The following is a 72,089-nucleotide window of genomic DNA, read 5'->3' on the forward strand; positions in this document are numbered from 1 at the left end:
AAGATTTGACTTTAGAGTAAGATTAAAGGCACAACAATATCCCTCCAGAGAACATTCCAACAAGCTAATAGCACAATAATGAGATACACAATGTATTAATTTCCAAGCTAATTTAAGACTTACCATCTTTTTTCAGGAACTTTGCATTTATGCCCAACTTTTATATCATTGAAAATTAGATCATGTTCAGATACATAATAGAGGCATTCACACGTCTACAAGCTAACTCCAGAACCTCCATAGATATACAAAAATCCTACAAACATTTAATGAATTTCAACGAAACCTATAAGAATCCCTTATGATTAAAAAGAAGTGGTGACAATATTACCATAAGAGATATATACAGCAGTAAAAACTAACAAACATAACCAATATCAGTTTGACACATGACCCTTAATTGTACATCCTCGAATCAACCTTCTTCTTACAATCAAACTTCTGTCAATCATAGACGCGCAGCATAATCTCTAACATTGTGAAAGAAAGTATATAAATCACTCTCACCACATCAAAAATTTGCCTTCAAACAACTTCATAATATAAAGACACATATTCGGGATGGTTATAAATCCTATCATCAACTTCAGGATAATTTTTCTTAATCTACCTTTTAAGGTGTATATTCAATATCTACTTACTACTCTCTCTTTTTTTGTCAAAATCTACTTACTACTTAGATAAGAATTCCTTTGTTAGCATCTTTAGGATGGATAAGTTTCAAAAAGAAAACAAAAATTTATAGAACGACAAAAATTTTCTTACCAACCTCATTTCATAAAGCAGTAAGCAAATTGTGTCTAAGATTATACAAAATAAAAAATAAAACACCATTCTTTGTTGCCCTTTCATCTTTACAACGATCAAAACCTTGAACTTTTCCAACATTCTTTACTATCAACCTCAAAACTTTGATGATTGTAGCAATTACTTTTAACAGATAAGAGATACAAATATGAAAGTATGATTTACTAAAATACTTTTAGAAAAAAATAAAAAATAAAAAACCCCATCGCATAATTAATTGTTAAAATAAATAATATGTTCATGCATAGACATAAACTTTTTTTCAGTTTTGATTTTATATTTTTAAGGAAAATTTTATACCACGACATTTCATGTTGAATGGAAAATTAACACAAAAAATCAAAATGCACCGTTCAAATGATTGACGTGGCCATCAGAATTCTACTTTCCTCTGTTTTCCAGGAAACCAAAAAAAAAAAAATTTACAGTAATAGAAAGCTAGGGTTTGGTAGAAAGCAAAATGTACCTGTTTGTATCTGTTGGAGCGGTTTGAGAGATGGTGTTGAATCTGTAAAGAGAGAAGGAGTTGTTATGAAATTTGAGGACCTCCAGTTTTAACGGAAGTTGTATTTGGATTTTTGCCGCCTTTTGCTCTTCCTCCATATTTGGAAATTTTGTCTGCTAATGGCAGGATTTGTGGGATTCTAACAAATTAGACGTGTCCAATAGGCCGAGCCGGGCCGGGCCCATCCCTGTTTTTATGTCGGCCATATGAGTAAGACTTTGGCCCGGCATGTCATTCTCATGTCGTGTTTATACCGATCTGGACCGTTTAACACCTCTATATTAAACGATTGTCGTAAATACCGTTTGACACCTCTGTATTAAACGATTGTCGTAAATGACAACACATGGGATTATATTTTAACAACCCTTCTTTATTTTTAGTTTTTTTTCCTATTTGTTTTGGATTCTTCAAAAAAGTTCTGTAAAAATTAAGATTAGAAAAAAGCCAAAATACATTTTTAGTTCATGTACTTTAAGAAAATTTTCACTTTGGTTCCCTTTTTTTTAATTTTGACAATTTCAGTATCGTACTTTCATTATATTTGTAATTATGTCAAAACTATTGACTCAATTTATTTTTTAAACAGAAATATGACGTGACAATGCATATGAATGAATATTTTAGATATTTCATGATTAATATGGTCTAAATAAACAATTTAAAAAATTAAATAAAATATAATTAAGAACGAAAGAAAAAAAAATTTTAAATAATTAAGAAAAAAAGACATGTGTCAAAATGTAATTGGACAACGTCACTCGATTAAATGAGTTTTATTCATAGGTTATTTAAAATGTCTAAAATATCTCTATTATGTTGTATTTCCACTAACAATTTAAACTTAATTAATTATTTGAACCTAATTGTAAACGTAATAAAAATACGGGACTAAAATTTTCAAAATTGAAAGAACTGGACCAAAATGGAAACTTCGTTAAAGTGCAAGAACCAAAAATGCACTTTGGCCTTAGAAAAATAATAAATAAAATTGTTTTAGCTCATTGAATATTAAAAAGTAATAAAATTTTGGGTGATAGATCATGGGGACAATTTTGGGGTGGGGTGGGGTGGTGTATCTCATGTCGAAGCCAACAACTCTTGAAGTTGTGTGTTGCTTAATTTTTTTTTTTTTTTGGTAATCAAGGGTGTCCTGGCACACCAAACTAATCCCTTGGGTCGGTTAAAGACATGCAATTCACGCCGGGCCTAGAGAATTCACAAGAGATTTTACCTCTCTTGCTGCCTGGCTTCATTTTATTTCTTTATATGAGTTATGGGAGAAATCTCACTTGTTGATGTCAAGGTTCATGAGACTTATGTCAAACTATTGTCTTAGGGAAAAATAAACGGGAAGATTTTTTATCTTTTGCTTGGGAGGATATATAATATATTTTAACAACTGTTATTTGTTTTATTTTTTCCTATTTGTTTGAGTTCTTTTGAAAAATTAAGAAAAATAAAGATTAGAAAAATAAAAAATGATTTAGCTCATCGAATATTAAAAAATAGGGTTTTTTTTTATATTTAGTACTTAAACTTTGACCTTTGTCTTAATGTGGTACCTAAACTTTTATTTGTCTTAATTGAATACTTAAATTTTTATTTTGTATTTAATAGGTACCAAAATAAATTTCTGTTAAAATTGTCAACAAAAGTTAGAGGCAATATAGTCAAAGTATATTTTAATTATTTTCTTTATATGTTTAAAATTACAAAAAAAAAAAACACAACAAACAAAAAAAAAAACAAAAAATTATAATTAAAATATAATTTTTTTGAAGTGACCATATTTTCTCTAATTTCTGTTAACAATTTTAACATAAATTCACATGAGTATCTATTAGACACAAAATAAAAATTTAGGTATTCAATTGGAACAAATAAAAGTTTATGTATCACGTTAAGACAATGGTCAAAGTTTAGGTACTAAATATAAAAAAAAAAAAAATAAAAAAAAAACCCTAAAAAATAATAAAACTTTGGGTTAGATATACGTACTTTCGAGATGATGGGAGCAATTTTGTGGTGGTGTAATCTTTAATAGTTGATCACAAAGCCTTGACGACTCTTGTAGGTGTGCAATTGCTACGGTCTCTTTGTCTCACCCCGGACTGTTGTTAAAAGTGATTCAAGTGGTTTGTAAGAGTTAGGAAGGTTTATCCCCTCTAAGATTAATTATTGAGGATTTATATTTGTTTTCTTGTGGATACCCCCCAATGCTCATAACTCGATCATATCCCCTGTCTGGCTAATGGCAATGGATATGATTTCTGGGAAATTCCACTTGCTGATTAGGTTCACGGACTTTTGCCAAATTGTTGTCATAGCGCAACATGTGGGATTTTTGTTTTTCCTTTTTTCTAGGAAAATACACTGGAGAATTTTTTTTTTTTGCCAGGAAAAAAATCAAAGAAGGATTTTTTTTTTCTTTAGCAAATTAAAATCAATTCTTCCTTGGTTTTATTTTCATAGTTTTTGGGTTTTTTGAAAAGTTAAGGAAGTTCAAATATCTTCCCTATAGATAAGAAAAAAATTTAACAAACATTAAGATTAGAAAAATAACAAATATATTTGTTTTAGCTCATTGAATATTAAAAGTAATAAAACTTAAGGGATAAAAATACTCACTTTCGAGATGACTGCGGTAATTTTGTTGAGGGGCAGCTATGTGTATGTTGTGAGTGCTGATCACGTTGAAGCCTTGGCGGCTCTTGAAGGTGTGCAATTGCTACATTCTCTCTCTCACCCTAATTTGTAGCAAAGAAGATTTCTTGAGAGTGATTTGAGTGGTTTGTAAGGGAGCTAGAAATTTTAGAAAGGGGGTAGCTATAATATTACCTTAAATTTTGTTTTTTATTTAGATTACAGGAGAGAAGGAGGGTTCGAACCTAGATGTGTAGGGGAAGCTTTTGATCTCGACCAACTAGGCTAATGCCAATTCACATATTACCTTAAGTTTAATGACTATTTTTTTTTTCCTCTGGGTACATTTATACTATACTCTTCCTTCCTAAAAGTAAGATTTAAATAAAATTTTATAATCAAACCAAATTTTTAACAAAATTTAACATAAATAAATATTATATTTATTAATAAAAAACATACAACATACAACAACAAAAAATTTGGGTGAGTTATATATACAGTTTTGGGCTAAATTTTGAGTTAAGGACAAAAAAATTAGGCTAAAACTCAATAAATTTGACTAAATAACTATTAATTGGGTTGGCTATATATAAACTTCTAGGCTAAAACATAATAATATTGGTATTTTTACACAAAAGCTATACAGCCCATGTTAGACTGTATGTAGTTCCGCCAATGTTTGTAAGGGTTAAGAAGATTTATCCCCTTTAGGGTGAATTATTGAGGATATATATACTTTTTTTTTTCTTTCGGTTTTCTTGTGGGCACTCTAGCGGTGATTCCCATACCTTGTCAGGCTAACAACGAGCTAGGGATATGAGTTACGAGTAATTTCGGTTGGTGATGGCAAGGTTCATGGGACTTCTATCCATGTTGTCTTAGGGCAACACGAACATATTTCTTTTTTTTAGGGAAAACATGTGGGAAAATATATTTTAACAATCCTCCTTTGTTTTCTTTTTTCCTATTTGTTTGAGTTCTTAAGAAAAATTAAGATTAGAAAACTAAAATTGCTTTAGTTCATTGAATATAAAAAAGTAATAAAACATTGGGATATAAATACTTACTTTCAAGATGATGGGGCAATTTTTTGGCGGAGTTGGCAAAAAGGATGATTGTTGATCATATCGAAGTCTTTACAGCTTTCGAAGGTGTGTGGTTGCTACAGTAATTTGACTCTGGTCGAGTTGGCAAAAAGGATAATTTGACTCTAGTCGAGTTGATACACACACACTCTCTCTCTCTCTCTCTCTCTCTCTCATACCCCGGTATGTATCAAAGGAGATTTCTCGAGAGTAATTCAAGCGGTTTGTAAGGGCTGGGTTAAGAAGATTTATCCCCGCTAGGGCGAATTATTAAAGATATTTTTTTTCTTGTGGGCACTAGGAGAAGGAATCCCATAACTCATATATCCCTCATCAGGCTAATGGTGGCAAGGCCACATGCTAGCTCGTTATCTTATTTAATTTTGTTTATGATAAGCGCCTTTGGTAAGATGAGCCCTTTGATTTCATTTAGGACTCTCTGCTTGCCAAATTTTTTCGGTGTGAACACATATATATTTATTAATATTATATTTCAAAAGTATAAACTCGTCGTTCAACTATATTATAACACGTATATAAGTATGTTATAAGTTAATGAAATTTCATTTTCTTTCAGGAAAAATATACTTATTTTCGACCACTACCTAATTTATAACTTTTTTGGTTATAATACTCCAAAACCTTACCTCATTTGGAAAAATAAAAATAAAAAAGTCTTTCATATGTTTTATCGATGATAATTTCTTAAGAACAATGTTTAGGTTCTCATGGCCAATCAAATGAGCTTCATTATGAGAGAGAAAAGAGAGTTGAGATGATGGATCCCATTATGAGCTCATTTAATTGGCCATGAGGACAAGGTTGATCTTTAAACAGGACCCAATCATTGCTCATTTCTTAATGTTGTGTAACGAAATTTGTTCATTAATGTTTAGAGTAAAAATTATTTTCATCATATGTACATATATATATTTATTATTATCAACAATTCGCCAGCATCTATCATATTTGAACTCAGAACTTTCTCCCTACAAATGGGAGATTGGGTGCCACCAATAGACCAAATGGTTGTTGGCACCTTATATTCTTTTTTTTTTTTCACCTTTTATTCTAGAAAATATTTTCCAATTGAAAATTAAATTTCTTATTTTTAAAAAAGAATATTTGGAAGTTAATTGTATTCAATTTAATATTATTTGGTAAAAAGGCAAATTATAAAGATAAAACCCTCTACAACATCAGCACTCCATCTATCAAAATTAAAAGCCTAAAATACAGAGAATGCTCCCTAAATTGTAAAGAAGATAAATAATGTCCTATTTCGGCAAGGGTGTCATAAAAGTCTTCGTGAAACAAACTTGGAAATAACATTGTGTTTGGATGAAAAAAAAAAAAAAAAAATTCGGTATTTCAAGTCATACTTTTGATTTGATATATATAAAAAAAAGGTCATACTTTTGAGAAATTCAAATTTCCATATTTAGTATAATACATAATGAAATTATAAAAAAATTTACGAGAAAAAATAGGAAATTTGAATGTCATAAATTTTAACTTTATATTTCACTAAAATAAGAGAAGAAACACATTCACCACCACCATTAACACCACCATCCAACTACTACCATCGTTGTTGTCACCACCACTCCACTGCCACACAACCTAACATTAATGCCACAACTATCACCCTTCCCTCCACCTCTATCGATCGCTATTATCACCACCGACACTACCATTATATCACCTCGCATTTACCACCATTCATGCTTCCATTTTCACTACGACTACGACTACCATTACCTCACATCCACCACTATCACCACTATCCACATGGCTTTAAATTTCATTATGCTTAATATGTTAGTCAAATAATAAACTCTAAGAATTTTATGACTTTAAATTTCATGTTTAAAATCTAAAAAGTGTGTAGAACTTCCAAATTTCTTCATCCAAAAATATTGTAAGATGAATATGTAACGGATAATCTTTTTAGTTAGCTCTGTGTGATGCGCATATTCCTACTAGGCAATCAATAATAAATTTGGAGACACCTTTAACAATAAGATTGGAGAAACAAAATATTTAGAAGGACTAATTTCATAATAAAAAATAACCAACAATTACGAAAGTAAGATCAATGTGAGGAAAAAATCTGAAGATTCTGGCTGGAGATTTAAGACGATTACGAACCAATAGCCTCCAAAACTTATAACCTTAGAAGGAATGTCAAGCCATCAAGGGTCTAAATCTATTAATTTCTTTAAGACTTAATTCTAAATTAGCCACTTGGGCAAGGTCCCAAACAAATTGCAAAGGAAAACGAATTGCCAAAATTTTGTTAACATTTCTGGATGGAGGTCTCTTGGATCCAAAAACTGATGTTTGTGGTGGAAAAGGTGAAATTTAAATGAAGATTTTTAATTTAAATAATCTAGTTATTTAATTATTTTTTTAGAACATATATTTAATTATTTAAAAAGACAATTTAAAACATATTAAAATCTGAAAAAGGAAACAAATTAAAACATTTAATTTAGAACTTAAATTGAAATGAATTTGAGCAAATTACATTTTAATACTCAGGTTAGAGATTGAGGGGAAGAGAAAAAGAGGAAGAGAGAGAGTCCACTGAACTAGTGAAGAGACATCGCTAAAACTCATATGGTATGTCGATGAGGGTGGGGAGGAAGAAATTATTCTGTATAACTGATATACTGACAAGTGGTATAATCAGTCTATGTGATATAATAAGGGTGGATGCTATAAATACTATACCTTACTAATATAAATACATCGTCCAATAATACCCTTACACGTTGAATTGATTATACCACGTGGCGGTATATTTGTTATACCCTATAATTTTTTGTGGGGAGGGAGGAGGGGTTATGGGTTTGGGGGGTTTTTTCTAATGATATTATTTTTATACTTTTTAATGTTTTCATGATTTTTTAAACTATTTTTTGCCTAAGTGGCTTTTTAAAAAAATCCATGTCAATACCTAATAATGGCCACGCCAATAATTAACGGTATTATTTCGTGGAATGTGTAACAAAGGTAAGAAATTGTCAAAAAATGGAAATTGAGATATCAATTTGCAATTTTTTGCAACTGAGGTACCAACTATAAAAATATGGTATAATTGAGGTATTAAAATGTAATTTTCTCAATGAATTTAATGAAAAATTTGAATGTGAGTCAAAATTCTTTCATAGCTTCCAGCTTCTTTTTTCATTTTCCTTCCACCATTGAAATAATTACTTTTTCATTATTAATTTTTTTTAATTTTTTAATTTTAACTCCCTATAGTTGGGGTGCTTAAAACTTGATAGTTGAACCCTAAACTATAAGTGGTGGGTGAAATTCTAAAAACCAATAAGGAAAAATGCAGTCCTAGAGGTGTAACTATGTCACAATAATTATAATTGTTTGATCGATGCTAGTGGGCGGAAAAGAAGCCAGAAAATACGGTAGGGGCGGGAAAAGCACAAAACAAGGCCAAGGCTAGCTGGAAAAAAAAAATGAAAGAAAAAGGTTGAGAGTAATTATAATGTACATTGTACAACTTTTAATTTTTATTAAGATTACGTAGGTACGTATAACTGCACAACAAATATGAATGTAATTACAATACACAAACATATAATTTTGTTTAGAGCGATCAAACACTCTACTCTTCGTGTCATTATAATTGAAAGACCTCAATATGTAACCTTTTGGATAGACCATTATTAGTTGTTATCTCTTAAAAAAATTGTAAAAGAACACAAATCTATTTAAGAGAGTAAAATGGTAAAACAAAATAAATAAACAAAAATAAGAAAAAATTTGTTACAGTAACCAAGTCTATCGTTTTTTTGTTTCCCTTAATTTTATTTTATCAAGAGGCTAATTATGAGACGATAGAGGTTAAACTTCGTTGTGAAGATAAACCACTTGGATCACCTGAGCGGCTACAATAGTTTTTTCCTCGTGACCAAATCTGTAACCTTCATCAACATATTGAAATAATTTTTCCTCTAAATGACTATTGTGTGATGGATTTATTTTTGCTCACCATGGTGAGCATTACCATCATGGTGGATATGTGACACGTGTCACTTGATTATTCTTTTGTAACACATCTTACCCATCTACCATAGTAGTAATGCTCACCATCACTTTTTTATGGTGAGCAAAAGTAGACTCATTGTGTGATACATAAATCATAAAATGGTTTTTGAGGTCATCATCTAGAGGGTCGTAGCTAAGCTGTTGATTACTTGATCTCACACCCCATAAAATAGGGTAATTTAATTCAATAATCTATTTAAATACCAAATAAGCCTTTTTAACCCCCTACCTCCAAAATTTACATTTCTAACTCTTTTATATTTTTTCAAACCAAAATACCTCTTATATAAAAGAGTTATTTTTTTTTTTCATGTGTCGACTGCACTGTCCACCAGAAAGTGCTACACCACCATGTCCACCGAAAATTCCACATTTGCAAACCCACATCCACTTAAAATTTCACATCTACAATTTTTGCATCTTCTTTTCTTCTTCATTGAATTCAGATCTGGTATGAGAATATTGGGTGAATTTGGATTTACTTCTCAGCTTGAATGAGCTTTTTTTTTTTTTTTTTTTTCTTTTTCATTTGATTTTTTCCTTTTGGGTGTACTTCAGATTTTTTTCATTTGGGTTACTTGTCAGCTTCCTTTTTCATTTGGGTTTACTTCAGATTTTTTCCTTTTATTTCATCCACCCATACCCGTGCAGATCCCCCTCCTCACTTCTTTATATTCTTCTTCTTCCTCACACCTGTGCGACCCACCCTATTGGAAATTATATGTTAAAATATTCATTTTATATTATAATATTTAATTTCTAATATTGAATGAAAACTGAAAAGTGTTGTTGACAATCCAACAGTCACTTTCCTTTTACCAAGCAGTGCCACATATTGCAGTAGTTGGTTGTGCCTCTTCAAAAGGATATGTCTGATGCAAAAGTTGCATCTTTCTTTGTCAACAGCCACCATGTGTATTGTTTAGTGTTTAGTCGTGTTCTTTCACAAGCATCTCTTGGGTTCTATATAAACCCATGATGCTTTGTATTTTTTTTCAAGTAATTTTCTAGTTTCTAGTCACTCTACTCTTCTCCTCCTGTCATTTACTAAAGAGAGTACAAATATATAGTTGGTTCGCTAGAGTTCAAAATTGTAGTGCTTCAATTTAGAATTATTGGTTGTATTATCTATTATTGAAATTTCCTGTTATCAAATCCATATTTCTGATTAATGTTCCAACAATCTAAAGACATAATTTTTGTAATGGAACAATCTGCAAATATGAAGAGTCATGCTGAGAAGCCCGAAAAGTTTAAAGTGGCAACATAAAATGTTGTTTTATTTAACAACAATGAGCCTAGCCCATTTTCTAAAAGAAGAAGCACCTTTAACAGATGAATATCCTATGTCAAAGGAAACTTGTGCTACAATTGCTATATGGGAGAACTCTGATTTCTTATGCAGAAATTATATTTTGAATGGGCTAGATGATGCGTTGTATGATGTTTATTCATCATTTAAAACATCAAAAGATCTATGGGAGTCCCTTGAGAAAAAATATAATCTCAAAAGGCAAGTTCTAGCAAATTTGTCGTTGGCAAATTTATGAACTACAAGATGGTGGACTCCAAGCTTGTTGTCAACCAAGTCGAAGAACTCCAGATTATAATTCACGAGTTACATGTTGAGGAGATGGATCTCTGTGAAAAATACCAAGTGGGGGCTATAATTGAAAAATTGTCACCTTCTTGGAAAGATTTCAAGATATACCTCAAACATCTAACCGAAGAGATGACAATGGAAGATTTGGTTCTCAAACTCCGTGTGGAAGAGGAAAACAGGAAGAATGAGAAGATTGATGCTTCTCATATTGAAGCCAAAGCCAATATTGTTGAAGGAGAAACTTCAAAATCGAAGTCCAATTTTTGGAAAAATAAAAGGAAGCATTCTGATAATGGGTCGAAGGGCAACAACTCCAAGGAAATTAAAGCCAATTGTTGGGTGTGTGGGAAACCTAGACACAAAGCACAAGATTGTCGTCACAAAAAGGATTAGAATTCTACCAACTCAAACAACCACAATGGCAAGACCAGTCAAGCTAATATGACAGAGAATCATTTGGCAGTAGTTATCTCTGAAACCAATATGATGACAGACTCTAAAGACTGGTGGATTGATATAGGAGCCACTAGACACATATGTGGAGATAGAAATTTATTTTCTACCTACCAAAAGATTAATGGTGGCGAACAGTTGTTCATGGGAAATACTTTTGCATCTGCTGTTGAAGGAAAAGGAAGAGTGATTCTAAAGTTCACTTATGGGAAAGAACTAACCATCCTTGATATCCTACATGTTCCTGACATTCGCAAGAATTTAGTCTCAGGACCCCTGTTGAGCAATAAGGGCTTCAAACTTGTCTTTGAATCTGACAAGTTGTTCCTACTAAAAGGGGTATGTTTGTGGGAAATGGATATTTGGCTGATGGATTATTTAAACTTAATGTAACACATTCTTTCAATAATAATAATAGTAATATTTCTTCTGTTTATATTGCTAAGTTATATGATGTTTGGCATGCTAGATTAGGCCATATGAATTTTCGTTCTCTTTATACGATGGTTACTTTAGAATTATTGCTTAAATTCAATATAGACACAAATCATAAATGTGAAGTTTGTACTGAATCTAAGTTTGTTAGAAAGAATTTTAAGTCTATTGAAAGGTCCAGTGAGTTGCTTGGTTTAATTCATATGATTTATGTGATTTTAAATCAACACCAACTCGAGGTGGAAAGAAATATTTTATTACTTTTATAGATGACAACAGTAGATTTTGCTATCTCAATAGCAAAGATAATGCCTTAGATATGTTTTAAGACATATAAGGCAGAAGTTGAAAATCAACTTAATAGAACTATTAAGGTGCTCAGATCTGATAGAGGAGGGGAATATGAATCCACTTCTTTTTCAGAATTTTGTGCAGCTCATGAAATAGTTCATCAAACTACTGCACCATATACACCCCAACAAAATGGTGTCGCTGAGTGGAAAAATAGAACACTCAAAGATATGATAAATTTTATGTTAAATAGTTATGGGCTTCCACATAATCTGTGGGGGGAAGCATTACTTACAACAAACACCATTTTTAAAAAAATTCCACATAAGAAGATTAATATGTCTCCTTACTAGTTGTAGAAAGAAAGGTTGCCTACCTATAAGACACTTAAAGTGTGGGGGTGTTTTGCAAAAATACAAATACCTTTGCCTAAAAGGACTAAACTGGGACCTAAAACAATTGATTGTGTCTTTATTGGATTTGCATCAAATAGTGTAGCATATAGGTTCTTAGTAGTTAATTTTGAAGTTCTTGATATTCAAAATAATACTATAATAGAATATGTTAATATTGAATTTTTTGAAGATGTTTTTTCATTTAAAGAAGATAGGTCCAATTCTAGTAAAAAGAGAACACATGAGAATGTTCTTAATTCTTCTGGTGATCAAGAAATTGACATACAACCTAGAAGAAGTAAAAGAACTAGAACACATAAAGATTTTGGACCTGATTTTCTTACATTTTTAAGTGAGGCTAAGCCACAAACCTTCAAGGAAGCCATGTCTACTCCTGAGCGCGGTTTGAAGTTAGATAATTTAAGAGATAAATTTTGAAATCAAACCTTTTTTGATTTTTGTTAAAGAGTTTTAACTTTTTTTTTTTAAATTTATAAAATTTGACACCCAAGTAGTATTTGAGCTCTTTTCAAGAAGTGTTCCAACTTTATCGAGTAATACTCAACGGGTATTCAAGCACTTCTTAAGCAAAACTGAATGGACAAATTCTTAGAACTTTTAAAAAAATATTAGAAGTTTGTAATTGACCCATTTAGGTTAATTTTTCAAATTTCTTCCTTTAAAACTCTAAAAAAGAGACAAAAAAATTACTTTTGAAAATTTCCCTTTTGGAAATCGCATCGCCAAAGAACAAACCTTCATTTTGTTCTGTAAGCCAAAATTTCCCTTGACCGAAACACACCGCTGGAACTGAAATGGCTCTGGAGAAGACCACATTCGAAGCCATAACCCCATCTCGTTTCATCACCTTCACTTTCCCCAACCCCAGCCCCTCCAACTCCACCTCACTCCTCCGCGTCGCCGTCCTCGACTCACCTTTTCAACTCCCCGAGTCACCCCGGGTCGCCGCCATGCTCGTCCCCGAACACCGGGAGTCCGACTGGATATTCTCCACTGAGTCAGGCCACCTCCAGCTCCTTCTCAGCTCGTCTGGGGTATCCCGCCTAATCCTCATCGGCAACCAACCCTTAAACGACAATCATTCGCCGGCAACCTATCACCGCCCGGTTAAAGACGACACGTCGTATGATGGCAACGAACTCGGGGTGAGCTTGAAACCTCTTTTCCTTGCTTTATCTCCTAAGTCTTGCTTCAAACATGGCATTCCTCAGATACCCATTTTAAGTTATGAAGATAATGTGATTTGTAGTGTGGTTCTGGAGAGGTGTGTTGGGTCTTTGGTTGGTGAAATGGTGGTGGAAGATTTGGAGCTTGAGAGTGGCGGTGAGGTTTCAAAGAGGGAATTCCGGAGGCGTTTGAGGTTTAAAAGAATGCCCAATTTAGTTCAAACGGAGGTACGAATTGTTCCCAAGATGGGTTTTGGTTTGGATTGTGCTGAAATTGGAGGAGTTGAGTTTAGGCCCGATATTAGTATTTTAGTGCACCCTTATTTGGTTCCTATGGTGGCAAGTCTTAGGCTGATTGGTTCTTATATTGAGGGACGGATTCAAAGTGGATTTACGCCGAAAGCTTTGTGTTTAGGAGTTGGGGGTGGAGCTTTGCTTGGATTTTTAAGAGCCCAATTGGGTTTCCAGGTTGCGGGTGTGGAAGCGGACACAGAAGTTTTAAGGGTTGCTAGGGAGTATTTTGGACTGGAAGATGGTGAGCATATCAATGTTTGCGTTGGAGATGCAATAAAAGTTATAGAGAAACTTGCTGGTCAAGGTAATGGACAGAATTTGGGTTCGTTTGGTGCTCACGAGGCAGAGGGTGGCTGTGATGTGGGCAATGGCAATATTGATACTAAGTTTGATGTGATTCTGGTTGATTTAGATTCAAGTGATGCTAGGAATGGTATAATTGCTCCGCCATTGGAGTTTGTAAGGAAGCATGTCCTTTTGGCTTCCAGATCAATTCTTTGTGATAATGGAATTCTTGCTATAAATGTTATTCCTCCAAATAGATCATTTTACAAGACATTGATACATGAATTTAGAGGAGCTTTCCATGAGATGTATGAAATAGATGTGGGAAATGGGGAAAATTTTATTCTTATTGCTGTGGCATTGCCTGTAACGACTTCTACTAGTGATTGTGAGAACCGTTTCCTCAACAAACTAAGAATGGCTATATCAGGAGCATACTGGAATTCCATAAAGAAGATCTAAGGTCTTACACTTTGTTTGGTAGTGGGAAAACGTGGAGGGATAGGCAGCAGAGGCCATTCCTTGTCTGTTATGAAGGAAAGGGAAGGAGGAGGAATGAGCAAACGTATTCTGCCCAATAACTTTAATCACTCCACTTTTGGATGGATTGGAGGAAGGAAGATGAGATAGAAAAAGAAAAACGGACACTCTTCACAATTTTACCCCTATTAAACTTCTAACAAACCAATTATTAAGATATGGATAGAATAATAAAATAAATTTTCTAGGATATCTCTCCCTCCTCTTTAACTTTTCACTCTTAAGGGATGGAGAGTCCCCCACCACCCCCTCCCACTTTTCCATCTATCCAGTTTTCCTTTCCCTCCAAGTTTCCATTCCTCTTATCAAACATAGTGTAAAAGTCTACGGAGATCGAGAAATTTAATTGTGGGTCCTGGTATTCAGAGTGAAAACATGCCCCAATGGTTTGCTTGGGAAAATATGTTCCTTAAGTGCTCTCTTGAGAAGAAATCCAGACTAATTCAGGTAAGCTTTGAAAGGTAGTTTGGAAATTTATGCTCCTCTATTGGATTAGCTGAAGGAAGAAAACAAAATCTAATACATGATTCAAGTAATACTTGTTATTTTGGTCATGGTTTTTGTTCTCCAAAAGGCAGACTTTCTGGCTACTGCATGTCTAGATTGAAATTAACTTATCTGGTTAACATAGAAGTTTATCTTATTTTCTGCTGATTTGGGGGAAGCATAATGATACTTATGTGCTGCAAGAGTGATTCAGGTATTTGAAGGAATCTGATCTTTCAAATCTTTTTCAGCATGCTGGGGAGGTGCTTTGTGAAAAATGATGATGAGTTGAGTGGTGATGAAACCTCAAGGATGGTTTGGGCAGCAGCAGTGGTGGTGGCATTGAATGTGTAGGTGGTTGTAGCAAAGAGTGGGGATCAAGGACAATAGTGCCAAGTAGCGGACTCCTTTTCTTCTTGTCCAGTGGTTACAAGGTAACAAAACTTAACTGTCTCCCCTTTTTCTTTGGTCGATTTTAATTGTTAGGTCATCAAATATACAGTTAGTGTTTTTGAAATAACACATGAGGGGAGAAAGGGGAGGGGGAGTGAGATATATATATATATATATATATATATATATTAAAACTCCAGCAACACTTTTAGTATTACACATTTTCATGAATCATAAGTTTGTGTGCGCATGCCTTTAAAAGAATCTAAGTTTGTTCGTGCATGTACAATATGACACTTGTTTGCTAGGTCAATTAAAAACCATTTAGTGGAACGAATAAAATGTTTAATGTTTGTGATGAGGTCCTTGGTCATCTGAGGTCCTCTGATTCACAATGCCATCGACTCCTCTTCTGTTGTGCTAATTATTCTTTAATTAGGGAGTGTTTTTTTAGGAATAAGTCATTTCAGAACTTTATTTATAGGAATATTTTGTTGAGTCATGACTTCTAGTTTATAATAATTTTAGACCTCCAAACTTCCATTCATTTTACAAGCCTTTGTTGATTGTGACTTTATTCCAATATTTCTATGTTTTGGACTGGCAGATGCAGAAGTCTGATTCTGTTACTGGGCTTGAAGGCTAATGTATAAGGATGGTATATGCATGTGTTTGTTTACATTAGAAACATACTTGTCAGAACAACATTGAAGGAACTGTGAGGGGAACCTCAATTGTTTTGGCTTTAGTTCTGTACTTCTCTGTCTGTTGAGATAGCAGCGGTTGGCTCTGGGTAATAATGTAGCAAAAGTACCAAGAGTTTCTAGAGTGAACAAAACATTTCCATCCTTCAAATTACTGGAATGCATATAAATGTCCATGCATGTTGTACAAATATTCTGACTGTTTTTTCATATAAGTTCTACCTCATCAGTTCACCATTGGTAGTTGTGAGGGAACTTTTTGAATTACTTCTTATCGTATGGAATTGATTTTACGAAAAAGTTCCTTCTTTGTACTGGAATGTTTTGACGGCATTCTGTGCAAGGCCTGATAAGTTGAAAATAATTGAAGGCACTGGGGCAACGGTCATAAAATAGATTGGATCAATATGTTTTAGGAATTCTTAATACTTAAAGGTTAACTAGTGATTTCAAGGTTTCCATAGATTTCAGTATACGTGCATTATAATTTGCTAATTTCTTATAGAAATCTAAAAGTCTGGTATGTTATGCATTGATAAGTGACACCATGCATGTAGTTACAATGTAGTAAGGATTGCCAGGCCAAATTTTGAAGTTATTGAAATCTAGTGGATATTCTATTCAAGTAGAGAAAACTTGATGACTAGTCAACTCAATTCATCATATGGTTGGCCTAGACATTGCTGTTGAAGTCCTTGGAATGACAAGCGCATCATATTCAAAAGCAAAAGTAAAATGGTGACATTTATCTCAAGTTGGTAAAAGTTCCTAGCTAGTTACAGATGGTTTTTAGTTCACTTGCTGTTGGTTGCCAGTTAGACCAAGAAAAAGAACAGAAACATCTTATGCAGAAGAATAGAAGATATTTGGCTAATGTTTCACCTTCACCTTTTCGAGATATAAAGGTTTTGGAAATTCCTGTATACTTCTCAGATTTTGCTAGAACAGTTGGCTAAAGACCTCTTTTTGTCAACAGGCAGCTTTCGATCTTCTTAATGCTGTTGATGGAGGTTTACCAAAGCCGTGGCAAAGAGGGCTCTAAGGTCCAAGCCCTAATTTCAAATGTGCTGGATGATGTTAGACCTACTTGGGATCTTGCATAATTGGGGTTTGGTCAAGTTCAATCAATAATGGGCTGCTGCTGTTCTATGGGATTTATTGCAGAGCCAAGAGTCTTGTATGTCTAGGTTTCATGTATGGTTAAGTACATAGTCTTCTAGTACTTAATATTGGTTCAATGTATGTATGGGTTCATTGTGTGGCTGGGAGTAATGAATTACATTTAGTAGCCTGCTTAGTAGAGTTCTATATAAGGCTTGTGAACTTTTCTTTTGAGACACGAACAAAATTACAGAAATTTCCAAAAAGCTTATATGCTTCTCTGGGATTGCGTGATGCAACCTAACCGTAGGTGTGATGCCTAGAGCCTTACTGGTGTCAGTATATATGATGCTAGTAGCTTTTATCCTTTCCTTGCATTCTTAAAATTTTTGTTGTTCTTTTATCTACCAAGTTAAACAAACAGTAGTATTTCTACATATTATACCTACCTGTTCTCTATCAGTTCGTGCCTCATACCTTGTTTCCATGTGGGACATAAGCCCTTTGGCCCACTGTGTACTCACATTAAATCATAATGCAATATTTGGAATATCGCCGCCATTAGTCATTTACTTGAGTTGATTTTGAATTTTGGAGGCAGGAAGCAGAAGTCACAGTAATGAAACGATCTAGAAATGATGAACTTCTATTACTAGCCACTGATGGGTTGGGGGACATAGTATCAATGAGATTTCATGTGTCGTTGTAAGGAAATATCTTGATAGCCAAACTAGGAGAATTTCCATACATGTTCTGAATGGAAGTGCACATCTGATGCAGTGACGCTGCTATAACTAGCAATATTGGCTCGGGGAAGCAGGGATGATATTTGTTTGATACTAGTTGAGGTAATCCTCTAAAAATTGTTCAATTTTTAATCGTTTCTCTTTTTGATTTCTATCATAGCTATAAATACGATAGACTGCAATGACCAATAGTAAGAGAATAATTGAACCCAGGGTTGCAACTGCAAATAAAACCTCGGGTAAATGTATGTCCCCAGTGTCTTTTAGACATGAAATGAAGCGAAGCACTAGTTAGATGACTCACCTGTAGGCACTAATATTGTTGTTGCACCTGCATGTAAAAGATAATGACACAAATTAGACTGTTTTGTTTGTGAAATTAATTAATAGTCATGACATATTGTCTGGACAACATTCTGTAAATGATTGCCGAGACTTTGTAGAGACTCAGATGAAAACCCAGGATACCCACAATCATCTGGGTGCCTATCTTTCAGGCGGAAAGGGAATCAGATAGTTGGCTCATGATGCCCACATGTGTACTTCTCAGATTAGATACAGACCTCTTTTCGTCAACCGTGACCTTTTGCTCTTTTGAATGTTGTTGATGGAGGAGATAAGTGATAGCAATCCTTAAAATTTTATAAAAGACATGGAAAAGAGGGCTCTAAGGCCCAAGTCCTAATTAGGCATATGATGCTGTTATATAGGCTTTATTGCAGAGCCAGGAGTCTTCTATGTCTAGGATTCATGTATTGGTAAATACATAGTGATCTACTAATTAATATAGATTCTACATATGTATGGGTTCATTGTATGGTTCATTGTATGGTTCATTAATGCTTGTGAACTTTTCTTTTGAGATATTAACAAGCTTATAGAAATTTCCAGCAAACTTATGCTTCTCTAGGATTGTGTGATGCAACGTAACCCAAGGTGTGATGCCTAGAGCCTTACGGTAAGGCTGGAAGCCTTATACATCTTACTGTAATTCCATAATCACAGACATGTGCATATTACTCTAACTCAGCAATTGCTTCTAACTGGTTCAAATTTCTTGCAGGACCTGTAGAGGCAAAAGGATTAGGAGGCATGGTTAAGTTTTCTCCTCCTTCCAACATTTGAACCACCACTTTCATGGAAGGACGGTTCATCGGATGCCATTGGATGCACCACAGCCCTACAATTGAAAGTTTCTTTGGAATTGTAGCATCTTTTTCACCAATATGGATTCGTAGGCCTTCTCCTTCTTCTATGAGATTATAGATCCATTCTGGGTAGTAAACTTCGTCTTTTCCATTTTCACCAATTTCCATGGTTGCACCAATATTCTTCCTTCCTCCTACCATCTCAAGCAGCAGCATTCCAAAACTATAGACATCTGACTTATAAACGACACATTTCAAAAGTTCCTGCAGAACACTTCAGGAGCAATGTAGCCCAAGGTCCCTCTAGCTGTAGTCATTGACACTATACTTTGATCCTTGGAACATAGCTTGGCCAAACCAAAATCAGAAATTTTTGGAGTGAAGTTGTGGTCTAGCAAAACATTTTGAGGTTTGATATCAAAATGGAGGATTTGTTGATCGCATCCTTGGTGAAGGTATTCAATTCCTTTGGCTATGCCTAGAGCAATATCTTGCAACTTATCCCAACCAAGGAAACAATCCCTATTGTCTGCTGATGAAATGAAATCCTGCAGTGAACCATTTGGGAATAACTCATAAACAAGAGCTCGTCTAAATCCATCAGCACAGAAACCAACCAAGCGAACCATGTTGACATGATGGATACGACCCATTGTTCCCACTTCATTTATGAATTCTTCCCCATTTCCCTTAGAACTGTTGAGGACTTTCACAGCAACAAAGAATTCAGAAGAGAGCTTTCCTTTAAAAACAGTTCCATAGGCTCCTTGGCCTAACTTGTCCTTGAATTGATTTGTAATCCTCTTAATATCTGCATAGGAATATCTGCTTGGCTTGAGAGCTTTGTAATCCTCTAAAAATCTTTCAATTTTTAGTTGATTCTCCTTTTTATTTCTATCGTAGCTGTAGACACGATAGACTGCAATGACCAGTAGTAAGAGAACCATTGAACCTAGGGTTGCACCTGCAAAGGAAACCTTAAGTAAATGTATATGCCCAGTGTGTTCTAGACTTGAAAGTTGAAACTAAGAGGAAGACAATTTAGCTGACTCACCTGCAGCTACTAATTTCTTTGTTGCACCTGTAAAAGATAATGACACAAATCAGACTGTCATGTTTGTGGAATTATTTAATATATAGTCACTGCCATATTAGTACCAGGTAAGAGACCTTAAAGTAAAGATGTTTAGAGAAGTGATTCAATTAAAGATCCGTAACAAACGTAACATGAGATTTAATTGACTTCCATATTCCCATGGTACCTATAACCCCAACAGTGAATACTAATCATTATGCACAAATATGCTTGCATGGAACCTCTAAAAACTAAAGCAAAATATATGTGAAAACAAAATATATGTTACCAGTTACCTTTACTTGGTTTCCTCAAGTCAACACATTCAATTTCACTTTGAGTGCCATTGTTCTTCAATCTGCACTTGTTGCCCTCTGCCTCACATCCTGTACAATTTGGTTTAGACCAAGACAAAGTAGTCTCATGATATCCCCAAGGCAGTGGAACTGATAAAACATTATACATCTTTGTACAAGACTGTAGGCCCTCAATATAATAGTCAGGTGCAACAGCATATATTTGGTGGCCGGGGCTGCTAAGGCAGGGGACAACCCAATAACCATACTCTACTGTTTTAATAACCATAGAACAATTGAATAAGGTAATCCTATACATGTACTCTTGTGAGAAGTGGAAGGGAGAGACTGACATGTTGAAGATCTTCAAAAGCTTCACCAGCAAGCAATTTTCTGGGTCATATACTTGGATTTGCTGATACTTATAATCTATGCTTCTGACAGATAATTTGAAGGGAATTGGCAGCTCAAGAACCGTCTCATTTCTCTCATTGCAAGATACAACAAACCCAGGATACCCAGAATCATCTGCTTGGCTACCTTTGAGACTGAAAGGGAAATGGATTGCTGGGCCATCATCCCCACACTTTAATTCTTTGTACGCATTTTGGGTTGTTCCAAGCACTTTGGAGGAAGCCATTAACAAGAAGCAGAAGGAAGAGATGAGAATTTGCTGCATTGTTGAGGTAATAATGGCCATGGGTTTCTTTTTTGATATATTTGGTTGATTGATATGGCCATACATATATTTCACCTTGTTCAGTTCACCAGTACGTCAAGTTTGGGAAGAAAAGTCTCATGAAGTTGACAATAAGCTAGGTGTTATTTATTTGATTTATGAATTAAGCTAGTCAAACTCATATCGTCAACTGAAATATATAGCATTATTATTTATGCTGCCATAATGCCATTGACTGACTACTTGGCCTCCACTCTACATGGGTTCTGAAGATTGAAAGAGTTATTAGAGATTAAAAATTCTGGTGGATTTAAGAAATTCAACACAATTATAGTCTCAAGAATAATATAATTTGATGTGATAATCAGATAGTCGTCTAAGTGATTTTACTGGCTTCTTAAGAAAATTATTCTAATGGATTTGATTTGATCCTATAAAATCAAGATAGCTATCTTAGAGAACTGGTTCAATCAAAAGAGGCCGCTTATGCCCTAGATCAAAGCATTTTATATAGGGGGCAACATTTAGAAGAAAGTCAATACCCCAGAAACAATGTTTCTCTATTTTCTTATTTGAAACTCTCATAATTTCTTTAGTTTTTTTATTTTTTTTGAAAACAATAAATGAAGTTCAAAGTGGCCGGGCTCAGATTTAAATACATGCACGAAACACTGCAACACCATTTGGTGAACAATTTTGATGAGCCTAACACTAATCCTCTCCATCATTCTTCAATTTACTTAGGTTTCAATCTTATTGTTCATGCAAATTAGCTTTTTCATGATCATTGCCATCCCATCTTTTACTTTTGATTTGTTTTTTATTTTCTTGTTGATCTGTTAAAAGCCCTAGCCTGTAGCCATATTAAAAAGAATTTTGGCCGAGAGGAAGTTTCTTACTCGGCTGAACAATTGTTGGTTGGATTTAAGATGAGTTAATTACACTTACACCCTATGAGGTTTATCGCCTTTTCACATATACCCCTAAGGTTTTAAAAATTACACATACACCCCCTGAGGTTTCAAAACTGTTACATATAACCCCCTATAATGAGACGAAAAAATGATGATAAATTATGCAAAAAGGCATGCTAAGGGGTTAAATGGCCTAATAAGATTACTTGTGTAAGGTCCAACCTCAATACAAATATTTTCTTTTTTGTTTATTTATTTTTTTCTCTTGTAGGAGGTTATATGCAATAGTTTTGAAACCTCAGGGGATATATGTGTAATTTTTGGAACCCCAGGGGGTGTGTGTGAAAAGACGATAAACCTTCAGGATGTAAGTGTAATTAACTTGATTTAAGATCCAAGCTACATTCACTCACTACAAAAGTGTGAGTTACTAGATTCAAACTATGCTTATATTTCTGGAGTGGTTAATGGGGCTGCTCACTCTCGTGCTCGTTTTGCCCTTCGCAATGAGGGTGGAATTACTTGGGAGAGAGAGCTCCCCCTTGGCTAGCTTATTTCCTAATTACACAGTGATTGTAATCCTTCTGCTTAGTTTTTCATTCAATAAAGTTTACTCAATCCAAAGAAAAAAGGTGCAACAAGCTTTGTCTCATTCACGACATTATAAGTAGTCGTGCTATTTTTGGATAAGCAGGAATCTCAATAAAGCTTGACTATTGGAGTTTGAAACTTTGAAGCACCCATTTGGCCGGGTTCCCCAAATTCTCAAAGAGAGATTGACTTTTGGAGCTTGAAACTTTGAAGCACCCATTTGGGTCCAATTTAGTGGATTAGGTTGGTTACATTAAAATAATGGGTTTACAGCAAGGATTCTTGACTTATTCAAGATTCAACTAATGGAATGAAGCTTGAGAGAAAATGCCAGAGTTTTAATACTGATATATATTGCTTTCATCAAACTTGTACGTGGTGCTTTCATTATCCCCAAATTATTTGTTTAAGCAATGATGTCTTTGACTTTTAATCTCCATAATTATTTGTTTGTGTAAACTGGTGCCTCAATCAGCAAGCACAAATGCAGCTTCATATCTGTCATTATTTACTCATAAATTAAACTACTGTCTAAACCCCTCTCTCTCTCTCATGGAAAGTGGAAGATCCTTGTGTTCGCGGTTTGTAATTGTAGCCCTTCTTGTTCTTGGATTATCCGGCGAAGCTTGTAATGCTGCCAAGGATAATAATCATAACTGTTTCTCTTCCTGCGGCAATATCCATAACATAAGCTTCCCTTTTCGACTGAAAAATGATCCAGACAACTGCGGCGTCTCAAACTTTACTTTCTACTGTGAGAACAACGTTACAGTATTATACCTACATTCTGCAAAATACTACGTAAAGGCAATCAACTACGACGACCAAACAATCCGAGTCGTAGATCCCGGCATTCAGAAGAACAACTGCTCCTCAATTCCTCGCTATCCTTTATCCCATTCCAACTTTACTGTTGAGCATGTATATTTCCTATATAGTACCCCTGTAACTTTCTTGAGGTGTGCAAATCGGGTGAGTTCTTCTCTCTATGTGGACACTGCTTCATGCATTAATATTACTGCTACTTCTTTGTCCCAACCCAAAAGGTATGGTTATGTCACAACTGGCTATACAAATGCATGGGATTTTGAGATCGGGTGCAATATAGAGTGGACGGCAGCTATGACTTCAACCTGGTTCGGAAAACACCAGAAGGTTTCTTATAAACGCATACACGATGCTCTGGCCTATGGCTTTGAGCTTGGATGGGATTATTACCCTCCATGCCCAGTGAAAAACTTTGATCATTGTTTGCCGTACACCATTGCAGGTATGCAAATCAACTTGAAATCAATCCTTATGTAACTCAACGTGGGTTATTGAAAAAAGAATTGGAATTTAATAATGGTAAAGCTTAAAATGAATTATATATTTTACATTTCCTTTCATAGCCTTTCATTTTTTTGCTGAACTTATCATGTATATCTGACTCTCTATAATGTTTAAATTCCAAAGACTTATTAGTGAGTTAGCGTGCTAATAATGTATAACTTTTTTTATTTTTCCTTTGACACTGTAGGTTTCTTTCGCTATATGTCTCGGAGGATCGGAGGTAAGGGATTTTCTCTTAAAAGTGTTTGTTTGTTTTTTTTTTTCTCGAATTTTGTCAGTCTTTTAATTTGGTTCACTTTTGTTGTATTCTCTGTAGAATTTCGAGCACTGATATTGCTTATCCTTGGTATGATCTTTGGTACCTTTAATTTTCCTTTTATTTGGCATGAAAAAAAATTGGATTCACAAGCAATAGAAAGATAATGACTCTTTTCGTAATGCTCCTGCACAGGAGTATTTCTACTGGCAAGATTTCTATTTGGTGTAGGGTTTTTGATCTACAAATGGCGAAGAAGACATTTGTCAATGTATAGCACCATTGAAGATTTTTTGCAAAGTGGTAACAACTTTATGCCGATAAGGTACTCTTACTCTGACATCAAGAAGATGACCAATGGATTCAAAGACAAATTGGGTGAAGGAGGATATGGCTCTGTATTTAAAGGGAAATTAGGTAGTGGTCGCTTTGGAGCAATTAATTAAGATGTTGGGCAAGCCCAAAGCTAATGGACAAGAATTCATTAGTGAGGTAGCTACTATTGGGAGGATTCACCATGTTAATGTAGTGCAACTTGTTGGCTATTGTGTTGAGGAATCAAAGCGTGCTTTAGTTTATGACTTCATGCCTAATGGGTCTCTTGATAAATACATTTATTCCAAAGAAGGATGTATCTCCTTAAGTTGCAAGAAAATGTTTGAGATTTCTCTTGGAGTTGCACAAGGGATCGAATATCTACATCAAGGTTGTGACATGCAAATTCTGCATTTTGATATTAAGCCTCACAACATTCTTCTTGATGAGAATTTCATTCCTAAGATTTCTGATTTTGGGCTTGCAAAATTATATCCAATGGATAATAGTATTGTTTCTTTGACAGCAGCAAGGGGAACAATGGGGTACATGGCTCCCGAGTTGTTCTACAAAAATATTGGTGGTGTCTCATTCAAAGCCGATGTTTATAGTTTTGGAATGTTATTGATGGAAATGGCAAGCAGAAGGAAGAATTTGAATGCATTGGTAGAGCATTCAAGTCAAATTTACTTCCCTTCATGGGTGTACGATCAATATAATGAGGGCAAGGATTTGGACATGAGCGATGTTATAGAGGAGGAAAAACAAATCATAAGAAAAATGGTTATAACTGCCTTATGGTGTATACAAATGAATCCTAGTGATCGTCCTTCAATGAACAAAGTGATAGAGATGCTCGAAGGAGACGTTGAATGCCTACAAATGCCTCCGAAGCCTTTTTATTGTCCACAAGATATGCCTGCAGGCAATCTTCAAGATAATCTTAGTCGAACATGTTCTAGGACAGAGCTAACATTTACTTTGTCAGGTAGGTGATGGTCAGCAAGCGTGGACTCGATCTGTCAGTTTGAATCTCATTGCAATTTTACTTGTTTTGAAATAGTAGTGGGCATGTACATTGAAAGTTCAAAATTTCCATTGAATGGGAGGTAGCCATATCCTCTTAGAAGTTATAAAAAATGACCCGTTATGAGATTATCATCGCACCTGGTTGACCCACCATCTTGATTAAGACTGAAAACTGACTAAAATGGAGCTTAGTTCAAGCTCTAAACAAATTAATGGAGCCTTGCTTACTTTGGATCCACTCGAACCGAGATCCCCTTCCCTCCCCCACGCCACCGACGACCTCCTACACCTCCCCCCTCTCCTCCAGCCTTGCAATTTATCTTCTCTAAACTTGAACCAATGACCAAGGAGTCCAGCTCGGATGTGTCCAATATATCTCACATTCTCACCTTGTTCAAGGCAATAGTGCTTTGATATATATATTGATAAAATTCATTGAATTCTGGATGAATCATGACGAATTTTTATTTTCTATTATGGGATAAGTACTAGCTGAATATATAAACAAACATAGAAAGAAAAGAAGAGAATCAGGGTCCATACATCAAAAGAGAGCAAGAGCAAAATCCAAGCTAATACAAAGAAAATCCAAACCGACTAAAAACCCAACAAAGCTGTAGGCTAAGAAAGTCAATGGACCAGGTCCAAGGAAAACTAGATAAACAGCCAAACGGCCGGCTAGAAAAAAATAATAATAATAACAAACAGAACAAACTATATATACCAAACAAACTATATATACAAAACAAATGAGCTCATATGCAGACTGTTATGACATTATATTATTTTTGTTGGGCCAATGTGCCATTGTCATATTGACGAACTGTACGTGAGGGCTTATCCACGTATATCATATATTTAATGAGCTGCTTTTGTGAGTAATGACGTAAATTTCACTTTCCTTTTGGTTTGAAATTTTCTTTTATAAAATAAAAAAGAGTTTATATAAGTTACTTTTAAGTTGAATGCAAGACTTGCTTCGCAAACACGAGTGCAACTTCACAGAAGGTGCTGATCAATCTGATCACTATAGAACTTATACCCTATAGAACTTTCTAAACCTATTTTGTGTGTCAAATGTTGGAACAAATGTGTATGTGGGTAATGGCTAGAGAGAGAAAAATGTTTCAAAGGCACGTAATTAAAAGTTTACGCTTTCCTTAAGACTTTATTTGCCGCACAACAAGTATGCAAATGGGATAAGCAAATAAGTCTAGCAATATGCTAATGTTGGTCTGCGTTTTGCACAACCGAAGACCAACCCAACACTCAAATGAAGGTTTTCCAAGAGACTCAAGACTCCTAGTAATTGTTTCTACAGTATAACAATTACTAGATGTTTTTCTAGAATAAAAACTATAGTGAAAGCTTATTAGAAATCTGAAAGGAGATGAAAGCACAAGATATAAGTGAGGAATTAATTAAATTTTTTTGGATGTTTATAATGTGCAGAGAATCATCTCTTTATATAGAGATTATGTGCCTTTTCTAAATGATGTAATACCTCTTCAGATTTTTGGATTACCACTCTTTACTAAGAGTTGTCAATTGCAGCCAATATTAATGGCTATTAGATTGCTCTATAATTTTGATCAAAAGCCATCTACACGAAGCCCAATCGATACCATTTAAAAGGTACCTATTACTTCTGCAGATATACCCATACATAATCCAAGAGGTACAAAATATCCAAGAGGTGCATTCTTTGTTCTGCACTGTTTGAATTTCAACCTCCATGGCAAGCAGTTATTATAGCCATGTTTCTATTCCTCTCACTATCTTCTTGTCTTTATATTATGAAAATGGGTTAAATACAAAATGGTCTACGAATTTTACAGTAAATCTCAATTTGGTCCACTATCTATAAAAAAGTCAATTTGGTCAACGAACTTTATAAGTTGTATCAAAGCAGTATAAACGTTAACTTCCATAAAAAAATTTAACAAAAACTGGTCATGTGTACAGCAAGTGACCACATTCTCAGAGGCATTTTCGTCCGTTCATCACATTTTCATGCGATCAATTTCGTTAATTTTCTGATAAAAGTTAGGGTTTGTACTGCTTTGGTACAACTTGGAAAGTTTGTGGACCAAATTGACACTTTTTATAGTTAGTGGATTAAATTGAGACTCATTGTAAAGTTTGTGGACCATTTTGTATTTAACCCTATGAAAATATATCTAACATCAAACCTCTCTGATCACTCACTCTCTCTCTCTCTCTCTCTCTCTCTCCCCATGGGAAGTGCGCGGTTCTAATTGTAGCATTTATTGTTATTGGTTTATCTGGTGAAAGTTGTAATGCTAAGGCCTCGTGTGATGCATATGATTGGAAAAGATACGATAAATAGCTAAATTTATGTGTATTCAAGGAAGAAGCTTCTAATTTGAAGAAAGAAGATGAGAAGAAGATGAACTAATCATAAGGGAAAACTTATCCCTTCCAATCACCCCAAAAATTGTGTGATTAGTAGGGATAATTAAGTTTCCCCTCATAGCTAATCCATCTTTTTCCCATTTTCTTCCTCCAAGTTAGAAGACACCATTTATCTTCTTCCTTGAACATACATAAATCTAGCCATTTATTCTATTCAATTCATTCTTATGTATCAAACTAGGCCTAAGTGTACGTACTCCTTCTTCTTGTGGCAATATCCAAAATATAAGCCACCCTTTTTGACTAAAACATGATCTGAAAAACTGTGGAAAGTCAAGGAACGAGCTGTCTTGTGAGAACAATGTTACGTACAGTATTACACCTATATACTGGAAAGTACTACGCACAGGCAATCAACTACAAATACTTGAAAATCCGAGTTGTAGATCGATCCAGGCCTTGACATGAACAATTGCTCCTCCATTGCTCGTTATTCTCTAAGCCCTTCTAACTTCAATTTTTCAGAGGATCCATATGTGCCATTATGTGCACTAGTAACTTTCTTCAAGTGTGCAAATCTAGTGAATTCATCTCTCTATCTGGACACTGCTCATGCATGCGTTAATGTCAGTAGTAATGCTACTTCAATGTTAGTAGTAATGCTACTTCTTTGTCCCAACCAAGGACATATATATGGCAATGTCAAGGTCGGCAGTACAAGCGTTTCAAATTTGAAGGATAGGTGCAGTATATAGTGGACGACGACCATGTGCTTGTTATCCTATAATGATTAGAATGCTTTTTATGAACGCATACACAATGCACTGGTGTATGGGTTTGTACTTCGATGGTACGATCATATCAATTAATTTTTGCAGTTGAAGAAATAGGAGATCATCAACTAGTAATTTTTTTCAAGATAGACCTAGAGGGGTGTGAATCCCACATAAACATGTACATAGATACATGCATACAAATATATATATATATATATATATAATGTTGATGCAAAAATTCGCTTGGTGATGCAATCAAGTTAAAATGGATGAGCTGGTTGAAGAGTAAGCCTTATTGGAAGATGATTAAGATGATAACTAGTGATGAACAAATCTTGCTGGATTGTTGGTTGATATTGATGAGATCTTCCTGCATGAACAAAGGTCAAAGAAGATAGGACCGGTGTAGTACCAACCAACTATACTCCGATGATGAAGTTAGTGAAGTGTAGATGAGGATATTTGAGTAAGAACAAGCAAGAATAAATGATGAACTTGGGAGAATATGGAAGAAAGAGGTAAGATCTTCTGCGTTATTCTCAAGTGCTTGTGTGTAATTTGTAGGATTTTTGTGAACCCTTTCTTCATGCATATAAGTTGGTTTATATAGGCAAAGAAGAGGTAAAAGATATTATACCTGCAAGAAAATGAACAGAGGAGGAGATGCCACGTCACCAGTCAAGAATAATAGCATGCACAGCTACCAAGCCCTTTTGCATTCAATGCTGCATTGAATATAAGCATGACTTGGTATGATGGAATGCCCTAATAGTCATGGCTAAGAGCTAGGTTGTCAAATCTGACAGGATGTCATGTCAAGTGCACTTGAGTATGGCGGTTCATCCAAACTGGATTTCCAGAATGGCGGTGGAATAATGATGCCGAGCCGAACACATATGCCAATATCTCCATTTGTTGATGTGAAAACTTTGGGTGATCGGATCGGGAAGATTTATAGGAGTGAACTGAGCAGGACTGATCATATAAAGGTGTAGACATTCTCCAAGTGTAAAACAACTATGTTTGAAGAACCAAGTTTGATAGGATTGCACTTGGATCCGAGTCGAACTGAAGACGTCTGGAAAAGATGATCTCTTGAGTTTGATGTATTTTGATGTCGATTTGGATTAGATAGTGCAACTTGAAAGTCGATGTTGAATCCAATGGTGCATACTGTAGTGTTCTTGAATTGGCATGATGACATGAATAGCTTGGTCTGACCAAGTTGACTGTTGAAAAGTCAGAACGGAAAATGGAACCCGATATGCCACGTGTTGGATTGTAATTGATTGTTAAATTCATGTGGATTTATCCACAAACAATATATATATCTATATATAGTCTTCCATAGGATTCCCTTGTACTCCCTTTACAATTTTGGATCCATATGTTTAATTTAGATGAACTGGGTGATTTCACATCACACTCTTTTATTTTTCAATGTCAACAGCCGGCGGTGGAGGAGGAGGAGGAGGAAGACGAATAGGAGGAAGGCAAAGATGAGTAAGAGGAGGAGTATCTAGATCGAGATATTGAACCTATTTTTGGTGCCAAAATTTTTTGATGGTACACCTATACCTAATACAAATTTATTTTGTTTGGAAACTAAACCAGTTGCCTCCCCTTCGTGGATTTTTTTTTTTTTTTTTGGCACCTTCAATGATTTTAGGGATAGAATTTCCAATATGTTTGAAACTAGCTAGAATTAGAAGAAAGTTAAGGGAGAATATAGAAATGGGGCTGTTGTGGAGAAAAATATATGACAAGGTCATGATCATCAGCTTCCACAACCATTAGCACAATAGAGTAAGCACAACAAAAACTCTCATCACCATCATCATTAATATCACCACAAGTTCCCCCTAACAATCTTTTCTATGACTAATGGCTCACTCTTTATTTGTTACTTCCAAATTAAATAAATAGAAAAACAACATTCATAAAGATACTCTATTGATATGGATCTGATAGAATTCTCACTATTTTCTATGGCTTATGGCTCACTCTATCTAGATCTGATAGAATTCTCATCATGAGATGGTAACGTAAAAATTTAGGAAGTGCATAGCTCTAGGAAGCACTGATACGCCAATTTTTTGAGGTATGTCGTATCGGGGTCAAGGATAGAACCGATACGCACTAGATACGGGGATACACGTATTGAAAGCATGCTAAATGTATCTGTTGACTTTGACTACTTGATATGGCTGCGATACTTTAGCGATACGGTCTAGATACGTATGAGGTATTTTCTCAAGTTTTTTGTAAAAATGGGGGGTCTAATCGCAATTTTAAAAACTTTACAAATCTCAGATCATTAGAGCGCTAATTCAGGTAATTCAACGCAGCCATCACTATTCATGCGCGAAATAGAAAAGGAAGTCGAGAAACCTATTTTCGAGCAGCCATTGCCGTTGAGCAGCCATCGTCGTTGAGCAGCCATCGTCGTCGATCAGCCATCTTCGTCGAGCAGCCATCGTCACGATCTGTGTCGCTGTCGTTGATGTTAGCTTGCGTAGTTGCGTTTGAATAATCTGGTTGGTGGTTGCTGTTGTGTTGGGTTGGCTCTGTTTGTTTTATTTCTCTGAATAATCTAGTCTCAATTCAAGTATAAGTTGTATAACCTCTGTTTGTTTTATTTTATAACTCTGAAAAGTGAAATCTGAATAGTATTGGGTTTGTTTGTTTTGAGCAGTAATCATGAATAGTATTGGGTACTTGGGTTTGTCACTGTTTTTTTTTTAATTATGAAATATGAATAGTGAATAGTATTGGGTTGGGTCTGTCGTTGTTTTTTTTTTAATTATGAAATATGAATAGTGAATAGTATTGGGTTAGATCTATTAGAAAAAAAAAATTAATGCTATTCTTACAATTTGTTAGTTATATTAGTAATTCATTTGTCCAGGAAATGAGTTCAACAGCAAATATGAGTTCATCAACAAATAGTTCAACTGCAAATTCTACTGAAGTTATTGCTATTGAGGTGAATGATAATGCCCCATTATGGCAGTATGTCAAGAATCTTGGAAAAAAAGTGGGGAGTTCTGGAGGAAATACTCAATTTATGTGCAATTCTGTAATGACACTTTTAAGGGATCCTACTTTAGAGTGAGTTGTCATTTATTACGAAAGTCAGGAAATGAAATTGCTATATGTCCAAATTCAAAGACTCATTTGTTGAGGTTGCAAAAAGAGGTAGATGAGGCTAAAGCTAGGAAGCAAAAATCTTTACCTAATCATGTTCCTTTACCCACAACAATGGGTTCTTCTGGGAGTAGTACTATGAGAATGGATGGTGAACTTTATGAAGATATTGTTGAGCCAAAAAAGAGGAAGGGAATAAGTGGAGCCATTGAGAAAGCCTTCACAATGGCAGCTAGAGAAGAGATGGTGAAATTGCAAGAATGTTTTACACGGGTGGTTTGTCATTTCACTTTGCAAGGAATCCACACTATGTGCGTTCATACACTCGTGCTGTTTCTAACCCAATTCCGGGTTATGTCCCTCTAGGTTACAACAAATTGCGAACTACACTTATCCAAAAGGAGAGGTCTAACATTGGCAAATTGCTAGAGCCAATTAAGATGACTTGGAAAGAGAAGGGTGGTCAGATTCACAAAGAAGACCTCTTATAAATATTATGGCTACTTGTGAAAGTGGGCCTATGGTCTTGAAAGCAATCAATACTCAAGGTGAGTACAAGGACAAATTCTACATTTCTAACATACTTATTGATGCCATTCGGGAAATTGGTTCACAAGATGTGGTTCAAGTAATCACTGATAATGCTCCAGTTTGCAAGGCCGCCGGATTGCTTATCGAAGCCAAATTTCCATACATCTTTTGGACACCATGTGTTGTCCATACTCTCAATCTTGCTTTAAAGGGAATTTTCTCACCATCTTCAAGTGCAAGACATGAAGATATTCAAGAACAATGCGGTTGGATAGCAAAGATTTATGAGGATTCTTTGATGATAAAAAACTTTATCATGAACCATAGTATGAGATTGTCAATGTATAATAATCAATGTAAGTTGTTGTTATCCGTTGCCGATACACGTTTTGCCTCCACAATTGTGATGCTTAAAAGATTTAAGAAAATAAAATAAGTCTTGGAGCATATGGTGATTAGTGAAGAATGAGATTCATACAAAGAAGATGATGTGGAAAAAACAAGAATGATCAAGGATAAGATATTAGATGAAGACTTTTGGAGAGTCATTGATTATATACTTAGCTTTACCGCTCTCATTTATGAGATGCTTAGGTTGGCCGATACGGATCGACACACCTTGCCTTCACTTGATTTATGAGTGGTGGGATTCTATGATAGAAAAAGTGAAGGAGGCTATTTATGCACATGAAAGAAAAAAACTCAATGAAGCATCAAGGTTTTATGATGTGGTGCATGAAATTTTAGTGGAGCGATGGACTAAGAGTAGTACACCACTCTATTGTTTGGCACATTCTTTAAATCCTAGGTAACTTTCTTTATTATATATCTTTACTATTTAGTAAATTTTGAATATTTGGTTATGTCATTTTAATCTTATATTGGTTACCCCCATTTGTGCTTCTAGGTATTATAGCAATGAGTGACTAACGGAGGCTCCCAACCGTATTACTCTACACAAAGCTATTGAGATCACAACCGAAAGGAAGAAAATGTATCAAAAGATATTTTACTCATGAGGGGGAGTGAAGAAGTTTCAATATGGAGTATGCCGCTTTTTCTTCATGTATTGAAGATTTTGCTAATAGTGATTCAATTAAGGATAAAGGATTGGTGCCTCCGGTGAAATGGTGGATTGTCCATGGAGCTTCCACACCAATCCTCCAATCCATAGCTTTAAAGCTACTTGGACAACCTTGTTCAATCATCCTCATGTTGTGAAAGAAATTGGAGTACTTATAATTTCATTCACTCGGTGAGAAGGAACCAAATAACACCACAAAGGGTGGAAGATTTAGTGTTTGTTCGTTACAATCTTCGTCTTTTATCAAGGAAAAGTCCAATCTACAACGAAGGTGTTTCTTAAATGTGGGATATTGGAAGGGATGAATTTGATTCCATGAATTTGGAGAGTGGCGGAACTCTTGAGGTTGCAAACCTTTCCCTTGATGAACCGGAATTAGAAGCCATGTTATTTACCGATGATGGTGATGAAGATGGTGAATGAAGTTCCTTAGGAATTTGGATTTTATGAGTTTTTAGTGTTTTATTTGGAACATGTTTTATGTATTGTTTTATTTGAACATGTTTTATTTTGTGTTTTGTTTGGAACATATTTTATGAATTATGGTGTGTTTTATTTGGTATATTTAGATGATATTTGATTTTTTTTTTAAGTTTAAATATATATAATTTTAATATCCGTATCGGAGCCGTACTGGTGTTCTTATTTTTTAGAAATTTGCCGTATTGCGTATCGATGTCGTACCCGTATCGATGCTTCCTAGGCATAGCTTAAATAGCCATCAAATATGGCAAATGCTCGCTCAAACTGACCAATACTTTCAACCAATTGAAATGTATAGTCTTCGATAGGATACTTGTGCAATCCCTTTACCATTTTGACTCTAGATGTTAAATTTACATTACAAGAATGATTTGACATTATAATCTTTTCTTTTTCAAAATTAGGAGGAAGAGGAGGAGGAGGAAGAGGGGGAAGGCGAGAAGGAAGATGAAGAGGAGTAGGAGGAGCTAGGAGGAGGAAAGGGAGGAGTATCTAGTGATATTGAACCTCTTTTTTGTGCCAAAAATTTTTATTGTACACCTGTACCTAATCTCAATATATATTTTTTTTTGGGGAACCTAAACTAGGTGCCTCCCCTTCGTGTAAATTTTTTTTTGGCACCTTCTATGATTTTAGGGATAAAATTTAGAATATGTTTCAAGTAATCTTCACTAGAATTAGAGGAAAGTGAAGGGAGATCGAATTCGAGAATGAGACTGTTGTACGTGGAGAGAAATACATGACAAGGTCATGATCATCAATTGCCACAACCGTTGACACGGATAAAATAAGCATAACAAAAGCTCTCATTACCATAATCATTATCACCATAAGCTCTCAATATGTAGAAAAGCAACATTCATAAGCAAATAAAGAAAACTCTTTATTTAGTTATTTTTTAAATAATTAGAGAAAATTTCTAATTTGAGAAGACTCTTCGGTGCCTCTTACAAAAAAAATGAAGTTGATATTGTCTTACAATTAAGCGACTCACTTTGGCTTTTGGTTAAGGGTTCTCACTAAATATATGTGTTCTCTGGTATCTTAATCTTATTGGACAAAAATGGTGATGATATTGTTCCTCCATTGATCAAGAATTTATATTTTTGGGAAGTATCATGAATTCATGATCATCCAATAAGAAGGGTTTCAATTGTTTCAAATGAACAATTAACAATGATTGGTAATTAATTATGGTATTTTATAGTATCAATTTTTAGATATACACCCAAGAGGCATATCCGACTTTGGGTATAATTGAAGGGGTTTTCAATTTCAATTTAAACTCATTTTTATTGATACATATATATATATATAGTGGGCCCAACATGGTGGTTAGTTTTGTATTAACTTACTAAACAGTTAGTTTTAAAGCATTCTTGTATATATATATACCATGCACGGTGGATTACTTTCTTTTTATCGGATTGGCTAAGTTAACTCAAATACTCAGCATTCTCATATTGCCCTTGTGTTTTAAAAATGATAACTTTTAATCTTGAATTAATAAATATCATATATACTCTAAGCACTTTCCAATTAACAATTATGATTATGACAATTAAATTATTTTCATTTTAGTTTTATATATCTAGCTTCTTTGAAACTTCTAAGAAGAAGCTAAATAACTTTCTTGTTAGTCTTAGTGGTGAAATCGATATCTTAGTTTTAGTGTTTTGTCTTATTGATTTCTATCTTAATTTACTGTTTACTTTCTTAGTTATTTTTAATTTCAAATAAATCAAATTTTGTTGAATTAGTTAGGTGAGAATTTCAAAACTTCTTAAAGATTAATTTTTTTTTTTTTTTACCGGAAGCCGCCTCGTAAATGGAAAATACCACTTGCAAAGAAACACTTTACTTTCAAGTAGCATGGTCAAAGAGGAGATTGGTCGCAATGAAAATGTGGGAAATAGAGGGTGCTTCTCAAGCAAAAGTGTGGCATCCTAAAGTGGAGTGTACAACAGTGGAACCCTTTTTAAGGATTCCAAAAAATATAATAACCTTACCCCAAACATTATTGATGCACGAGCATAGGGGTCTAATCAAGATTACCCAAGCCACAAGTTATATATCTCAAAGATTAAGATTACCCAAGCCATAAGTTATCTCAAAGATTATTTTCAAAATAATCGACTCATATTTTTTTCATTAATTGTGATTTTTTACCAAATTAGTATTTAATGTAATATTTCATATTATATTTTCTTTATTGTTTTATTTTCTCTGAGTTATTCTACAAAAATATTGGAGGTGTCTCGCATAAAGTTAATGTCTATAATTTTGGAATGTTGTTAATGGAAATGACAAGTAGAAGGAAGAATTTGAATGCATTGGTAGAGCATTCAAGCCAAATTTACTTCCCTTTATGGGTGTACGATTAATATAACGAGGAAAAAGAGTTGGAGATGGACGATATCACAGAAAATGAAAAGAATTGAAAATAATAGAACAGATGGTCATAATATATTGCCTTGTGTTGTATACAAATGAAACCAAGCGATCGTCCTTGAATGAACAAAGTCATAGAGATGCTCGAAGGTAATATTGAATGCCTAAAAATGCCTCCCAAGCCTTAATTTCTTATGTCCAGAAGAGATCCCCTAAGGTGATTTTCAATGTAATCTTATTCAATATGTTCTAATACGGAGCTAACATGCATGGACTCTATCAGCTAAGTGATGAGCACTTGAGAGGAATGAATCAGTTTGAATCTCAATCCAATATGTTCTATTACTATACTCATATAACTTATAAGATATGTAATTAAAGGTTACCAGGGTTTTCTGGTGCCTTCGATATCAAGCATAGGTCCTATGAAATTTTACTTAAAGGTAATCCTCAAAGTGATTTGGTCCAGCCAGTAAGCAGAGTTTACAAACTAGAGATCAACTATTGACCTATTGTAGACTGGACTATTTCCACCCAGCAGTACGCTCTAATGAACCCTGGCCCTGGCCAAGCACAGTCTTCATCTAATACGAAAATGAGAAGGTACGAAGGATAAAATATACTAAGCTGATGGAGTAACTTGAAGGAAAAAAGAGAAAATAATCTGAAAAAATTCTCACTATCTTATAGTCTTAAATCAGAAACTTGAAAGAGAAACAGATTTGAAGCGCAGCAATGGGAATAATTTCAACTTTGAAGAGCTCTAATATTCAGTGAACCTTCTTGATCAGAGCTATTCATTTCATTTAATTTCATTTAAAGGAACTATTACCTTTCTTAATTTTACATATATAAATGTGTATAATAGACATATTACTCTAACTCAGCAATTGCTTCTAACTGAATATTTAGATTTCTTGCAGGCGTACTTGCATTTGTTCCTGCAGCACCTGTAGAGGCAAAAGGATTGGGAGGCATGGTTAAGTTTTCTCCTCCTTCCAACATCTGAACCACCGTTTTCATTGAAGGACGATCCACTGGGTGCCATTGGATGCACCAGAGCCCTACAATTGCAAGTTTCTTTGGAATTTTAGCATCTCCTTCTTCCCCAATATGGATCCGTAGGTCTTCTCCTTCTTCTAACAGAGTATAGATCCATTCTGGGTAGTAAACTTCATTTGTGGTCTCTGTGGTTGGACCAATATTCTTCCTCCCTCCTACCATCTCAAGCAACACCATTCCAAAACTATAGACATCAGACTTGTAAGACACATTTCCAAAGTTTCTTGAGAACACCTCAGGTGCAATGTATCCCATGGTCCCCCTAGCTGTAGTCATTGACACTATACTTTGATCCTTGGAACATAACTTGGCCAAACCAAAATCCGAAATTTTTGGAGTGAAGTTGTGGTCTAGCAAAACATTATGGGGTTTTATATCAAAATGCAGTATTCGTTGATCGCATCCTTGGTGAAGATATTCGATTCCTTTGGCTATGCCTAGAGCAATATCTTGCAACTTATCCCAGCCAAGGAAAGAATTCTTATTATCCGCTGATGAAATGAAATCCTGCAGCGAGCCATTGGGTAAGAATTCATAAACAAGAGCTCGTCTAAATCCATCAGCACAAAATCCAACCATCCGAACCACGTTGACATGGTGGATATGACCCATTGTTCCCACTTCATTTACAAACTCTTCCCCATCTCCCTTTGAACTATTGAGAACTTTCACAGCAACAAAGAATTCGGAAGAAAGCTTTCCCTTAAAAACAGTTCCGTAGGCTCCTTGGCCTAACTTGTCCTTGAATTGATTTGTAATCCTCTTAATATCTGCATATGAATATCTACTGGGCTTGAGAGCTTTGTAATCCTCTAAAAACTTTTCAATTTTTAATCCATTCTCTTTTTTCTTTCTATTAGAGCTATAGACACGATAGACTGCAATGACCAGTAGTATGAAAGCCAATGAACCCAGGGATGAACCTGCAAATTAATCCTTGAGTAAATATATCGCCAGCGTCATCTAGACATAAAAAAAAGTAACCAGTTACACAACTCACCTGTAGCCACTACTATCGTTGATGGGCCTGTAAAACATAATGAGAATATCATCAGTCTATCATGTTTGTCAATTGTCAAATTAAGTACATGAGCGATTTTTTCTAGTAAACAAATTTTTATAATGAAATTTTTATTGTAACCCAAGAGAGCTACGGTTGCAATAGCAGAAAACCATAAGAATAAGAGTGACAAAACTTAAGACATAGCATCAGAGTGACAAAATACCAGAGAGAACTAAAGCTGCATTAGCGAGACAAAGCAAAAGAGTGACAAAACTTAAGACACAAGGCCAACTAATGAAATACAGGTGGTGTCGGTATTGGGGGAATAAGAATGGATTGCTTGGACAATAGCCTCAAAATAAATAATACTGTCATTGAATTCCTTATTCATATGATACCCATTTTTGTACCAAAGTTTTTGGTCTAGTTTTGGTTTAGCAAGCTGTACCTATATTTGATGCTATGTCATTGGATTCCTTATTCCTATGATACCCATATCTGTACCAAAGTTTTTAGAATTGTGTCTATCTAATTGATTCAGATTCAATTCAAAAATATGCAAGCAGAACATTAATCTATCATGTTGAAATAAATGTGAAACTTGAGCACAATAAATGTGAAACCAAACATATGTTACCCTTACCTGTTGTCCTCAATTTAACACATTCAACTTCACTTTTGGTGCCATTGTTCTTCAATCGACACGTATTGCCCTTTGCTTCACATTGTCCACAATTTGGTTCAGACCATTCCAAATAAAGAATTTGAGATTTAGACCGAAAATATGGAACTGATGAAACATTATACATCTTCGTACATGACAGCAGGGCCAAGTTCTCAATCTGACTGAAAGAATCAACAGCATAGATTTGGTAGCCAGGGCCACTGAAGCAGGGGACAGGATCACCCAACTCCCTTTCAGCCAAAGAACAATTGAACAAGGTAATATCAGTCATGTACGCTTTCGAGAAGTGGAAGGGAGAGATTGACATGTTGAAGAATTTCAAGAGCTTCACCAGAAGGCAATTTTCTGGGTCATATATTTGGATTGCTTGAGACTTGTAATCTATGCTTTCGACTGGGAATTTGAATGGGATTGGCAGATCAAGAACTGTCTCTTGCTTCTCATTGCAAGAGAGAACGAACCCAGGATACCCACAATAGTCTGGGTGTCTATCTTTGAGGCTGAAAGGGAAATGGATAGGTGGGCCATGCTTCCCACACTTCAATTCTTTGCAGGGGTTTTGGGTTTCTCCATGGGTTTTGGAGAAAGCCATTAACACTAAGAAGAAGGAAGAGATGAGAGTTTTCTGCATTTCTGAGGAAGTGATGCCCATGGATGTGTTGCGATGGGGAGCTAAGAATTGTATCTAGATTGAATATATTTGAATGGATTTTTGTAGTAGATCTCACCTCATCACATTGTTCAATTGGCCAATGAGTGTGGAAAGAAAACTCTGATGAAATTGACATAAGGTAATCTATGATACAGTTTGAAATTGGATTCAACTCGGTTTGTGGGGTAGCCAAGGATAGACTAATAAAACTATTGACCGACTTATTGTCATCTTTGACTTACAATATTGTTAGTGTTAAAACTTACTTTTTCTTTTGGTATCTTTCAAGTTTTATTGTATATGTTTTTTTTTTTTTTTTTTTTGAGAAAAATTGCTGTGCAGGGCCATTCAGTAGTGAATGTTAACAACAAAAAACTTTTATACAATTAAATGACCATATTGTCCATGTATTTTTGGTTTTTGACTAAAAGGTGATACCATGGTGGGGTCTAGGGTCTAGTATTTGTCTTTTTCTAAAATTGAAAATTTTGAATGTATTGCTCATAGTGTTGCTCTGGAAAGTGAGATGATAAGATTCTTGCTGACTAGGCTTCCATCATATTGTTGATATTGTGGTGCTCTTCATTGGTGCTCTTCATCTTGTTCTCCTTGTATTCTCTGCTCTCTTTGTGAAGTAAGCTTCTTGAAAGCTTTTTGAGTTTCTGTGCTCATGCTAAGAATAAGTGCAAATGGATTATTGAGAAACTTTTCTCTAGTGTAGATGCTCATATTATGTTCTTCTTCTATAAGAGTGAGGTTAAGCCATATGTCATCAAGCTTATCAAAATGCTCAATTTGTGCTCTTTGAAATCTCTAGATATGTTCAATTGTTGGTGTCCATCTGTACCCTGGTATTAGAATAACTGATTACTCAATCTTGTCAAAGAGTGCTAGGTGATAAGCTTCAATCATTATGAACTCTGTCAGGGAACCACTACGGAGGAATGCTGAAGAAAACTATGCAAAGCTTATGCCACCTGTTCGTATGATTAATCGTCTGGGCATAACGACAAGTCACACAAGGCTTAACGTCATGTCGTTTGGGCCTGGGCACAAAGGATAAGCCCCTCCTAAAGTTCCTGGGCTCCTAGCCCCTGACCTCTTAGGCTCCGGCCTCCTAGGCTCCGGCCTCATAGGCTCCGGCCCCCTAGGCTCCGGCCTCCTAGGCTCCGGCCCCATAGGCTCCGGCCTCCTAAGCTCCAGCCTCCTAGGCCCCGACCCGTGTCAACTCACTCGGATCCTCAAGACCGGTGACACGTGGCGCTCCTACAGTGCAAGTCATCACAAGGGACACGTGTCATCACCGGACTGGTTGACACTCTTCCAAAGGTACTATAAAAGAGGTACCTTCTTGTCACAAAAGGACGACTGAAATCATTATTATACTATTCACTCACTCTGCTCTCAGATCTCTCTGAACACTGACTTGAGCGTCGGAGGAGCTTTGGCCGGCACCACACCGGTGTCCTTCCCGCTCACTTTTGTGTACTTGCGCAGGGTGCTTTGGATATCATTCTCTCTCATTACTCACCAGTCGGACCCAGCTACCCGTTCCTGCCCCACTTCGACGTGTCATCCACTCAGTGGTGGGTCAACGGGCCTACGTGGTTCGACTCGACGTTGACTGCTTTACCATTTTTCAGCATCAACAGTTTGGCGCCGTCGGTGGGAAAGTTACAACTTTTCCCCATTGAATTCTGTACCCTCAGTTGAGGTGCAAAAACCTTCCGAGCTTCCGAGCTTCCGAGCTTCCGAGCTTCCGAGCTTCCGAGCTTCCTAGCTTCCGACCTTCCGACCCCCACAATGTCTGACGGAGGCCCTATCCTCGACCAAATCGACAACACCCCACTGGGTGACAAGCGAGGCAAGAAGATTGCCGAGTCTGATCAGGAGGCATACATCCAACGGTTGGAGGCTCAGCTCCAACGAACCTAGGAACAGCTCGACCTCCAAAAAGGTGCAACACAGTTGTATGAGCGACTCCTCCGCGACAGGGAAGAACATACCACTCCCCGGAGTGGTGAAAGGAGGAACCCCCATGACAGGGACGAACACACCACTCTCCGGAGTGGTGAGAGGAGGGACCCCCCCCCCCCCCCGAAGGGACCAAAATGTTCCGCGTCAGTTGGATGCAGGGCAAGGTAGCCATCCACCCCAGGTTTCCAAAAGAGACTTGTCCACCCGGTCAGCCGGGCTCGATCTGGCGAGCATTCTACCCGCTCTGAAGAGTTCCACATTTATCGGGACTGTCGTCATCTGCTTGACGACAACCGCTCTCGGCGAGAAGAGCAGCGGACGAACCGGGGTGAATCCAACCCACGTCCCCAAGACTTGGAGGAAGAGCAGGCTCCTCGTCCCAAGCGACGACGGGGAGAAGAGCAGGTTTTCTCGGCTGGGCGCCGCGCAGAAGATGACACTTTCACAAGTGAGCAAATCGCTGACTCCGGTAACAGCGGATCCCTTCCACCAGACCAACACCAACAACTCCTCATGGACATCAACGAACGCCTGAGGAGAGTGGAGGGGAGAAGTCGTGGTGGGCACCCATCTTTGGACACAAGGGAGCTACCTGGACCTTTCACAGCTCGCATCCTGTCTACTCCCCCGGTTGGCGACGTCCGACCTCCCAAAATAACTCCGTACACAGGGAAGGAAGACCCATATGACCACCTCATGAGTTTCAGGTCAGCCCTGGAGTCCAAAGGTGTTGATGACGTTACCAAGTGTCGAATCTTCCCTTCCACCCTCTCTGGCAGTGCAAGGGACTGGTTCTACCAACTTCCTCCAGGCTCGGTTGATTGTTTCAACGAGCTCCGAGAGCTCTTCCTAGACCAGTATATCATCCAGACCGATAGAATTTACACCACAGATGACCTGACGCGGGTCCGCCAGGGCAGCAGGGAATCCCTTCGGGAATATATCACCCGATTTCAGCTAGAACGATCTCGGTGTCGCGATTGTGATGAGAAGGTAGCCTTCGCTGCCTTCAAGGGTGGTCTCCTAGAAGGGGACTTCTTGTTCGAAATCAATCGCCGCAATCCGCACACCTACAAGGAACTCATGCAGGAGGCCATTGCCTATGCTACTGCTGAATTCAAAACATATGGGAAGAAGCCGCCTACCATTGATCGTCCAAGTACCGACCAGGCCATCATAGCGCCACCCCAGCCCAAGCCCTACTCGGGTAACCAGTATGGGGGGTCCGGGAAAAAGTTCAATAAGTTCACCAAGAAACAATTTGGTGATGGCAGAGGTGGAGGACAACGAAGGGAGGAAACCTATCAGACATCCTATGCCTCCAGGTTCAAAGTCTATACAATTCTCACTATTACTTATACAGAGTTGTATCCCCAGATCAAGGACATACTTCCTAAGCTCCCACCCCGCCCACCACAAACACGGTACCAAGCTAACAAGAACTTCTTTTGCCTTTACCATAACGACCATGGTCATGACACCGAGGCATGCAGAGCCTTTAAGGAGGCAATAGAAACTTTGGTACAGGAAGGAAAGTTGGATGGTTTCACAGACAAGGAGGCCACCGAGAAGGCCAAGACCGACGGACCACGCCGGGGGCGGGTCAATACCATCTGTGGGGTCCCGACCCTCGCTGGCAACTCCAACAGAGCTAGGAAGGAATACGCCCGAAGTGCTCAACCATGCTCCGACGTTATGGCTGTAGACTTCCACCGTGGCAAAAAGACTCTTCAGCTCGGGTGGTCGCCCATTTCCTTTGCTGAGGAAGAGGAACGTGATTTGATCTTCCCACACGATGACCCCTTGGTCATTAAAGCCACCATAGCTAATTTTGATGTGGCTCGGATCCTTGTCGACTGTGGTAGCTCCGTCAACATCCTCTTCGCTCCAGCCTTCACCGCTCTTGGAATCGACCAGGAGAGGCTTGACCGGTCGGTCGTTCCTTTGCTCAGCTTTTCGGGCGACATGGTCACCCCTCTTGGTGGGATCTACCTCCCCCTCACCCTCGGGAGGTATCCTTCGTCCGCTACCACAACCACTCAGTTTTTGGTGGTCGACTGCCCCACAGCTTACAACGTCATCCTGGGACGACCGGCTCTTAACCAATTAAGGGTTATGATCTCCACTCACTTGTTTTTGATCAAGTTCCCGACTTCATGTGGAACGGGGGTAGTCAAAGGCAATCAGGTATCAGCCAGGTCCTGCTATATGACTTCAGTCAAGAGGAAAAAAGAGGTCAAGCCCTCTATGGCTGTTTGTGTCTCCAACAACTGCCCTACCCCAGACGCCCTACAAAATCATTGAGGTCCTCCGTCCAGGCACATACAGGCTCAGCGCTACAACCGGCAAGGAACTCGGCCACCCTTGGCGCGCCGAGCACCTCCGCTACTTTTACAAGTAGACACATATTGTACCCCCCGGGGACTTTTTTCAATTTCATCTCTGTTATCGCTTTGGTAAATGAGAGTCCTACCACGGACACATTTTTCTTCATTTTCATTCAAAGTGTTAATTGTTTGTATGGACCCCCGGGCCATCAGACATCCGACCCTACCCATATCCGTATCATGCATTCAAGGGAAGCTAAGTACCATGCATTCAAGGCGCGGGTATGGAGAATGCATTCACGGGAACCTCAGTACCATGCATTCAAAGGCAAATAAATATCATGCATTCAAGGGAAACTAAGTACCATGCATTCAAGAAAATCCCATAATACCATGTATTAAAGGGAAGGGCATCCTACCCCATAAACGGGTTGGACACCCTCCAAATCATCCAAATTTCATAAAGTACAAACTTAATAATGAAAAGAGTCTGCAATTTGGTACGGGCCACACCCGACCATATAACTCAAACAAAAATAGGGCGATGGTCCGCCCACCCCTGCCCCCGGGCCATGTTTGCTTCAAACATTTATTTGGGATCCTCTCCCATGTCATGTTCCCCACCTATGGATGCTCCATCCTCGGGCTCTTCCCCCTGGGTACCTCCCTCTGGGACGTTGGCATGCCCATCATTACTGCCAGCCCCTAGCAGACCACCTGCTTGGCTTGGCTCAGCTCCTCCCCGCACTGCTCCAACTCTTGCCTAGCCTGGTCCGCCTCCTGGCCTGCAGTAGCTCGGCATGCAATGCATTGTTCTGCCCGACCACTTGCCCACCCCCATGTTTCCACACCCCATCCGGAGTCGGGGCACACTTGGCCTCGTCAGTGTCTCATCACTTGTAGACGCCTGGTCGGACTCTCTATCATCCATGGCATTGCCCTCCCTTAACGAATCGTCTGAGACAACCATGGAATGTCCGACCCCACTACACCTGCCCATCCAAGAAAAAAAAAATCAAGATGGGAAGTGCTCGGAATACCAAGACAACACCATGGAAATATCAAGATCGCTACTGGTTTCCCACCCCTCATATGTGCTCTTCCACCCCCAAATTTACAACATTCACCCTATCACTTTTCACATGCTCAGCCACCAACCATTTATCAAGGCCAATATTCAAAAAATCAATTCAAGGGGAAGAGCAATGACAACCCAATCCTTACCAGTATTCCGCGGCTTCAACAGCTCAGACGGGCTCCGACCCACTAATCTTGTTTCCTATGTACCTGGCCAAAAACACAACAACACCCAATAAATTACAAAGTCCAAAAATGAAGGCGTGTGGCCTACCCAGTGCTCAGCAAGGTTTATACCCACCTGCACCTCCACCTGCCCCTCCCACAAATTTCACAACTCACAAATCACAATTCCAAGGTCCGCCTCAGGCTAGACGACCACAGTTGCTCACAATTCTCAATTTTCCAAGGAAAAATCAGTATGTCAATTAGGTAGGAAAATTTCGAAATTACCTACCTCAAGCCAGGCAGCCCGACCAGCGCACCACCTCCTGCCCGAGCAGCCGCGCACCCAAGCACCACCTCCTGCCCGAGCATCCGCGCACCCGAGCACCCGAGCTGACCCGTGCACCACCGCGCAGCAGCCCAGCCCAGCAGCCCGCGCTGCCCGAGCCCACCAGCTGCTCCGAGACGAGCAGCCCTTCAGTCCAGCCCGAGCCACCCACACCTGCGCAACCCGAGCCGAGCAAAGTCAGCCCTTCCGCACAGCCCCCTGCCCGAGCAGTCCAAGCAGCCTTCCTGCCCAAGCAGCCCACGCCCAGCCTTCCTGCCCGAGCAGCCTACGCCAGCCCGCGCAGACCCAGGCTCCGGATCCGACCCGAGCCCAGTTGGTTATATGTCTCCAGACGGCGCCCATCCTTTTTAGATGTGCTTCTGCTAAAGACTGAAACTTAGGAGAAAATTTCTAGAGATGGTTGTTGCTGGAGACATATAACTCACTAAGATAAACAAAATCAATTTAGTAACTTAGGAGTAACTCTAACTATTTCTTGTTTTTGCTTTATGCTTGTAACTGAAATGACAAGGCTTATAGTCCTGCATGTTAATGCGTGCTATAGTGCTATGCTGATGAAGGGGTTGCGACAGTCACATAATTCTGGCTTTGAACAAAAATATGGTGGTACAACTTGAGTGATTATATCCATGCCTGGTTTAGGGTCAAGAATTGACTGGTATAATGCTTTTTGTAACTCTAGCTGCAATGTTGTTGCTGCTTCTACAAATTTCTTGAAAATGTGTTGTTGGAAATGGAAAGGAAGCTGTCTCATTTTTGCTCCAAGTGATGTAATCGTCACCTATGATCTTTGCTGGTGAAACTGGCTCATTAGCCTTTTCTAATATTTGCTCATGGGTTGTGTGAGTTCCTTTAGAAACCTACTGAATTACTCTATAGTATTGGGTTCATGAGTAGCCTCTTGTGTTCTAATAATTAAATGTTGAAAATCCTGGGATAATAATTAATCTTGATGTTGTAATTTCAAGATACGATAATGTTCTATTATAATGTTCTATTATACTATTATGATCATTAGAATGTAGTGTTGAAAATATGGCCTAAAACCAATGACAATTGGTTAACCAAAGATGTTTGGTTGAAGTGACTTGAGGGATATTTCAATTGATATGAATTGTACATTAATAGGACATATCTTGGGAGAAAATGATGGGTCTTGTAGAACACATCTCCATCGCCATACCTTTGATGCCATATATACCTAGAAAATATGTTGATCTAGTAGCCAAGATCACTTTTTTCTCTTCATCTTTTCTTCTCCCACACTTGGTGTGGAGTAGCTTTAGAGAGATCACACTTGGGATCTTAAGCCTCTAGCCTAGATGAGAGTTCATCCTCTTGGTGGAACCAAACCTTGAAGATGGACATGAAATGAATGTATGCCCATGGATGTGTGCAATCTTGGGTTCTACCCAAGATGGTTAATTTTCAAGGGTAATTTCTCATCCTAATTCTATTTCTAGTTTTTCATGCATGTCTCATCCAACCTAAGGATCTTAGGGCTAAGGAAAAAGGTGATTAAAATTGAGAATGCATCATGCTTCCACACTTAAATATATGTTTTATTCTAGGTTCACCCACCTTTCCCTTCACATAGACCCTTGCGAAAAGAGCATTGTGTGTAGTCTACTGAGAAAACAATATTGGAAGCGCTAAAGAAGGGAGAATATAATGAGAGTGACAATGGTGGTAGTTAAACAAGTTATGAAAAGTTGCTAATTATTATTTTATTTTTTTTTCAAAAGATATGAATCTATGAGCATAAACCCAAATTAATTCAGAATAAAGAGTGACGTATATAGCAGTATCAAAACCACAATAAGAAAACAAAACATACATCATACAAAACAAAACACAAGACTAGTTGGTAAAGCTAGTTGATGAGATATTGTTTAGTGCTCAAGGATTAAATTAAAGGAAAGAAGCTGAAACAAGGAAAAGTAATATAAATATAATGACGTACACCAAATATTGTCGAGAACAACAGTATAATATGAACCAATTTGAAAACATATGAAAATTAAATTGAGATCAAAATCCTACAAAATAAATATAACATTGATCATACATCATATGTGACTGAAATCTTATATTCAGTCACTGAAATCTAACAACTATACAAGAAATATCATCTTGGTGACGATAGCCTGGCACTTTGAGTGCCTGTTCAATAAGGTGTTGTGCTGCTTCTGAGGAATTCTTTATTTCTCTAATGGAATCCACAACTTGTTGGTTAGACATGACCTTCCATAATGGCTGACTTGCCAACACAAGAAATTCTGTCTCACCATCTATCATCGATCTCAACCGCTATATCAGGCTCAGAACTGATAAAATGGCTATAAGATATGCCACCGAATGCCCTTGTTAGAGGAAAATCCCCATTAACCAATGGTCCACGCCCTAGAGAATCTTTTACATAGCCACCTCTCTTCAAAATAGCTTCTCTTTCTTTTTCATTACTGGGCACATGATCGACAGATAGTTGTTTAGCCTCACCACTCTTACTAATAACAGCCCGAGAATCCCCAACATTCGCTATCACCAGCTTATAATTCGCCTGAAGGCCTTGCTTTAGTAATATTGCCGTAACTGCAGTTGAAGCACATGACCCCCCAAAATCAACATCAAATTTTGCTTCCATAAGAATTTCCCTATTGGCGTGACGATATCCTTCTCTCACTACATGCAATGTGTCTAACCAAAAAAAAGGATGTGCTTGAGAATCCATGGAGAAAAAGGTCTTCAAGTATACATGTAAGAATTTAGGAATTCCATAGCTTAAATAGCCATCAAATACAGCAAATGCTCCACCCTCAAGCTGACCAAAACTTTTAGCCAAAGCAAATGTATAGTCTTCCATAGGATACTGATGCAATCCCTTTACCATTTGGACTCCATATGTTAAATTTACATTAACTGAATGATTTGACATTGTACTGTTTTCATTTTCAAAAACAGGAGGAGGAGGAGGAGGAGGAGAGGGAGGGCGAGGAGGAAGATTAATAGGAGAAAGAGGAGGAGTATGTAGTGATATTGAACCTCTTTTTGGTGAAGAAATTTTTGATGGTTCACCTGTACCTAATCCCAATATATTTTGTTTGGAACCTAAACCAGGTACCTCCCCTTTGTGGATAATTGTTTTGGCACCTTCTATGATTTTAGCAATAAAATTTTCCAATATGTTTGAAATAATCAGAATTAGAAGAAAGTGAAGGGAGAATTTGGGAATGAGGCTGTTGTGGAGAGAAATACATGACAAGGTCATGATCATCAGCTGCCACAGCCATTGACACTGATAGAATAAGCACAACGAAAGCTCTCATTACCATCATCATTGTCACCACAAGCTAATTAAGTTTCCCCCTGAAATCTTATTCTTGGCTTATGGCTCACTCTTACTTCATTACTTCCAAATAAATAGAAAAGCAACATTCATAAACAAATTAAGAAAACTCTTTATTTAGTTATTTTTTTAATTAATTAGAGGAAAATTCGAGAAGACTTTAATTTCGGTGCATGCCTCTTATAAAAAAAAAAAATGAAGTTTTCACTGATTGTAATATTATTGGTTGGTTAAATCATTAATTTAGCATTTTGGCTTTTCTCTAAGGATTCTCACTATATATATATATGTGTGTGTGTGTGTTCTCGAGTTCAAAGAGCTATTTTGAATAGAGGCCGGTAATTAATTATGGTATTTTACAACATTATCAAGTTATTGTTTACAAGTTAAAAAAGAAAAGAAAAAAGAAACGAAAAATGTCAAGTGACTTTTGGATTTGCATTTTGGCAATGGTTGTTGTATGTTTCCAAGTCCAGAAGAACTTCTACCTTATCCAAGGGAGCCCCACTTCCCCAAGCCTATCCTAATCAAAATTCAACTACCTAAAGTGTGACGCCCCAGGACATGGAAACGCCAGAGCGGCACCTGGCCAATCTTGAGATCGAGTACAACACCCAATCCCCGAGTGTTATAGTCCTAAAACCCTTAACTCTTAAGGCAGGTTAAGTCCTTTTTGGTTAAGTAAACCGGGTTTGGATCAAAGTTAAAGTGCCAGTAAAAATATAAATGACAATTGAAGAATTATTTTTTTTGAAAACCAAACCGAAAGGTTACAAGTTAAATTAATAACTTCAAAAGAGTGCATAGCCAACTATTGAGCTACTTCCAAATAAATAGAAAAACAACATTCATAAGCAAATTAAGAAATCTTTATTTAGTTTTTTTTTAATTAATTAGAGAAAATTGGTTAACTTCAGGTTCAGTCCATTTTATAGACTCTTCTTATACTATGAAAATAGGGTTTAGACTCAAGTCCTTTTGTATGAGTCAACTTCCACGTCATAACTATTATTCCCACAAGTTCCTACTTTTTACAACAATTGCCACCCGGTCATATCAAACATTCAAACTCCTCCCTGCCCACGTAGTTCTCTCCTTAATTCCTTGGAAATAAATTTTTTCTAGCTTATCTCCTAATTCACCATGATTTGTGGAGGTGTAATCTTCTATTGATTTTGGGCCTTTAAATATATTTCAATACAAATTTGTCTCCAGCACGTTGCCTCTTCCTTCGGTTCAAGTTGTACCAAAAAAAAAAAAAGTTCAGGCAATTCCACGCAATAACTAAATCATGGCTTTGAAGAAAGAAGGCAATCAACTAAATGAAAGACAGGAATTATGACTTTGTTAGTAATTGGTTTCGAATTGTGTTTTCTTTCCTTTTTTTTAACAATTTCATATCTACCAAATTTAGGGTTTTAGGTATTCGTGATTTGGGTTTTTTGGATTTAAGGTACCATTTTTTATGGTTTTTGGTATTCATTATTGTGAATTTTTGGGTTGTAGGTATTTGTGATTTGTAGTTGGGATTTTGGTTAATCTTCTATGTTTTAACAATTTTGTAAGGACCATTAATTTGTATTGCCATTATTCCATTGACACAGGAAAAACATATATAGCCCACACATTCGCAAAATTTGAAAAATGTTGACATCCTCTCTAGAGAAGGCTTGTATATAGATATGCTTCTTCTGTTGAGGTATACCTCAACTTAAACATTATGAGGTATAGCTTGTGGGACCCACTCCACATTGTAGTTCGATGATCGAAGCTGTTTATTTTTTAAGTCTATATACAAGAATCATCCTTGCAAAAAATTATATAAATCAGAAATCGTTGAACCATTTGATTTAATGGTTATCATTTCAAGGGTTAATGGAGTTCATATATTCGTCTATTTATTCTATCACAATTAGATGTCTTAATGGTTTCTAATTTACCTAATTTTTTACAAGGATGATCTTGTATAGAGACTTAGAAAATAGACGGTTTCGATAATCAAATTACAATGTGCAGTGGGTCCTACAAACCATACATCATCATGTTTAAGATGAAGTATACCTCAACGGAAGGGGCCTCTATATATATATATAGGAAAATTTTCAAGTAAGGATGTCCTTACTTTAAGAAAAGTAAAAACATCCTTTTTGGACAAAAAAATTCAATGATCGGAACAGTCTATATTTTAGAATATCATTCAAAAGTCACCCTTAGGCCTTCCACTATGGCAAATCCATTTTTTGTGACCCAAAACCCATTTTGGGTCACAAATAGTGCTGTGACCCAATTCTCACATTTATGGTGCTGTGACCCATTTTGGGTCACAGTGTTTTATACATATTTAAAATATGCCTTATTGATTAAGTGATATTTAATTGATAATTTTAAATTTAAAGTATAATAAAAATGATTCTAGTGATCTTATTTTAATGAGATCTTTAAAATAAGGTCAATATTGAATATATTTAAAATAAGAAAATTTCATAAATTAGACAACATAAGCCTTACAACATCGGGACTTCAACAACCACAAACAAGAAAAACAACACGATGATTTAAAGGAAAAACAAGTACAACATGATCACTAAAAGAAAAAACAAGAACAATACGAGGATTTAAAGAAAAAACAACAACAACAACTGCATTCGACATGACAGAAAATAAATCGAACTTCTTATTCGGTCAATATGTTGGGGCAAGTGGTGGGTTCCCCTCTCGGATCCAGATGTGCTCAACCTTTTTGTGTAAATTTGGTAAACAAAGGTTGTAAATTGTGATGAAACCATATGAGTGTTGTGTGATATATATAGACATCCTTGAAAATATAGCTGTTGGAGGGTTTGGGGAATTTTTTAAAATTTTTTCAAAATTTTTTGGCAATTTTTCGGATATTATATCTATTTTAAATGATTTATTAAATATTTGTTAAAAAAAAAAAGGATATGGCCGATCTGGACCGTTGATTATCAACGGTCCATTAATCTCAGCCGTTGATCCATTTCCGGCCCATCTAAAAAAAAAAAAAAAAAAAAAGGCAAAACGCAGCAGCCGTTGATCACCAACGGCCGGCCGATCTGGACCGTTGGTGAGTCAACCAGCCAGCCACGCGTCAACGAACGAAGGAAGGCAGGCGCTGCAACCGAGGAAGCCTACTGTCAGCCGACACCTGCGTCAGCAACAGCAGCGTGCGTCAGCAGCCACAGACGCGGGGCCCACCCGCTTTTTTGCCCAGCCTGACGTTCTCTCTCTTCACGTGGGCTGAATTGTGGATTTGGGTCACAGCCCATTTTGGGTCACACTGCTACACACATTTGGGTTACACTTTGGGTTACACCCTCTTTTGGGTCACACATTCCGGCCCATAGTATTAGGGTGTGACCCATTTGTGGCCCAAAATGGGTTTTGGGTCACACAATCCGGCAGCATAGTGGAAGGCCTTACAAAAAATCAACTGGATTAAAAACTGCTTAGCTAATTTATTCTAGAAAACATCATTTCAATTTTATTTGACGGATTATATTTGTCTGCACAGTTTAGGAGATCAAACAATCACCGATTTGGTTGATTAGGGAAAACCCTTGAAAATGAATCTAAAAAATGAACGGTTTCGATAATCGAACTGCATTGTCAGGTGTTACACAGAGAAGATGTTCTTACTTTTCTTGAAATAAGAACATCCTTACTTGAATGAGCCTGTATGTATATATATATATAGGGAAAATGTTAGCAAAAAGACTATAACTATACCCTTATTTTCAGTTGAGGATCCCGTTTTTACTTTGCTTCAAGTAAGGACTATTATTTTTCAAGTGTTTCAATCAAGGATATTCCGTCAACTCCGTCAAATTTTCTGTTAAAACCTTGTCACGTGAGGGTCACGTGACCAATTCATAAGGATGAAAAAGTAATTTCTCTTAAAAAAATATTAAAAAATAAAATTAATGAATTAAAAAAAAAAAAAAAACACCTCCCAGCACCGCCACTCCTTACAACATGCCGACCCGACCCTCCCTATTCCCCTACCTAGCCCTGCCCCTCCGCCTCACCACCTAGCCCGACCCTCCCCTTTCCCCCTCCCAGCCCTGCCCCTGCCCCTACCCCTATCCCACCACCTAGCTTGGCCTTGTCCAGATCGAAGAGAGAGAAAGCGAGAGAGATAGAGATATAGAGAGAGAGAGAGAGAGTAAGAGATAGAGGCGGCAAAAGGATAGGGCAGGGTCAGGGCTGGGTGCGACGGGGCCAGGGCTGGGTAGGGAGTGTGACGAAGATGGGTTGGGGAATGGGAAGGGCCGGGAGAGAGAGAAAGAGGGTCGGGCTAGGTGGTAGGGGGAGGGGCGAGGCTGGGTGGGGGAAGGGAGAGGGCCGGGTCAGCATGGTGTAAGGGTTGGGTGCGAGAAAGAGAGGAGAGGCAGAGAGAGATCGATGAGAGAGAAATAGAGGAAATGCAGAGAGAGATGAGAGAGAAAGTGAGTCTGAGAGAGAGAGGAAATGGGCGGGGCTGGGCTGATGGGAAAGAAGGATGACGAGTGGAAGAGGAGTCACCGATGATAGAGGGGAGTCGATGGTGGTGGCTGGGGAGTGAAGGTGGGTCGGTGGTGGCTGAGGGTGAGGTCGGTGTGGTTGGATTTCAATTCCCAGCTTTTTATTTTATTTTATAATTATTTTTTAAATGCACAAAAAATACATAAATGCCCCTGCAAACTGGTCACCTGACAAGGTTTTAACAGAAAATTTGATGGAGTTAACGGAATATCCTTGATTGAAACACTTGAAAAATAATAGTTCTTGATTGAAATAAAGTGAAAATGAGATCCTCAATTGAAAATAGGGGTATAATTATAGTTTTTTTGCTAACATTTTCCCATATATATATATATATATATATAACTTGTCTCAAAACATTTTTTGGGACCCTTGAAAATTGTGGACCCCGTGCGGGTGCTCCTGTTGCACTTGCTCAGGCTGGGAGTCAAAGGTAGATGAGGGGTGGTTGAGAGTGGGGGATGGTGAGAGGAGGTGTTGGAAGACTAGGATTTTACAATTTTAAGTTTTAACTTTATCTTTTATTTTTAATTGAATTTCAATGTTTCCAAACATTTTTAAAAGTTCAAGTTTCTTAAAGAATTTTTAATTATATTTTTATCTACATGTCACAAACCTACTTTCCACGTTTCTATACTAATTCAAATTTTTTTTTTTTTTTTTTTAGATTTAGAAAGAGAAAGAATCGAATTTGGATGTTGAGGGGCAAACTCTACGGTCTTCTACCTACGCTACTAATTCAAACTTTAAGTTTAATATTGCAATTTTTAAAAGACATGGACCAAAGTTTTATTTGGACCACACCATAGATGTGTAAAGTATATTTGACCCTAAAAATTAAGTTTCTAAGAATTCATTACAAGAACTCAAAAAGAAAAGTTTTTAAATTTAGTATTACTGTTATAGTTTAGAAAAACCAAATTTATGCAAAAAAAAAAAAAAATACCGAATAAAATTCAAAGTTATGATACAACAAACCGGCTTGTCCATTGTTATGGACACTCATAACTTAAAACTGGACTGTATAAATTGAGGTTACCTTTTTGGGTTTAAGTAAACATAATTTTGTTCCTCCAAGAAAGAAAAAAGAAAGTAAACAATTTGACTGGAAGCCTTGAATCGTTCCACTAAAAATTAAGAGGGGCAACTTCATGGAATCTAGCTAGAAAGAAATTTTAGTGGTTGTGTTTCTTGTTTCCGTTGGTAATTCGCTCTCATTAGCGATGAAACGCAACTTGATTATAATTAGTTTTTTTTGTTCCAACACACTCTTGTTTTGGTTTAAAATAAAGAGTTATTTATAAAAATGCTCCCCTCATGAAAAAATTATTTGGTGTATTCGAGGTGTAACTTATCTAACGTGTAAGGGTATTATTAGACGATATATTTATATTAATAGGGTACAATATTAATAACATCTACTCATATTATGACACGTTAAATTGATTACACTATGTGGCGGTATCATTTACACAAAATAATTTCTCATGCCTCACTTTATACTTTAAATTTCATTTTATCTCATTTTTTCTTCCCAAATTTTAATTAACGTGTTTTTAATTTCCTCAATCCGTCAACTCCATCTACTTTACCGTCTCCTATGCTAATATGGCGTATAAACAACAAAATTTTGGAGGAGTATGCTTTTTTTCTTTTTTTAAACTTGTGCTCACAAAAATACTCTTATAAAAATTGTGAAGTTGACGAATGGGGACAAATTGACAAATGAATCAAAAAATTTTAAAAAAAGTGAGACACAAGTAATAATTTAGGGATATTTCTATAAGTAACTCTAACGAAACTCCAAACTAAACATATGAGTTATGACCGCCCAAAAAAAAAAAGCCTGAGCCCACTATATTTATTATAGTCCATAAATTTAAACTCCCTGACCATTTAAAAGTTTGACTAAATTCCCATTCAAACTTTCTCAAAATGCACATGGCCAACCACCTACACAAATGCACCCTGACGCACGGACCCACGTGCACTTACCATCCCGAAGCATGCTGACACAAGCCTCACACATTTTGTTAAATTTTAGCAAAAATGTGAGGACTACAAAACGGAAGAATGGGGAGTCAAACCAAACCCACTTCTATGAAGCCACAATAGCCAACCAGCTGCGCTACAAGTTTACATGTTAGTATGTTACTACAGAGACTTTCAATTATATTTATACACGGGTACGTCTATTTTAGAAACTACACAATTTTTTTTTTTTTTTAAATGTACTTTTCTTTCTAATTTTTGTTACTTCAGGTATCATCTTTCACCCAACAATAAAATATTTAATTATTGTGAATATTTGAAGATTGTTTTTATTTATTTCACTTTCATTGATCGATTCAGTGTCAGAGTGATCGATTTAGTCTCAGTGTGATTGATTCAGTTTCAATATAATTGATTCAATTTTAATGTTATTAATACAGTTTCAGTGTGATTTATTTAGTTTTAATGATCGATTCAGTTTCAGTGTGATTGATTCAGTTTCAGTGTTATCAATAAAGTTTTAGTGTAATCGATAAAGTTTTAGTGTGATCGATTTAGTTTTAATGATCGATTCAGTTTTAGTGATCGATTCAATTTCAATGTGATCGATTCAATTTCAGTGTGATCGATTTATTTTCAGTGTGATCGATTCAGTTTCAGTGTTATTAATACAATTTCAGTGTGCGATTTAATTTCAATGATCGATTCAGTTTCAGTGTGATTGATTCAGTTTCAATATTATTAATACAGTTTCAGTGTGATCGATTCAATTTCATTATGGTTGATTCAGTTTTAGTGATCGATTCAATTTCAGTGTAATCGATTCAGTTTCAGAGTGATCGATTCAGTTTCAAAGTGATCGATCAATTTTAGTGTGATCGATTCAGTTTCAGTGATTAATTCAATTTCAGTGTGATCGATTTAATTTTAGTGTTTTTTTTTTTTTTTTAAGATGATCGATTTTGATTTGTGTGAAACTGAAATTTGGGAAAGTGAAGATGTTGAAATTTTAAAAATCGTAATCATTTTGTAATGGACTTGTATGTTGTATGCTTGGACTTTTTGTTTTGTTTTGTTTTTTTTTATCAATTTTAGTTTTAGATTTTAGTGGGGTTGTGGGCTTTAATTAAATTAATTGTATGTTATTATTTAGTATCTGTGTACAATCTTTATCGTAAATATCTAACATTACATATATATTTTTTTATAATGATTTAATATTCGTTAAACTCTATAAATTAAATTAAGGATTGGCAAATGGACCACTAACGTTTTGACTTTTGAGTGTTTAAGACCAAAAGAAAGATTCACACCCGTTCAACATTCAACTCATACAACCAAGAGATCGACTTGAGAGAAACTTCCATGGCTGCTGTTTCTCTCTGTTTCAAAGGAAAGCTTTTAATGACCATCCTTATCGATCTGTCCAGACCCACACTTGTGATGACCCATCTTCTCTTTCTCCATGGAAACTGATCAAACATCCTTGTCCAAATCCTCTGTAATTGTGGCCTTTCTCCTCATTGTCTTATCAAGTCAAACTCCGGAGGCTGATGCTAATCCTGGTCAATGTGCCCCTTCTTCCTGCGGCAACATCCACAACATAAGTTACCCATTTCGACTCATCGACGGTCCAATCAGCTGCGTCGACCCATCGTCCCACTACAATCTCTCTTGCGAGAACAACAATCTCACAGTCTTACACTTGTATTCTGGAAAGTACCACGTACAGGCAATCAACTACAACAGCGGCACAATCCGGGTTTCGGATCCGGGGCTCCAACCCAACAACTGCTCCTCCATCCCTCGCTACTCTATATCCGTATCCAACTTCAGCTTTCAGGACCCGTACAACTATTTCACCTTTAATTGTACGGGTAATCCGGCTAAATGCAGAGCATGGAGGCCAGTGGCTTTCTTCAAGTGTGTGAATCGGTTGAATTCTTCAATGTATGTTGACACTGCTCCATGTATTAATGTCGGTGGTAGCCGGACTAATTTGGCCCGACCCGAATCGTATGGGTATGTGAAGGTGGGGACCACAAACGTGGCGGAGTTGGAGGACGGATGCCGTGTCGAGTGGATGGCTATTGTGAACATGTACGAAAACGACCGAAACGCTTCGTATCAACACATACACGATGCACTGGTGTATGGGTTTGAGCTTGAATGGGCTGTTCTGGATACTGATTCTTGCAGAGGATGGAGCTTTACTCAAAAATGTTACCAAAACAAAATCCTAGGTGTGTGAATTGAAACATATTACCTCCAGTGGCTTTAATGTTTGCACATATAACAAAATCATTGTAGGTGTGCTAATGTTGTTTGTTCCTTGTCATTCTAGGTCTGTTTCCATCTCTGTTTCAGTATATTAAAGGTAAGGGATCTCTGCCCAGAAGCTTCTTTCTTTTTGGTTTTTGTTTTCCTGTTTTTTATTAGTTTTATGACATCTGTGAGTTAACAACACGACATATGTTGACGGAGAGTAACACGCAAATAAGGAAAATTAGCGTTAACCATAAAAAAGAATTCTAGAGTCCACTAGAGAAAAAAGAGAAATCTCAATATTTTCTGATTAAAATGATAATAATCAATAATACAAACAACAAAAAAGATTGCTTAAATACGTTCAGAACCCTAGATGTTTGAAATTCAAAACGAAAATAAAAATGGAAATAAAGTGCAATTTAGGAAATTTATTCAAAAACACTAAATTGCAACGAAGGAATTTGGCCAAAATAGGTATATCATGGGCTCATTTTTGACATTGGGCCGGATTTGTTCCTTTTCTTGGCCTTCTGGCGGTCGAGTTGTTGCATGAACCGTTCTGCCATTTGTTTTACATCATATGTAATGAGATTTTTCTTACATACAATATTGTATTGTACACCCACATATAAAATTGTTTAACCCACAACACTTTGTCTACGCAAAATGGAATATGAATACACAAGTAACACAACACTAAATTTCTATGTAATATAGTCGTTATATGATAGAAAGACCATATTGAATTGGACACATGGATCTAACACATCATACGAGGCATCTCAGATTTAAGACACATGAAAAAGAAAATAAAGGTTAATATTAAATCCATGTATAGGAGCAACTATGAGCTTAGTGAAAGATGATCTTAAATTTTTGGGCTGTATTTGAAACTCATAAAAGTTGAAACTTCCTTTCTAAAGTTGGGCAATCCTTGTTTCTTACCCGCATTCTTTTTTGTGGCAACGTAGGGGTTAGAACAGTATATATAGTTTGTGCAGAAATACAAGATGACAACTGCAATGACAAATAGTAACTAAGTAAGGCCCAATTGGAAGAGTTGTGCTTCTTTGACTCTGTTCATTTTTTGTTATATTTCTTGCAGAGCAACGATATGCAGCACTCCTTATCATTGGTAAGAGCTCGCATCTTTTTTCAGCGCAGACTAATTTTCACCTTATCAAGGACGCATAACAGAAAATGGAGCTAATTTTAATCTTGGTGTTCCTGTATAGGTGGATTTTTTGTGGCAAGATTTATACTTGGGACTCCATTTGTGATTTGGTTTCTGATCTATAAATGGCGAAGAAGACATTTGTCAATGTATAGCACCATTGAAGATTTTTTGTGCAGTGGCCACAACTTCACACCAATAAGGTACTCTAACTCAGATATTAAGAAGATGACTAGTAAATTCAAGGATAAGCTAGGTGAAGGCGGTTATGGTTGTGTATTTAAAGGAAAGTTACGTAGTGGCCGTTTTGTAGCAATTAAAATGTTGGGCGAGTCCAAAGGTAATAATGGACAAGATTTTGTCAATGAGGTATCTACCATTGGAAGGATTCACCATGTCAATGTGGTACAACTTGTTGGTTATTGTGCTGAGGGGTCAAAGCGTGCCTTGGTATATGAATTCATGCCTAATGGGTCCCTTGATAAGTACATTTATTCCAAAGAAGGATGTATCCATTTAAGTAGCAAGAAAATTTATGAGATTGCTCTTGGAGCGGCTCAAGGGATTGAATATCTACATCAAGGTTGTGACATGCAAATTCTTCATTTTGATATCAAGCCTCACAATATCCTCCTTGATGAGAATTTCATTCCAAAGGTTTCCGATTTTGGTCTTGCAAAATTATATCCAACTGATAATAGCATAGTCTCTTTGACGGCAGCAAGGGGAACGATGGGATATATTGCTCCTGAGTTGTTCTACAAAAATATTGGAGGTGTTTCATATAAAGCTGATGTCTATAGTTTTGGGATGTTGCTGATGGAAATGGCAAGTAGAAGGAAGAATTTCAATGCATTGGTAGAGCATTCAAGCCAAATTTATTTTCCTTCATGGGTGTATGATCAATATAGTGAAGGAAGAGACTTGGAGATGAGCGATGTCACAGAGGAAGAAAAGAAATTAATAAAAAAGATGGTTTTAGTTGCCTTATGGTGTATACAAATGAAGCCAAGTGATCGTCCTTCAATGAGCAAAGTTATAGAGATGCTTGAAGGAGATGTTGAAAGCATACGAATGCCTGAGAAACCTTTTCTAAGCCTACAAGATCAGATGCCTGTAAGACATGTTCAAGATAATTTGAATCCAACATGTTCTAATGAGTTAACATTGACTCTGTCAGCTAGGTGATCAATTATCAAGATTTCAACTTGTTTGGATCTCAAATGAAAATTTACTTGTAATGAAATTGTAGTACTGTTCATATACTTTGAAAGTTAAAATGGTACATAATTGGGAAAGGTAGACTTATCCTTGTAGAAAAAATGCTCGTTGTGTTAATTTTTTGAAACACCATATTCTTTCGTAAGATAAATTCTTGCTGCATGGCCCCTGGTGTCTTTGTGTATAAAACATATATAGATACATCCAGTATGCATAATTTAATGAGGAGAGAACAGCTATTGCAGACTAAAGCAGAACCAGAGACATCGATCAATCAAAAAGGGGAATAAGGAGGTTTGTACAGTACAGAATTATGCCTAATTGATTTGGTGGAGTCTGATTTGGGGTCGTGGTGTGTTGGAAGGTGATTTGATTTGGAAAATTGGAAATGGTGTCATGCTAGTTGGGGTGCAAATAGGTTAGGGGTCTGCTTAGTAAGCATTATCCAGAAGGGGTCTTTTATGTGATTTATTATTCATATGGAATTGGATAGAGTCAAGTTGGATGTCTTAATTTGACTGGAAGCCTTGAATAACTTAAATATTGAAGCATATAAAAGTTGCAACTTCATGGAAAGTCTTTAAAGACTTTAAAGAAATTGAGTGGTTGTGTTGACTTCCTGTGGGTTTGATTCAATTCAAGCACTACCAAACAAGTTCAGGAGCTGACAGAGTCAATTACTAATAAAATCTGTGAACCATTTGGTAAGAACTCATAAACTAGAGCTCTTCTAATTAAACCCATCAGCACGGATGCCAATGTACCAAACGAACCAGATTGACATGGTGGATAATGATATGACCCATTGTTCCCACTTCCTTGAGTAAATTTCACCCGGGGGCCAATTTTATTTGAGTGATCTGTGATCCATTTTAGATCCTATATATGTTCCAATTGGAAAATCAATCAAGAATAAGATATAATATATATGAATTTTAAAATTAATAAAAGATCTACATTGTGGGCTGCAGCCCATGCAATTTTCTTTTCCTAAATGTTGACTAAGTATGTTTTATACTCGGCTTATCAACCCTAGTTCACCTACACAGAAATGTAACTCAAGCCCATTCCCTAAGTCTAACCCTTCCACTCTCCCAGTTCCCTATTTCAGGTGCTGCTACTTGCTTTCTTCTTTCCAGACATTTAAAAAGTTTTGCACATTTGAAAATTTTCCAAAGAACAAATGTGGCTTTTCAATTTCGATAAGAAAATTTTGATTAGGAAAAAAGAAGTTGGCATGGTATGTTTAGCCCATCCCATTTAAAATCCTAGATTTGCAGCTGCAAAACATAAAGGAAAAATATGACAGTCATATATGCATCTGTCTATATATATATTATATATATATATTGTGGCTGGAAAATGTATATATCAAAATTCGATCTTAAATTCTAATGACTAAGTGAGCTAAACGTTGTTTCCTATATTTTCACTGTAAATTTCTTTGATTCTGGACATCATATATATATTTGTAAAAAATCTCTCCTCAAATGTATCTTTATTGTTTAGATTTATTACTTTTTACAGTTAATAACTCTTGAAATTATTCAAAATGACGTAAGTTTAATTTTTTACTTAAACTAATAAGAACAACAAAGTAATGTAACAAGTGACAATCTGCCAAACGTTTGGCAGCGGCAACTGTAGCACAAGTTCAACCAGTACAATAACAAACTAATAATTAGCAAGGCCCACAGAGTGATCTCAAGTTTTCATTCTATTGTATTTAGGCTTGCACATCTCAAAGTTAGTCAAGCTTTTGGTTCTGCTCACTTTTGTTATTCATATGGATACCGACCATAGTGGGCTCATATGCCGATCGAGTGAGGCCCAGTCATATGGACTTCCTCTCGGAATCTCCCAGTCAGTATGGGGTCCATGTTTTTGGAGGAAAGAAAAATATGTCAAGTAGGGCGGCCAATTTGATGGGAAGCCTTTGGATCATTCGACTTGTATGTACACCGGTAGAGTCAAGTTGGAGGCCTTAATCATCATCCATTCAACTTGTATATTGACTGCAATTTTATGGAATCTAACTAGCCAGAGAAGATAGAGTTACGACTTACGAGTACCACATAAAGACTCGAAAGAAAATTCAATGGTTGTGTTCCCTTTTGCTTGCCGTAGTGTACGTAAATCCCTCTAATCAGACAGTGATCGATGGAATACAACATGTTCATTGAAATTTCTTCATTTTAATCTCTCCAAAATTTATGAGTGTCTCACTCTCACATCAATTAGTGTCAACTACTTATCGATTCTTTTTATAAAGCAGGACTTCTTACTTTTGTCCAACTACTATGTAGAAATTAAGTTTATAAAAAGCTCTAGGTATAATAACTATATGATATATATACATGACTTTAACGCCCACTCACATGCACTTAGAAAGTGTTATAAATCTGGAGTTAATGATTAATAACGTCTTAATACACTTTTAGAATACTAATAACCTTGCATACATAAATTTTTGAACTTTAAGAACATAAATCATGTCCATAGATGGGAGCTTTACGTAATTGATCTCCAATCAATGAGTAGTGCACTATAGTTATATAATTTTTTCACAATGCAGTTACACTCATATATTCTTAACAAAAAACTCAAAATTTTGAATCTTAAAACTCTTTAATCTCATAAAACATACTACATTACTTATACACACTCGAATAAACATCAACTAATCAATCCAAACAAAAAAGAAAATCTTAAAAACCAAGTGGAAAATAGCTTGGGGAACACGGCAGTCATATACACAACAAGTGTTACTACACTACAGTCCAAGCCGATTGATTGACACTGTTGAGAGAAAAACCACATACGTCAACACATGTGTGATTTGAAGTCGTTTGTGTCGTTATTTATATTAAAGTTGTCCTGGACTTCCCATGCTTTTTTATTTTCTATATAGGACAAACTACAAGAAAAAACTGACCCATTTAATGACTTTTGCAATAAATCTATCCCACCAATGTATCATACAGCCCCTATATTCTAAGAACCCAAACCCAAACCCAGCCAAAGTTGATTAAAATCTAAGTGCGCACTTGCCAGTCTAGCCCCGTAAAGACTTAATTGCAACAAAATTCTAAGTCTCAGGTCAATGAGTACCCCACCACCTCTTAGAGAATATAATAGAGAGCAAATAATTAAATTTCGGATCTCGAGGGTTAAAAAACGTGGAAATTTTGAAAGAAATTTCGAGAGAATTTCGATTTCGTTGGAAATTTAAACTAAAACAATTGAAATTTTTAACAAAATTTCGACAATTTCGATTTGGAAATATTTCGAAACCTAAAAAAAAGGAAAATTTTTCAAAATTTCGAGAAAATTTTCAAAATTTAATTCGATGATAGAGAGTGAGACTCTTATTTTTCCAAATTGTTCAAATTTCTTTATTAATCCGACACTCATGTCCCTGTAAGGCTTTATTAAAGGAAATTCGAGGCTGTTTCTTCTAATTTATGTCTCATTCTCACTTTTTAAACTTAAAGTTAGGATCTATGGAGCAATTACTTAGAAGTACATTTTGTGCAACAACCCTTCCTATCTGATAGAAAAGAATCCCATGATCCTGAACAGATCTTATAATTAATCTTCAATTTTGTCAACTTTTGTTCATTTGTATCTTATTTCTTGCAGATCAACCAACGATGGGCACCACTCATCGGCACAGGTAAGAACTTATTGTTACACTCACCAAATTTTTTTTCAAATTATTGTATTTTTACAAAATAATTATTGAGAATTTAATTTTTTTTTTAAACATAAACCCACTCAGGACCTAATGGTAATTAATTCTAGCATTATTAGTTGGAACTCATATATATACAAACACATTCAAGTAATGATATTTTACTTTAGGAAAAGTAAGAAAATGAACCTAATGGTAATTAATTCTAGCATTATTAGTTGGAACTTATATCTATACAGACCCATTCAAGTAAGGATATCTACGTACTTTAAGAAAAGTAAGAAAATCTTCTCTGCGTAATACCTTGCAATGCAGCTAGATGATCGGAACCGATCATTTTCTAGGTCCCTCATCAAGAGTCATCAATGTAAAAATTCAGCCAAATTGGTGACTGTTTAATTGTGCAGACAAATACAGTTCGTTAGATAAAATTGACATGTTGTTTACTGTAATAAACTGACTAAACAGTTTCCGATCTGACTGATTTTTTTGCAAAAGTGATCTCTGAATACAGTTCGTCATATATATACCTTTAGTACATATTTCACCTATCGTTCGTAAAAAACCAATAGAACAATTTGGAAACAAGAGGAAGGTAATGACCCACACTAATAGCTAGCAATATATATGATATCCAATAAGAACCGAAAAAAAAGAATATTTAAATAAAACCATAATTATATGTCGGCATTTTTATGGAATAAACATTTTACAAAAACAAATTGATTAATTAAAGGACAATAGTGAAACAGTTACTTTTGGGCCAAAAGTAAGTTGCAATCGTAAGAGTTAATTACCACCAACCCAACAAATGTGACAAATGTATATTAAATGTACTCGATTCATAGTCATTATAGGAGATTATTCTTGTAGACGTTGTTGCTACATGCTATTTATGCTGGATGTTGTGGAATGAGCACAATGCTCTCGTGTATCATAACCCATCGCTTCAATATTTGACAATTCAAATTTTACCGTATTGAAATAATTAATAAGCTTATTCTACTGTACATCATATAAATAAGGCTCAATTATAAATACACCCACCAACTATAAGGCGTATTTCAAATTGGTCCATGAACAAAAAATTATTTCAGATTAATACACTAACTAATAGAAATTTACAAATTACCACATCCGTTAAAAATTTCGTTAATAAGGACGTTAAATGCTAGTATAGACAGTGCTGACGTGCATTTTTTAAATGATATGGACACCAAATTTAAACCACATGGATTAATGACATTATTTTTTATTTTTTTAATCAATATGACATTATTAATACATGTGGAGCTATTGTTTTTGACGAAAGTCATGTCCACATCATTCAAAAAATCCACGTCATCGTTATCCAAAGTGGCATTTAACTATTGTTTTTGACGAAATTCATAATGGATGTGCTATTTTGTAGCTTTCTATTAGTTAGTGTACAAATATGAAATAATTTTTTGTTCATGGACCAATTTGAAATACCACCTATAATTGGTGGGTGCATTTTGTAATTGAGCCTATAAATAATATATGGCCCCTCCCCACAAAATATTTATATGAATTTATTCTTGAAAACTTAACATGGATCTTCAGAAAACAATGTTGGGTATTGATAGATTTTAGTATTTTATGTTTACTGATGCTCAGGGTCTTGATTTGATGGGAAGCTAGCTTTGAATCATTCAAATTAAATATTGTTTATATAAGTTAATGCTGAGAAGAGGTGAAGAACTACAAGGTGTGTGAACTAAACCATATATAGACCATGATGTTCATATATTCATATAGGCCCAAACGTTCCCGTGGTAATGTGGTATATGTTACCTCAGTACCTTGGACCTCAAACCCGGGCTAACCTGGAATCTGCCTCAGCACTTTTTTGTGGTCACCCCATGGGACTTCCGCTCGGACATCTCTCAGTCAGTAGGGCCATGGATAGTACAGAAGGTGGCTGCCCATATTGGTCAATGTTTTTGTAGGTAGAAAAAAAGTCAAGTTGGCTGGCCAATTTGAGGCGAAGCCTTTGGATCATTCGACTTGTATGCATGTAGACCGGTAGAGTCAAGTTGGAGGCCTTAATCATCATCCATTCAACTTGTATATTGAATGCAATTTTGTGGAATCTAACTAGCAAGAGAAGATAGAGTTATGAGTACCACATAAAGACTCGAAAGAAAATTCAATGGTGTTGTGTTTCCTTTTGCTTGTCGCAGGGTAATTCACTCTAATTAGATAGTGATTGATCAAATGCGATATGCATGTTCATTGAAATTTCTTCATTCTAATCCCTGCAAAATTTATGAGTGTCTCACTCTCACATCAATTAGTGTCAACAACTTATCGATTCTTTTTATAAAGCAGGACTTCTTACTTTTGTCCAATTACTATGCATAAATTAAGTTCATAAAAAGCTCTAAGTATAACAACTATATGATATACATGACTTTAACGCCCACTCACATGTAACCATTTCATGCACTTAAAAAGTGTTATAAATCTGGAGTTAATGACTAATAAGGTCTTAATACACTTTTAGAATACTAATAACCTTGCATACATAATTTTTTAACTTTAAGAACATAAATCATGTCCATAGATGGGAGCTTTACATGATCAATCTCCAATCAATGAGCAGAGCACTAAATCTTACAATTAAAATCTAACATAAATCCAACAAACTAAGTGTCATTTGATTAATCTAAGGGCTCATATTAGTTGGGATCATCAAAAGTATGTCCTACATTAAATGAGTCATGAAGAAACAATGACTATTTCGTGTAGTCCACTTTGTTGAAGGAGGTCTTGAGTTAAAATTTCATGAATGATAGTTGTTGAATAAAAAAAACATGAGTCATTCCAAATAGAGGCATACATTAATTAGAGGAAATGACATGAAGTTTTTTTTTTTTTTAGTTATAGAGGTATGAGAGCAGTTGAAACATGGTTATTAGAATAGAAAAAATTGAATAATTATTTGGAAAAAAAGGTAAAGAAGCCTCATTTTCTAAGAGGTATTCATGTCATGCATATATATAAATGTGAGATACTCATATTAAAATATATTTGTTTGACGATAATATCATGTGATATAGTGGTGTGTGTTACAAATACATGCACCAAATTATAATATATATATATATATATTATGATTTCTGATTTTATTAATTTTTTGCAAGGATGATCTATCAATGAAGATGATCCTTGCAAACGGTTCGGATCGACACAAAATGACTCGTATGGACCCCAACAAGGTCATACCTCAACAAAAATAAGTTGAGGTATACCTCAATAGAAGGAGCCTGTATATATATATATATATATATATGCAGTCTTTTTATCGTCAAGCATGGTGGGTTTTGAAATTTGAAAAAAGCAAAGATCAGACTCATTTTCTACGAGTAACTGGTACTCTATGTCATGCATTAATGTGATCGAGATATTATTATTAGAGGAAGGGACCTAGAGTTTTCTTCTAAGTCAATGGAAAAAGCAAGTCATGAAGTAACATGAAGTTTCAACTTATTTGGAAAAAGCAAGAATTCTAATTTGATTGACGTGAGAGTGAGAATGAAGCATAAATTAGAAGAAACAATCTCAAATTTCCCTTAATAAAGCCTTACAGAGACAAGAGTATCTGATGAATAAAAAAATTTCAACAATCGTCGAAATTCAAAAATTTTCTCGAAATTTTGAAGAAATTTCCACTTTTTTATGTTTTGAATTATTACTAAATCGAAATTGTCAAAAATTTGTTAGAAATTGTCAAAAATTTGTTAAAAATTTCAATTGTTTTAGTCTAAATTTTCAACGAAATTGAAATTCTTTCAAAATTTTCACGTTTTTTAACCCATGAAATCCGAAATTTAATTCTTTACTCTCTATTATATTCTCTAAGAGGTGGTGGCCAGGGTACTCATTGATGTGAGACTTAACTAGAAAAACAAAAAACATAGAATTTTGTTGCAAGTCTTTACGGGGAAGAGTGGTAAGTGCGCACTTGGATTTTAATTAACTTTGGCCGGGTTTGGGTTCTTAGAATATAGGGGCTGTATGATACATTGGTGGGATAGATTTATTGCAAAAGTCACTAAATGGGTCAGTTTTTTCCTAAAGTTTGTCCTATATAGAAAATAAAAAAGCATGGGAAGTCCGGGACGACTTTAATATAATTAATGATACAAACGACATCAAATCACACATGTGTTGATGTATTGTTTTTCTCTCAATAGTGTCAGTCAATCGGCTTAGACTGTAGTGCAATAACACTTGTGGTGTATATGACTGCCGTGTTCCCCTAGCTATTTTGATCCACTTGGTTTTTAAGATTTTCTTTTTTGTTTGGATTGATTAATTGATGTTTATTCGAGTGTGTATAAGTAATTTAGTATGTTTTATGAGATTAAAAAGTTTTAAGATTCAAAATTTTGAGTTTTTTGTTAAGAATATATAGTGTAACTGCATTGTGAAAAAATTATATAATTATAGTGCTCTGCTCATTGATTGGAGATCGATCATGTAAAGCTCCCATCTATAGACATGATTTATGTTCTTAAAGTTCAAAAATTTATGTATGCAAGGTTATTAGTATTCTAAAAGTGTATTAAGACCTTATTAGTCATTAACTCCAGATTTATAACACTTTTTAAGTGCATGAAATGGTTACATGTGAGTGGGCATTAAAGTCATGTATATCATATAGTTGTTATACTTAGAGCTTTTTATGAAATTAATTTATGTATAGTAATTGGACAAAAGTAAGAAGTCCTGCTTTATAAAAAGAATCGATAAGTAGTTGACTTTAATTGATGTGAGAATAAGACACTCATAAATTTTGGAGGGATTAGAATGAAGAAATTTCAATGAACATGTCGCATTCGATCAATCACTATCTGATTAGAGCGAATTATCCTGCGACAAGCAAAAAGAAACACAACACCATTGAAGTTTCTTTCGAGTCTTTATGTGGTACTCGTAACTCTATCTTCTCTGGCTAGTTAGATTCTATAAAATTGCATTCAATATACAACTTGAATGGATGATGATTAAGGCCTCTAACTTGACTCTACCGGTCTACATACAAGTAGAATGATACAAGTATAAAAAAACATGAGTCATTCCAAATAGAGTCATTGTTTTATTTTTTTTAAGTGTTAGTAATTTAAAACGAGTTATTATTTTGTTGACCATTTAATTTTTGTAGGTAAATGGTTTCCCATATACGTACCTAATTTTTTGCAAGGATGATCCTTTAATAGAGACCTAAAAAATAGATGGTTCAGATCGTTGAAATCTTATATAAAGTGGGCCCCATTGAAATATTGTGTAATAATCTAGATCCGTGATTAGTTCTTAATTCCGGATTGGGGTGTGACATATTGTGTCAAAACTTGTGTTAAAAATAGAATGTCACATATTCGCTCCTTTTTTTTTTATTTTTTTTTTTTATATCCTTACATAATAATACATGTTTTTACAAATTGAATAATTATTTGGTATAGCTTAGTGGTATTACACAACAAAAAACCCATTTTTTTAATCGTCTCATTTCTACAGAATTCAATCCCCTCTCACATCCCTCCCATGGCTTTCGTACCCAAACACTAACCCTTCCAATTAATCCCAAAAGCATTTATTCAAATGTACAACAGATCCAACCACTCCTACCCTAACACCAATCATGTTTATATAAGAATTCCTCTGGTATTGTATGATAAATCTTCAAAATATTTTTAGAAACGAAAAACTTTTGTCATAATAATAAGGATTCTCATTTGTTTGAACCAAAATTTTTGCCCATAGGCAAAAATATATTTAGGCTGCAATCTGAAGACTAGAGTGAGTTTGGGTTGAGATTATATGATAGAATCCTTGTGTAGCCTGGATTGAAATGTATTTAGGCCGTGATTTCAGGCCGTCATGTCACAATCTTAGGTCGTCACTAAGTTTAGGCCACGATTTTAGGGCCGAGTTACATCACTCAAGCTGCCACTAAATTTGTGCTGCAATTTCAGGCTGAGTTCTAATACTCAGGCCATCACTAAATTTAGGCCGTAGCCCGACGTCCAAGTAGAGTCAGAAAATGAGATTTGAGATAATTTTTATAAATATTTAGGTTGAATGTGCTTACGGTCATCGACCACATGGACGGCCGTATACGCATAGCAACCTCACCTAATTGATGGCCGTAGCCAAACTTGATCGCGGTCAAGCTATTCCAACTGAGCAAGCGAACAACCTATGTTGACAATGAGGTTTCGACTGTGGTCTATAGAAAGTGATTCAAGAGCATCATGGAAGTCCATTCAATGCCCAAGGACAATGATCCATGGCCGACGGCCTAATTATGAGCTTCCATATTTATTACCAAGATCAAGACCATACTCAAGAAAGATTTCCAGAATTTAATGTCAAAGATTTTATCTTCAAGCCCAAGTTTATTCCAAGCCCACCATGGGAAGAGTTTTGATATTTTTTGGAGACTAAGTCGATAGAAGATAAGGATCTTATCTCATCAAATCTCAGAGATTGAGTTGGAGTTTTCTTTGAGGCCAAGTAATGGCCCGGCACAATAGGGTTGTCATTGAACCTTGTAAATACAAGCAGTTGGAGATGCACGCAACAAGAAGAGCCCCCCCCCCCCCCCCCAAAAAAAAAAAAATCAACACCAAATATCATTCAATCTTTTCAAGCTTCCTAGTTATTATTATTTAGTTTTAGTTTCTCTTCTGTAATAGTTGTTCTTGAGGGATTGAAGTTAATCTCATGATTAATCTCATGAACTTATTAGGATTTTAGTTTTCTTTTCAAGTAGTTTGTAGATCGTTCTTGAGAAGATCTCATGGTTTTCCTCAAGGGTTTAGTGTTCAAAACATTTAGTTTTTCTACAAATTTCTTAGTTTTAATATGAGTGTGATCTTTAATTTGTATATTGTTAGTTTAGATTTTATTTTCCGCACGTAAATTAGGTTTATTGCTTTATTTATTTTCTGCACGTAATTAGGTTTATTTTCTGCACGTAATTAGGTTTATCGCTTTCTTTATCGCTTTCGTATTTTAAAGTAGTGTTAGATTATGCACTTTTATTGTTTACACTCGTAATATTTCTATTAAATCTTTAGGATTACCTTTGTTTTGATTGCACTTTACTTTTCCTGCATCTACTTGTTTATTTTACTTTTTATTTTATTTTTATTTTCATCAATTTTACATCCATCATCCATACATCCATAATCATCCACCAAATCACTTTTATTCCATCAAGCCCTCCTAAAATTCCTTGCATCATCAAGGCAGTGAGAACCCTTGTGACCGAGATCCGTTCCTTCCTCGGTCCACAGTCGTTTGATCGGAAGTTAGATTTATGCGCATATAATCACAATTGTACGCTCGGCTCGCAGCTGCGTATTGGCACGCCTAACGCACACAAAAAGGACGCAGTTTCCTTGATCCGTGGCCTAGTCGATACGTAGCCATTGAGATTTGGAGGCAACCATCATTTCAATTAAAATGTTTAATATAGTTAAATTTATCTTATCATTTACTTTCACGTTAATTTTCACAAGGACTATATTTCCGATCGAGCTTTTGTTATAATATCGTAAAAAACTTAAATTATAGAGAACAAAAATCCAGCCCCAAATTAACCCTAAAAAGTCATCAGAACATAGTATGTGATTCAGATAAATAAAATATTTCTCTTATCTTATTTGGAAGCATAATGTTGATTTTTTTTTTCATTTTGTCATAATATACCCCAAATTGGTCTTTTATTATATTTTAGGGTTATTTTTGCATTTAGGACACATACTTTTGGGGCCAGTTCTAATTTAGGACACATATTTTGGTTTGTCTTAATGTAGGACATAAACTTTTATTTTGTATTAATGAAGGACAATCTGTCACCGTGAGGTCTTTCGTTAAAAAAAGACCACGTGCCAATTACATACACTTTTTTTAGGGGTTAAAACATCATTTCTTATTGGGTTATTTTTGTATTTAGGATGCATACTTTAGGGTTAGTTCTAGTTTAGGAGACATATTTTGGTTTGTCTTAATGTAGGACATAAACTTTCATTTTGTATTAATGAATGACAATCTGTCACCTCTAT

The 72,089-nt window shown here is 36.1% G+C and overlaps 4 protein-coding genes and 5 pseudogenes across 5 annotated transcripts; 6 read left to right on the forward strand and 3 right to left on the reverse strand.

Annotated features, from left to right (window-relative positions):
* The first annotated feature begins 10,324 nt into the window (after positions 1-10,324).
* On the forward strand, positions 10,325-11,116 carry LOC147291244 (uncharacterized; annotated as a pseudogene).
* Positions 11,117-13,054: 1,938 nt separating this feature from the next.
* On the forward strand, positions 13,055-16,626 carry LOC147291245 (S-adenosyl-L-methionine-dependent methyltransferases superfamily protein). The gene is made up of 3 exons (XM_086238686.1): positions 13,055-15,050; positions 15,341-15,523; positions 16,090-16,626. Exon 1 carries the CDS (start codon positions 13,113-13,115, stop codon positions 14,523-14,525), a length of 1,413 nt encoding a protein of 470 aa, XP_086094812.1. The 5' UTR covers positions 13,055-13,112; the 3' UTR covers positions 14,526-15,050; positions 15,341-15,523; positions 16,090-16,626.
* A 2,247-nt stretch (positions 16,627-18,873) lies between these two features.
* On the reverse strand, positions 18,874-21,252 carry LOC147291246 (rust resistance kinase Lr10-like; annotated as a pseudogene). The gene is made up of 3 exons (XR_015121525.1): positions 20,553-21,252; positions 20,236-20,262; positions 18,874-20,145 (listed from the first exon to the last, which is right to left on the reverse strand). The product of XR_015121525.1 is annotated as a rust resistance kinase Lr10-like (transcript).
* A 2,036-nt stretch (positions 21,253-23,288) lies between these two features.
* Positions 23,289-24,770, forward strand: LOC147291247 (LEAF RUST 10 DISEASE-RESISTANCE LOCUS RECEPTOR-LIKE PROTEIN KINASE-like 2.4). Its single transcript, XM_086235904.1, has 4 exons — positions 23,289-24,006; positions 24,256-24,288; positions 24,385-24,414; positions 24,556-24,770. Exons 1-4 carry the CDS (start codon positions 23,289-23,291, stop codon positions 24,768-24,770), a joined length of 996 nt encoding a protein of 331 aa, XP_086092030.1.
* A 193-nt stretch (positions 24,771-24,963) lies between these two features.
* Positions 24,964-25,635, forward strand: LOC147291248 (rust resistance kinase Lr10 pseudogene; annotated as a pseudogene).
* Positions 25,636-31,731: 6,096 nt separating this feature from the next.
* Positions 31,732-33,310, forward strand: LOC147291249 (uncharacterized; annotated as a pseudogene).
* Positions 33,311-37,121: 3,811 nt separating this feature from the next.
* On the reverse strand, positions 37,122-39,949 carry LOC147291250 (rust resistance kinase Lr10-like). The gene is made up of 3 exons (XM_086235714.1): positions 39,165-39,949; positions 38,519-38,545; positions 37,122-38,441 (listed from the first exon to the last, which is right to left on the reverse strand). Exons 1-3 carry the CDS (start codon positions 39,856-39,858, stop codon positions 37,330-37,332), a joined length of 1,833 nt encoding a protein of 610 aa, XP_086091840.1. The 5' UTR covers positions 39,859-39,949; the 3' UTR covers positions 37,122-37,329.
* A 7,829-nt stretch (positions 39,950-47,778) lies between these two features.
* On the reverse strand, positions 47,779-48,667 carry LOC147291251 (putative protein phosphatase 2C 62 pseudogene; annotated as a pseudogene).
* Positions 48,668-56,907: 8,240 nt separating this feature from the next.
* On the forward strand, positions 56,908-60,377 carry LOC147291252 (LEAF RUST 10 DISEASE-RESISTANCE LOCUS RECEPTOR-LIKE PROTEIN KINASE-like 2.4). Its single transcript, XM_086235181.1, has 4 exons — positions 56,908-57,876; positions 57,978-58,010; positions 59,007-59,036; positions 59,137-60,377. Exons 1-4 carry the CDS (start codon positions 57,099-57,101, stop codon positions 60,261-60,263), a joined length of 1,968 nt encoding a protein of 655 aa, XP_086091307.1. The 5' UTR covers positions 56,908-57,098; the 3' UTR covers positions 60,264-60,377.
* Positions 60,378-72,089: the final 11,712 nt, after the last annotated feature.

Source organism: Dryas octopetala, chromosome 3 (genome assembly GCF_963921425.1).
Source record: "Dryas octopetala chromosome 3, drDryOcto1.1, whole genome shotgun sequence".
Taxonomy (NCBI): domain Eukaryota; kingdom Viridiplantae; phylum Streptophyta; class Magnoliopsida; order Rosales; family Rosaceae; genus Dryas; species Dryas octopetala.

What these genes read in the sequence shown, in the direction of transcription:
- LOC147291250 (XM_086235714.1), bottom strand. Translation starts at nt 39,858, where the DNA reads ATGGGCATCACTTCCTCAGAAATGCAGAAAACTCTCATCTCTTCCTTC. An exon ending in TGTTAAATTGAGGACAACAG is followed by an intron (nt 38,546 to 39,164) that starts GTAAGGGTAACA and finishes TATGTTTTACAG; the next exon opens with GCCCATCAACGATAGTAGTG. An exon ending in AACGATAGTAGTGGCTACAG is followed by an intron (nt 38,442 to 38,518) that starts GTGAGTTGTGTA and finishes ATTAATTTGCAG; the next exon opens with GTTCATCCCTGGGTTCATTG.
- LOC147291245 (XM_086238686.1), top strand. Translation starts at nt 13,113, where the DNA reads ATGGCTCTGGAGAAGACCACATTCGAAGCCATAACCCCATCTCGTTTC.
- LOC147291247 (XM_086235904.1), top strand. Translation starts at nt 23,289, where the DNA reads ATGGAAAGTGGAAGATCCTTGTGTTCGCGGTTTGTAATTGTAGCCCTT. An exon ending in TTTGCCGTACACCATTGCAG is followed by an intron (nt 24,007 to 24,255) that starts GTATGCAAATCA and finishes TTGACACTGTAG; the next exon opens with GTTTCTTTCGCTATATGTCT. An exon ending in TATGTCTCGGAGGATCGGAG is followed by an intron (nt 24,289 to 24,384) that starts GTAAGGGATTTT and finishes TATTCTCTGTAG; the next exon opens with AATTTCGAGCACTGATATTG.
- LOC147291252 (XM_086235181.1), top strand. Translation starts at nt 57,099, where the DNA reads ATGGAAACTGATCAAACATCCTTGTCCAAATCCTCTGTAATTGTGGCC. An exon ending in TTACCAAAACAAAATCCTAG is followed by an intron (nt 57,877 to 57,977) that starts GTGTGTGAATTG and finishes TTGTCATTCTAG; the next exon opens with GTCTGTTTCCATCTCTGTTT. An exon ending in TCTGTTTCAGTATATTAAAG is followed by an intron (nt 58,011 to 59,006) that starts GTAAGGGATCTC and finishes TATTTCTTGCAG; the next exon opens with AGCAACGATATGCAGCACTC.